The sequence below is a fragment of the Python bivittatus genome, unplaced genomic scaffold, assembly GCF_059951505.1.
Source record: "Python bivittatus isolate LINGU-HERP-01145 unplaced genomic scaffold, Pbiv_v1 ctg000960_np1212, whole genome shotgun sequence".
NCBI classification, from domain to species: Eukaryota; Metazoa; Chordata; class Lepidosauria; order Squamata; family Pythonidae; genus Python; species Python bivittatus.
Window position 1 is genome coordinate 15,776,169 of NW_028277124.1, and position 72,089 is coordinate 15,848,257.

General features: G+C 39.9%; 2 protein-coding genes across 2 annotated transcripts in view; both read right to left on the minus strand.

Moving 5' to 3' along the window:
* Positions 1–7,508: 7,508 nt before the first annotated feature.
* Positions 7,509–30,657, minus strand: LGI2 (leucine rich repeat LGI family member 2). Its single transcript, XM_088131338.1, has 8 exons — positions 30,454–30,657; positions 29,392–29,463; positions 25,450–25,521; positions 23,365–23,436; positions 19,671–19,742; positions 16,387–16,556; positions 12,421–12,585; positions 7,509–10,222 (listed from the first exon to the last, which is right to left on the minus strand). Exons 1-8 carry the CDS (start codon positions 30,642–30,644, stop codon positions 9,405–9,407), a joined length of 1,632 nt encoding a protein of 543 aa, XP_087987464.1. The 5' UTR covers positions 30,645–30,657; the 3' UTR covers positions 7,509–9,404.
* Positions 30,658–50,553: 19,896 nt separating this feature from the next.
* Positions 50,554–72,089, minus strand: part of SEPSECS (Sep (O-phosphoserine) tRNA:Sec (selenocysteine) tRNA synthase) — a 27,656-nt gene continuing 6,120 nt past the window's right edge. Inside the window, exons 5-11 of the mRNA XM_007438122.4 lie at positions 70,124–70,277; positions 65,113–65,215; positions 61,130–61,259; positions 60,925–61,016; positions 55,231–55,324; positions 53,226–53,316; positions 50,554–52,684 (exon numbers count right to left, since the gene is read on the minus strand). Coding sequence (XP_007438184.1) covers positions 52,417–52,684; positions 53,226–53,316; positions 55,231–55,324; positions 60,925–61,016; positions 61,130–61,259; positions 65,113–65,215; positions 70,124–70,277 — 932 coding nt within the window. The 3' untranslated portion in view covers positions 50,554–52,416. The remainder of the gene's footprint in view (positions 52,685–53,225; positions 53,317–55,230; positions 55,325–60,924; positions 61,017–61,129; positions 61,260–65,112; positions 65,216–70,123; positions 70,278–72,089) is intronic.

A 72,089-nucleotide genomic window follows, 5' to 3' on the forward strand; every position in this document is an offset into this window, starting at 1 on the left:
GGTCAGTAAATCAAATAATCTTCAGCAGTAATGGGGGGAAGGAAAGAATGCCAGCTTAGACAAAAGGGTCTACTTGTTTACAACAAGGTTCCCCCTCTTTTCCTACACACACTCAGTTGAGTGTGCAGCATTTAAAAAACATTGCATCTGCTGTCAGGGAGGTGAGATCCATAAATCTCACGGAAGATCAGAAGACCCAGTGAGCAGAGCATGACTCCAAATAAGATAGTTCCTTCTCCATGTTTGGCTGTTCACTCATACCTCACTCTCCTGCCCTAAATAATTCAATTTCAGTATTGCTGGATACTTTGGGGAGAGGGGGTGATGAGAGAGTGAGAAAGAGAAGGAGAGCACACTTGGCTGGGGTGTAGTGTATTTTTCGTTTAGAGTCACTTCTATGTGAGATGGGCAGCTATAAAATATGATAAATAAATAAATAAATTTACCTGCTACTGATAATAGTTTGGTGACCATATATAGGTGCCATTAAATAGGTTTGTCCCAATGGCAAGGCAGGGGTCTAAATGAGATCAACAGAGCATTACTGTTGAGCAACCCATGACATGTACCTGATTAAAGAAATTGCTCAAAGCTTGCCCTTTACATCTATAGCTTTGGAGGACAGGGAAAGGATCTTTCTTCAGAGAAAGAGAGAGAACAATTCTCTTGAAAGAAGAAACTGAGCAGCAGATCCAAGGCAAGATTTCATTGCTGCTGTAAGCAATATATATATATGCGTTCATGTTGACTCCTGGTGACTTGTCCTGGACAAGTCCCTGCAGCTTTCTTGACAAGGTTCTTCAGAAGTGGTTTGCCATTGCCTCCTTCCTAGGGCTGAGAGAGAGTGACTGGCCCAAGGTCACCCAGCTGGCTTCATGCCTAGGCAGGACTAGAACTCAGTCTCCTAGTTTCTAGCCTGATGCTTTAACCATTACACCAATCTGGCTCTCTTGTATGCATCTTATGGGTGTTTTTTTAAAGGCAAGCCAGTCAGCTTGATAAACATATTGAGAATGATTACACCAATGTGGTTAATTTTTTTTTAATACTGGGATTCAAGGTTAGGATAACACAGCCAGGGTTCTGCAGTCAGAACAGATGGCCCTTCCCTGTTTCCTCCTATAGATGTGAGGATAATAATAGGTCAGATTTACAAGGGCAAGAAAACATGGTGGGCAATGGATCTGGCTGGAATTGGTCAAGTGCAGATGAAATTTGTATGGAAATTGCCTGACGTGGGGCTTTTAAAAAGGCAAATGACTTTCTCACTGGTTTTGTAACTGTCAAGATTAGATCTTGCGGGGGGGGGGGGTTGTTCCGTCTCTTGAGTTGAAAGAACTCCATGGCTTTGATCCAAAACTTTTGAAAAACATTCTCAGTCTGTTCAGTTTTGAAGTGTTGTCACCCTTTCTGATGGAGGCATCTGATTTTTAGAGAGATAATGGATTGAAGGTGGACGTTTGTAGTTCTTGTCTTCCTTTTCTCCATTCTGGGTTGAAGGGGAGGGAGGTTTCATAGCATTCCCCATGAGAGTTTCTTCTCACACTGATAAAAGAAAGGGGAACATCTATCAAGAAGGGGGCAAATGCAGACTGGCTCCATCTTCACAAATTGAGACATGTCCCCCACTGTCTCCCCAGCAAAATTGGGAAAAAGCAGGTAACAGTTTGGGCCCCTGAAATTGTCTAAATATAAGTGTCTCATTGGAAAGCAGCAGTACTCACTGGAATTCTTCTGTTGTAACCTTAACAAATACTGTTAATTAGAAGTTCCTTCCTTGGATTAACCGTTTCTAGCCCTGAGTGGAAGAAGGGAACTCTGACAATTCTCCAAATATCTGCCTCCCATTCCGTTCTGTTTGCCTTCTCTATTTTTTATTTTACAAACAGGCTCCCAGGGGATGTAAGAGGCAGCTTCAAAAATCCTTCCCCCGTGCCACTTGCTCATTTGATGCAGTGATACCACGGCACCTTTACCTCAAGATGGAGAGGGGAGAGAAGCAGTATGAAGCAGGAATCCACCTTGTCGGTACTTCAGAAGAGTTTCTGTATTCCTCCTGGGGGTTAATCAGCTTGGCTCACTAAGGAGAATGTTAGCACAAGGCGAAATGTGGTGCTCAGGATAGCATCAAAGCTCTATATGAACATGTCTGAAGTTCATTTAGGTCTCTTGTATTCATCTTGTGCTGAGAGTAGTGCCTAGGCCAACATTTTTAAATGGTGACAGAATTAGGACCTGGAGCAACTGAGGAAAAAGCAGTAAAAGCAGTAAATTTCTTTGGTAACATTACCAAATGTCCCCTGGACAGAATCCCACTGCACTTCCCCATGAGAAGAAAAGGTGCGTCTCCAGGCTGGAAGGATGTGTAGACGGGCCAGACCCTCAGGAAGTGAGTTACCTCGAACAGTGTATAAAGCATAGGGCAATGTTTTAATCCTCTACCCGTTAACGGACAGAAACTTACTGTTCCTGGGAAAGATGAAAAAAGGAACAGAGTCTCTTGTAGAAGATGGGTGACCCATATCAATTATTTAAATAAAGAAAATAAACAACCAACCAACCAAAATAAGGCTGAACAAACCTTAGTTGTAGAGATAGTCCCCAGTTTAAGAACAAGTTCCATTCCCATGGTCTGTCCTTAAGTCAAATTTGTATGTAAGCCGGAAGAGTATTATTGTATAATATTGTATAAGAAGTATTGTGTGATGAACTCAAACCATTGTGTATGTAACTCAAATTTTGCTACAGTAGGCCCCGTTCTTAACTATGGGTCGTCCTTAAATTGAGCGTTCTTAACCCGGGGACTACCTGTACAAAAAAGGGAAGTCTTCATCATGCTTGTTTTAAGGTACAGGGTGTGGTCCAGCTAAAGTTATATAAAATCAAGTCCCGCTGATTTTAGGAGTTGGGAAAATGCATGCTTTCCTCTTCCTTTGAAATAATGAGTTTAAACACACTTAACAATGGCCAACTTTCTGGCAGATAATATTCACACGATTGCTCTGTGATTATTGCAGTCCTTTGTTCTGTAATCTGCCCTACCTGCTTTCAGGAATCCTGTTATTTAAGGGTACCTGCACATAATAGTTCCATTTTAACAAAACAGAGAAATGCAACAACAACAGGGCTCAGCAAGAGATGCTAAATATTTAGGGTTGTTTGGAATTCCAGATTCAAGGGTTTGTCCACTCATCAGCAAGTCCTTCAAAGCCACCAAAGGCAGTTTTTTTTTTAAAAGTTAAATATTATTATAGCCCCTTAATTTTAAGGGAAGAATTAAATACATGCTTAAGGACAGAGTTATTCATGTATGTAGTGGTCTTCCTGAAATCGAACGGACTTGAAAGTTGCTAACTTTGGGTGGATCACATCCTTGGTGTTGATTTTGCAACAGTGGTCATTGCAGAGAAGTTAGTCTGTCTGCAGAATCTTGTTTCACGATAAAAGCATCTCAGCATCATTATCCATGAAAGAGTTGAGTATTTAGGCATTGTTCTCCCAATAAAAGGAATGGGACAACATATATTTAACTTTAGCTTTTATTTGAAGTTGTTTCTGTTTATTCTACTGTCTTTCAGAAGGACATACCATTCTTGGCCAGATGTCAAGAGCAGCCTTCCCACATGAATATCCTCCAGATGTGTGTGCTTCAACTCTCAGAATTCCTACCAGAATTCCTACCTGGGGTTGGCTTTGAACAGAAAACCTCTAGCCCAATCCTATGCAGAGGTAGGAATACCTGTTGAATTGCAGCATCAACTCATCTCTACTTGTTACTTGTGGTGAAAATAGGATCACTAAGTGCTACAATCCCTTGTGATAATGCAGCAATTTCCAAAGGTGGTATTTGATGGAGATTCTTTGAATGCACCCCATATTCAGTTTGCTATTCCTAAATCTTATTGGAATGCATGGGTTTTCACCAGCTAGTTTATAATATTCTCTTATCTTGATTTCAAAGGAACTTAAGATTTCAAAGAAATACACGTTTTGCAGTAATTCTTAAATTATAAGCATAGTTCTTTATTCTGGATGCTAAATGGTGGGATTTAATTTGCTCATTTTTGTACTCTGTGTTTGTGTGTTAGAGGGGGAGGGAGAATCTATTGATGATCCATATTTTTGGCCTCAGGATCCATTGGGTCGCACCCATATCGCTCATTTTTTTTAGGAATAGCGCCAATTCCATATTCCCTTGATAAATCATGATAGAACACACAAATATTGCATCAAGCATCCATTGACTTCATCTACCAAAGCCTAATTAAATTAGTATATATGAAAATGAAGGACTCTCTAGTTAGTTACATAGCCAAGCCTTATCCCACTGCTTCCTATGGCCCGCTGTGGCAGCTGTTTGTTGGATTCAGCTGTCTAGCAAGGAGATCTTGTGCTCAAAATGAGATCTTGGTAGGGATAAATAATAGCAGTTGTGTAGTACTTCTGAGAGTACAAAACGATTCACGTACACTTCATAACTGTTTGTAACTGATGCAGCCACTCTGTAGAATAGTAAATATTTGTTTTCTAGCAAGGTGATTTGGAATCAATGCTTTGGAGCTGGGTGGATATATATCTTGGTGTGTTTGAAAAAGTATCGCCTGCTTTAACAACATGCCCTGTAGCAAGATCAGGACAATTGATTTTTATTTTCTGGGAGTCTGAATGCCCACTTGAAGCCAGTCTGACTGAAATTCATGGATCCTGTTTCACAAAGGAGGGTGATCAAGATGGTGGTACAAAATACATTCATGAGAACAGTTCCTGACTTTAAAATCCAGCCACTTGTGTTGCTAAAATCATGCCCTTTTCCATACCTTTAATTTCCCACATTTGAATACTAGTGGAAGAGATACTTGGATTGAACTCCAAAGGAGTTGGAAAATATAGTACAACTACAAAAGTGATGGTCAATCTCTGTGAACTAAGAGTATTACCTATAAAAATGTCGTTATGAGGTCTCCAGGACCTTTTATGCTTTTCTATAGCAAGAATCCCCACCATTTTTGAGCCAGTCAGATATGCTGAGCACTTGCTGAGAATGTTCTCACAAAATGGCTGCCGTGGGGCACTTAGCTGTTCACAAAATGGCTCTCATGCAGTGGGAGGTGGGGAGAGAAACATGGCCAGTTCCAAAACATGCATTTACCAGAAGGTAACCTGGACCATCACCTTCCCTCCAGGATGCTCTGATCTCCTCTAGATTACATTTGGTTTCTTCTGGGCACAAGGTTACATTTTCAGATAAGGCCCAGGCTACGTTTATCTGCTGCTTTTGCTCTTTTCTTTTTCTGCAAATAAAATGAGCTAATTGGAGATAACAGTTTGCTGCCTGCTGACTTTCCATTAAAAAAAATAATAATAATGAAGGAATTATTTAAAGCCGGGGGACAGACAGCCTGGCTGACACTAAGAAATGTGTCTATCTAATGGCACTATGGAGATCCCAGGTCTACACACATGAGCCATAGTTAACATCCAGTTTTCACCTTCTGAAATTAATTTGACAAGTATGAAGTACCTTAAAGTACCACAGATTTCAATGGACGAGTTAGAAACCAAAATTATGTAATGATGAAAGTAGTAGACAGAGAGATGCCAGTCTAACTCCCCAGTAAACTGATTTGGATATGGCCTTTTAGTTCTATCTACTTTATAAAGTTGTTGTGAGACTCCAGTAGGGGCAGGTGGGAAAGGACTAGATATGATAGCTTGAACACCTGGAAGGAAAGATGGGTTATTACAGAACAAATCCCTGGGAAATAACTTAGTTTTGACTGGACTGTGCCCTAAATCATAGTTTTAAAAGTGAGAAATGTTGTCTTCTGTAGAGGTTTAGAAAATACTTCTTGAAAAGAAAGCAACTCAGATACCATTTGGATTCTTTCAAAGTATTCCATTTTTTACATTACTAGCAATTGCTAGTATATGATAATAGATGCCTCACCAAGAATTCAATGCTTAAGTCTATAGTCGGACATTCTGTTCCCTTTCTATAAGCTGGAGACAGTTCTTCACTTAAGTCAACCAAAACTATCATGGAATGGTCTTGTGGATTGTGAGATTTGACTATGGTTTGTGGAGCATGGCAGTAGAAGATGCCTCACTTATGTAGAATCATAGACTTGGTAGGAGCCACAAGGCCATTGACTCCATCCTGTGCTTGAACACACCCAGTGAAGGGGAGTCCACCTAGTCTCTGGTCATTGATTCCACTGTTAAACTACTCCTCCTGTTAGAAAGTTTCTTCTATCTTTCCATTAGAATTTTAGAATTAGATTTAGAATTCTTCCTGCAATGGAAGGTAATGGAATGGCACCAATGGTGAAGAGTCATTGAGGGAGATCATGTCTTCTATGGACTTAAAGTCCACTCTAATAAATGGAATGGAAGAATGGCATCTCCTGAGCTTCCAATGGGAAGCCAGTATGCCTCCTTTCCTCTGGATTGCAGTAAAAATAATCAAGAGCCTTATGTCATTTCATGTCTCTCCCTGTCCAAAACTGATTGTCATTTGTGAAGACTCATGTCCCATTTCCAGTTCTTCAAGGCACTGCAGTTTCCTTAGCTGATAGCTTTGTCTCTGGATCATTTTTTATTGCTCTAACCTGCCAGAACATCCTGCAACCCAATCCTGAGAGTGGACTGTAACTCTTGGATTCCTGCAGTAGAGGAAAGGAAAATTTCCAGGTATCTAAGCTACTACTTTGAGTCATAATTCCCACCCCCCAACCCTTTGTTACTTCTTCAGCATTGCTCCATAGGACAGCCCGTGCTGCTTGTCAAAAGAGAACATATCGCTTTTTTCCAGCCAGCCATGACAAGGTCTTCTTGCCTTGCAAAGCCACCCCAGTGTTGATTAATGAAGGTTACGCCCTGCACTCTGCCATCTGTAATATTTCTTGCTTAAAGTCTTCCCCCTGAATCATGGGGCAGCATCATTTTTGGCACGAACCGAGCAGCAACCTACTGTTATCGTTTTAGTGCTTCATTTAACACCAATGTAAGTTGCAATCATTTCAACGCCAGGATTCAAGTGGACAGGGGTAAGCAAGGCTGGGCCCCCGTGCTGCAGACATGTTCCATAACAGAGTGTTCAGAAGAACAAGAGGCGAGGGCCACTGGAAGACAGCTACTTAGGAACAAAGCAGCGAAGGGCCTCTGAAAAGGCTTCATGCTAAGGAGCGATGATGATTTGGTGCTCAGAAGCCCAATGTTACTTTGCTGGAATTATGAGCAGGAGCGTAGAATTGCTTGAATCTGCATTGCTAACGAGGAGAAAGCAGCTAATGCTACTTAAGTTTTGGAAAAAAGGCAAAATGGTGCTGCGAAGACCACAAAACTGAATTCTGTGTGGATAAGCATCACTAACTCTGTTTTAAGGTCTTAAAAATAGAGAAGGCTTTAAAAAAAAAAAAATTAGATTGATGCAAATGTGTATAACCAAGAATGGTCAACCCCGGAGAGTACAAAGCACATAGGTATTATAGTGACAATATTTATTTTGGTAATGCATTATAGACTATATATTGAATTATTTTACGTTTTAAAGCCTTTTAGAGATGGGACTGGACAGGTTAATATACTGTCATTATCATTACCTTGATAATAATAAGGTTCATTTTCTCTTTGGAAACACATTAGCTGAAAAGTAATCCATCAGGACATTTCAAAAATTATAATAGACTTTTGGGACCCAACCCTTCTCTCCTCCCAAATCCTCAAATGCCACAAAGCTTTGCATTTTATTGTTCTAATGTAATAAATGCAACCCAAACCCTTTTTGTAATAAAGTATTGGAATTTTGAATAATTGGAAGCTGGACTAAGAGTTGCATACAACATTTACATGTGTTGCCCAGTTGTCCAATCAAGTGTGCCACATTTGTGAGAGTCAATTTTTTGAAGACTGCAGTGAACAAAATAGGTAAGCAAACTGAAAAAAAAAAATCATTACAGATTGACCAATAACATAAACTTACGGCTGTGACTGATTCATGCATAATCCAATTGGAAATGTCAAACAGATTTGGAAAACTAATTCAATTCAGTGGTTTAACTAAGTCAACCTGGATTTCTGCATCAATTCAGAAAAAGCTATTTTCGCCTAAGTATTGGAAATCATCCAAATCAGTTAGAAGGTAATTAATTCATGTCAATAATTCAGATCAACTTTTGGATCAATCCATTTGATCTGGAGATTTAACCCCATCAAATCACCTTCAAATCCAGTCTCTGAATCAGACATTTACCTATCCTGTCAATGCACAATTTGGAAAGGGAGGAGGATGGGTTTCAACCAAAGGACTATTATTTCCCAGATCTTTTAGTGGGGATAAGAATGTGTACTTCCTATCATTGCAATCAAAAGTTTAAAATAAAAATTTAAGTTTGCCTCTATCTAAGGCTCAGATAAGAGAGCAGGGAACAAAATAAGTGGGATAGGAAAAGGCTGAATGTATGGCTGTCACATCAGATTCCTGCTTTTACTAATCAGTATTAAAGAGGCATCCATCTTCAGCAGCTATAAGCCTCTCATAAAATCTAATTTAACAATCAATCTTACCGTATTCATACAGATGGGCTGGCTGTTAAATGAATTGGTTCACAGCCTGATGGACTATTGAATGCAAGCCTGTTATCTACTAGCCACCTGGGGAAGAACATTAATTAATGGACTATGAGTAGTCTTCTTCTTCTTCTTCTTCTTCTTCTTCTTCTTCTTCTTCTTCTTCTTCTTCTTCTTCTTCTTCTTCTTCTTCTTCTTCTTCTTCTTCTTCTTCTTTTCTCTCCTCCTCCTCCTCCTCCTCCTCCTCCTCAAAAAGTTGATTGGTCATTCAAAAGAGACATTAGAACTTTTCCCCAAATCAGAATGTATGAATGCCATCTATATATTTCCCCCAGTTATTTTCACAGAACAGAACTACTTCGACCTGCTGAGAGACGCCCTCCGAGCAGGCTTTCTCATCATGATGCTAACAGTTGCAAATCACAAATCAGTAGATGGAATTGCTTTCAACCTTAAAGTCCTGAATAGAGAAAAACAATCATTTTTCCGAGAAGATTTTTCTCTTCATTTGTTTCAATATTATGTTTGTCCCACTTTCTCAGCTGTCCCACCTCCTCTGCCAGTTTTGCATCATTGTTAGAATTAGTGCACTGCACGCTTTCTTTGAGCAATAGGCTTTAAAATACCTCTTATCAATGGTAAAATTGGCATGGCATGCACTTAACCAAGTTAATGCATTCCCTGATTAAATAGGCAAACTTCTAAAAAGTTCTCAAAAACCTTGCTGAGTAATGTCGTGGGTACTGCCTACCTACCAAAAGTGAGCAATCTGTCCTTTTTCTTTGTTTTCAGGTGAAAATGTCATCATATGTGAATTCCCTGTGTTCACTGCTGCTTCATAAACTCAAGTCAACAATGATGTGTTCAAATATTTGTGTGTGGCCTTTAAAACTGGAAGCAAAAAAAAAATCTCGTCTATCCGTTGACACAGCTGTGAAGGAGCGAGGCGCCTGCACGTAGATCTCCTTAAATATTTTAAAGAGCTTTTTCTCATTATCCCATTGGAATATTTGGGAGAAGGTGTAGTCACTTCCCAGAGCAAGGTAGTAATGATTCTGAAAGGAGAAAGGCTGTAGGGTCATGGCACCTCGGGAAGGAAGAGCCTGAATCTCCACAAATTGCTTGCTATTCCATTTCATTACTCTTGAATCGCCGATAAATCTGGTGAGTGAGATGTAGAGGTTGTCCTGTATTCGAAAACTTTTCACAGCCAACACATCTTCCATGTTGGGTATCTCACTGTGTGGAAGAAACTTTCTGGAATTTTTGTTCCATTGAAGGATAATAGGAATCTGCGAGCGACTTGACAGGATCAGGTGAGATTTTCCATCTATATCAACAAACTCGGCATCTGTGTCCCGGAACCATTCATGCAGGGACTGGTAAGAGTAAAATCCCTTATTGTTCCATTTATAAATGGTAGTCAAACCAGCTTTCGAACTATCCGCAATGACAAAGAAGGTTTCACTCTCTATCTGAAAGAGTTCTATATCATTTGGCTTGGATATGCGCGAAACTTCTATGTCCTGGAATTTGACAAATTTGGTCCAGCTTTCCTCATACTTATAAATATGGGAGCCACCAAAGAGTTGAGCTACCACCACAAAAACCTGATCTTCAATCAAGATAGCTTTGCAACCCACTATGGATTGACCTGTTGACTCAAACAAAGTAACAATGTTAGCAAAGTACACACCTACTATTTAAACAAGCCATTGGCTAAGGAGTTCTCATTGTTTTCAAGGTGTCTTAAGACAGGGCCAAGACAGCTTTCCATTGAGCATATCACAGCTACAAATGTGTAAACCTAATTAGATCAACCTCAACCGGATTCACATATTATAGCAAGCCATAAAATGGTTTATTTGGTTTGGCTTAGTGTGTGAATCCATTCAATTATGATGTCCCAGATGGGTCTGATTACTTTTCTGTTAACTTTTATCAGGCAAGAAAGCTCTGATTACATATAATGTTGTAAAGTTGCACACAGCAGCTGTCAGTATCTGTAAAAAATTGAGTAATTCTATTTCTATTGAGTAATATGCTCACATGGAACTCTTTAGGCAATTTTTACATTGTTGGTATTTAAATATTGTTTTACCAGTTCTGAGTCACAGAAATCCAGACAACCATTATGTGGCAGCAAACAATTAAATTTTGTTTAATTTCTTTTCTGCCATCCAGTGGGCATCTAAATTTTTGCATCTGAGGTATGACACAGGTCTATCTTATACATGCATTTGAAGTCTTCTCTAAATAGGAGCCTATTGAATTGTGGCAATAGTGCTCTGTTGCACTGCAGGATCTCCTAGGTCACCATGAAAAATCAGCCTCACCTAGATTCTCAATAGCAATTATGGCACAGCTAAATCTCTGTTCAGCGATTTGGAATATGTGGAGTCCTTGGTGCTCTCTGAGCTTGGTTGTTTGCTGAAGATAGTTGGCTAATGAAATGTCTGCAAGCAGACAACCAAACTCAGAGAGTACCAAGGACGCCACAGTTGAACCCTGAGCTACAGATATTCTCTTCTATTGGATTTGGAATATGCACCCTTGCATAAGGAAAAGAGGGAAAGTAAAATTCAGCTGATCCCAGGTTCTTTGGAAAAAAATCCTAGGTTGATCAAGAATTTGCCAGTGGCCTATCAGAGGACTATGGTTTGAGACTGTTACTGCTGCTACAATGCTACTGGCACTGAAGTCCTTCTCTTGCAGATATCAGCCAAGTGTTGCATGAGAAAATGTGATGGTGGTCATTTGGTTGGGGAGGGAACAAAATTTTAACCTAAGTATGCATCTTGTAGTTGTAGTAAAGACTTTCCATTTCAATCTGTCCTTCTTTTGGGACTGCCTGGTTTAGACATGCACATCAGTGCCTAGTCATCCTGGGAGAACCTCTTCTGTTTACCCTGATAAAGGGAACAGAAATCTCAACCACTGTTTCTAAATCTAACACCAATGACACTTTTAGAGGGAATGGATTAAGATTACAGATGAGACTTTAAGCTTTGCCTTCCATTGTCTCCCTCCCAAATGAGCTGTTTTCTACTGGGAAAACCAAGTAGGACAAGGCTTACAGTAACCTCCTCCTCAATTTTATGGTCCCAGACCAATCTTAACCCCTTCTCCAGCTCTTGGATTGTCATTGCTAGTTTTTTCCTCTAGTAGATTCAGCCATGGATGTACAGTGCAGAGCTATACAATCAGAAATGGGCCAAAGACTTCATTCCGTTGGATGCATAGAATGTTATCTTGAGAAATCAAGTATACATACACAATAGAGTGTGCTCCATGAAATGCTGTGCCATAGTAAAGTTGCCAGAGATGCCACAAGACTGTTGTTTTTAAGGCAGCAGGATACCATAGCTATCCCTCTTAAAATTAAACACACTTAGCAATTCTGTAGAGGTAAAATTTGTTCTAACCAAACAGATGCACACAGCATTCCATTTCTTCATGTGGAGAATCTTTTTTTCTCATTGTCCTTTTTTTCCATAGCAGTATACTTTAGAGAGGCTTACGATATTTCTCACCCTTGTCTCCAACGAATTATTGTTGGTTGGGGTCTAGTCATTTTTTTCCTTACCCAAGATTCATCCAGTTGTACCTTGGAGCTCAGAAATCCATTTCTTGCTCCAGCTTGAACGTGTTCCACATCTCTATGATACCCATTCTGCAAGTTAGTGCTAATTTTAATTTGCTCTCTGGCTCCAGCTGAATTTCCTGGGAGACCAGTAAGAGATCGCTGTTCCAAAACCTCAGAAAAATCTCAGCACCTTCACTGAATTAGAAAATCCACCCAATACCCCAAAAGTAAGCAATTGCGGTTAAGACAGAAGCATTCATTTTTACCAGTAATGTTGTCATAACTCCTGAAGTTCTTCTCAATGTGATCCCATTCTAACACCATGCAGTTTTCCATACTGGGTTGTGCAATGGCTACATAGACATCATTTTTTGAGTTGAATGTGTCAATCGACACTGACTGGTAGGGTAAAATCTGATGAACAACAAAATCTGTAATCATATTTAATTGAAAACAAACATGTTACAATTGAAGTTGGCAGGATACATGAAGTTGTTAATTGCTTAATGGAAAGATCTGGCTTGGCAAAGCTAGTCCTGAACTAAAAAGAATAGGTACTATTCTTTTTACACATTCATTCTGACTCTCCAGATCTCTTCCTAGCTCTCGTTGCTGATTGTATAATCCACATGTTGTGGTGGGGGATTCTGAATGAATCCATGGAGAAAACAATTAACACCCAAGCATGGTTTTTTTGTTTTTTTTTAATGCTGTCCTTAAAGGAAGCTAAAAGGCAGCAACTTATATGTTACAATCAGTTTGCTCCAAGGAGGCAAAACTCAGGAGCAAAGGAGGACAATTTTAACCATTTGTTTCATGGGGCAGAGTCTAAAGAATTTTGCTTAACACTGTTGCAGCTGTCCATTAAAAACAAAAACAAAAAAGCCCATTTCCATTCTATAGATGGGCCATGACAGCGTTACTTCCCTAATGGTTTTGTCCTGCTTTCTCAGCGATTTCCTTCTCCTGTTTCCTCCTCCTGTTTGGAAAAGTAGAACACAATTTGCTGATTTTATCCCTTTCTAAGCACTATTTCTCTTTCCCCGTTAATGATCAGATCAAGTAGCAACTGTTTGGCTGGAAAACTTCCAAACCCCCCTCCCTTCTCACATCTCTGGTTGCAAAGTGGGGGGAAAAAAGCTTTCAATTTAGTATTAGAGAAGTTTCAACCCACAACCAAATAGGTCACTTCTTCTTAGCCTGAAAGTTGTGATGTGATCTTCGTTGGGGACCAAATAGATTAAACATCAATAACAATAATATTTTGTCACCCTTCTCCTCACAATCTCAATCTTTACAGCACTAAAATGGGCCAATTTTATTAGTCTTATCTGACTGGTGGGAGAAGATTGTCACTGAGAGTGATTCATGTGTGGATCCTCCCCTTATCCAAATTAATTGAAAAGCTGAGTCTTGAGCAAGGATGTCTTAACTGCAAAAATATTATTTCAGTTTCTACAGCACTGATATTACTGGTGAAAATTCATAAACAATACTAACGTTGTATACACTTATGAAGGAATAAGGAAAATGCATGTAAAGAGAGAGCATCGACAGGGGTTTTGCACATGGCCTGGTCAATATAGATAATTGGCAACAGATGTTAAGAGAATCTGAACTGATGAGAAATCCTTCATATATGACCCAGCTAATGGGCAGGATTGTAATGTCAGTTTTGTACAATGCTCAGATTATGACAAGGTGTATCATTCTCAAATGGAGAAAAAGATACGTTGAAAATAATTAGGAAAAAGTGAAAGAAGAAACAAGAACGTAACAACTATCTGCAACTCTTTAAAGCAGCTATGCCTTTTCCAAAGATCATGGGGTGTTCTTCACAGCCACAGGTTACAATCATGCTGCTCTGTGCTCTGAAGCCTTTTCTGAATTATTTCTGGAATACTGCCAGTAAATCTACTACCTGCGTGGCAGTCCTATGCTGCCAGAAAAAGTTTCTACACCTCCATGGAAACGTTCATCATGTTTAATGTTTACACATCTCCCCCAATGAACTCATTAACCACAAAAGTTGCCATATGGGGTTAATGGTCACTTCTTGACCCAGTCCTCTACAAGAATGAATACTAGTGGCAATATAAACCCAGGGACCATTAAGGAAACTTTAGACTATATTTTTGTAATAGGAGGAGGAAAATTTGAAATACGAGATATGCATGGCTGTGGCTATTACTACTGAGGATCATGGATGCACTGCATCACTTGGAAAGGCTACATGCCTAAACGTTTTTCATCCCTCTTTTTCATTTCCTATCCATCACATCTCCATGTACTTTTATTGTCCTTTTCTCTTCCCTTCCCTTTGCTAAGCCACCATCTCTTACCCTGGGTCCATCCTGGTTCCCCCTCTTTTTTTTATGTGTGTGGGTGTGCTTCTTCTAGAAGGAAGAAGAGACATACATGAACCTGGGCGTAGCTGTAGTGTTCAGTGTGAGAAAGTGGTCTGAGTGGGTGAGAGAGAACATGGCTCATCTATGCAAATGGTGGATCAATTGATTTTATTAAGGGGGCGTATTACTTTACAGGCAATTCACTTTAATCCATATTTTAATCATCATCATCATCATCATCATCATTATTATTATTATTATTATTATTATTATTATTATTATTTTGGTCCTAGTTCTGCCCTTGGAGTTTGTCTTTGGCAGGTATACATATGTGCACATACAACTGTGTTATATGCACAAGTTTACTGGAGGGTTGAGTGGCATAAATATCCAGGATTGTTTCCTCTGGAGTTAGAAACTTAGTTTGACATTGTGGGGCATTACACAGGACCTTTCCCAGGATTTATATTTTTCTCTATCCTCTTCCATTGTGGGGTGGGCTGCCTTAAATTAAAAGCTACCTTTCTTTGGAGTAAATACAATACTTTCTCATGTTTATGTCAGTTTCATTTCAGTTTTCACTGCAACTATAAATACTGGCATTTTACAAGTTTTCATTGAACACTTAACTTTCCTGGTCCTGGAATTATATTTTATATTTTGCCTTGAAAATATATATAGTTATTAAGCTACTTTTATGTTGCTGCCTGAAAAAGTTTTCTTCGATCTGACTGTCCTAAAGTTGGAAACCACCCAGCACCTTTACATGAGGGCACAAGAAGAAATGGAGATTGAATGTCATGCTGCCTTTAAAACAGTTCCATTCTCCTATTATTATATGAAACACAGCAATAGCAAGAATACAATCAAAAAGGAGGCATCCATGCATGAAAGGGGAAAAATAAGCCACAGGTAATATTCTGTCCAATCTTCTATTTGCAGCAGACGTTTCTTTAAAGAGAAAGGCACCGTTTCATTTTAATTGTCATTTGCTTGGTTAACTAGAATAGGAGAAAACACTGTATTTCTGCCCTTTCTTTGAATCCACAATTAAATGCCAAGATTCAGATGGATCTAGATGTGTCAGAGTACATCTTCATTTTAATCCTCCCTGACCCCTACAACACAGAATGAAACTCGTGAACAAATTACATTTCCTCCCTGGGTCTGTTCCATAAATGGCCACCATTAGCAAAACAGACAAACATGTAGTTGTCATATAAACAATCAAAAGTATTATGACATCCTGGAATGCAGTGATAGGCACTGAATGCAGGTAGCTGGTGACTGGAAAGAACATCAGTTAAGTATCACACCAAGGTCATCTCTAACTTTTAATTAATGCCATCATTAACCTTAGCTAGACTTTCATACAAAGGCCATTGTAATTGTGTGATCTTATGTATGATTAATAGGAAGTCCCAGAATGTTTATTGCGGCTTCCTTCAGACTATTATAAAGTTGCAAAGACCTAAAAGCAATTAAATAGTCTGTGTCTGATGGTCTCCAGATCTGTGGAATGATAACCCCAAAACTCCCCACTTGTATTGGTTGAGAAAGATTGAAATTTCATACCAACATACCTAGAGGCCACCACATTGGGAAGAAGGGCAATATAATTTTTTTTTTTAAAGGAAAGGTATAGAAATGGGATAGGCAGAAAGACAGATTGATCTTAGAGGAAAAGGAAACAGTCATTTTTATACTTAAAATGGGTTCTTAATATTAGCTTTTTGATTAATCTGTCATCAGTACTCATATAAAGAATAACGTGACAATTAAAAAATAAAGTATTTGCTATTGTGCCAAAAATGCAAAGAGTTCTGTGGAAAGGCAAACATTCATTATTACTAATTTGCAAATAAAGTATACTTTCTAAAATACCTGTAGTGGTGCATTCATCATCAAAGCTCAAGGCATCATTTAATTTCTTGTCCTGAAATTCTGCTGGACCAACACACAGGACTTCCGAAACAGTGGAATTTGTCATCTTTATCCACAAAAACAACCACTTGGCTTTGCAGTCACACTCAAACTTGTTTCCCCTCAAATCTCTAAAAATACATTAAAAATAAAAGTGTTTTGCAAAGATTTTGGAGTCCAAAGTCAACAAATCCTTGCAATGTTTTCTTTTAAAAGTACTGGAACAGTTCAGATTTGACTGTAGTCAAGAAATAAGCAGTCACAAAATGGGATCTTTAAAGGCAGTGCATAGATTGGGGGGGGGGAGTTGTTTGTCAATGAAGTTTAATTAATAAAAGTGCTTTCTGTCATTTATGAGCCCAGAAGAAGGCAAAAAAATAGCCATTCCCACTGATTAGACTGAGAAGTGACTTTCAAGGGGAATTTATGGACACAGGTATTCTAAGCCCATGGCAATATTCTTAGGTACTGTTTCATTCTTTAAATAGTCCAAGAACCTCATAAGCTGATGTCTTCATAATACTGTCAGGACTTTAACATGACTGGAATCAATTAAGAAGGGCTGAGCAATTAAGGAGTGCATGAATCCAGAGACAGCAGAAGAATAATGTGCAAAATCTAAGGACAAATGTCTGCCACCATTTTTCCCCCTTCTCACGTACAGACTGAAGGCATTTCTTCATGTTCTTAGGAGTGAAATAGCACAAGCTTTTAAACCCAAGGGTGAGTTAAAATTGGTCCTGAATGCCAAAAAAAAGTCCACAAGACATCATCTGGTCTTCCCTGTTACATCCCAGCTTGCTGTTTTTGCCATATATAAATCCCATCATCCCCTACCACCAGACTGGTTGAAGTTAATGGACTTCTTCTAGTCCAACACAACTAGAAAGCATCAGGTTTGAAAAGGCAATTATATATCACATTGGGTTCCAGATTTTCACAACTTAATCAAAATTCCTCTAGAGCAACCTAGGACAGAAGTTGTCCCTGCTGGGGCTGTTAGAGGAGGACTACAAATGTGAAAACCAAAATGAAAACACAAAAATTATAAAGTTAATAGCATATGCCACATGGTTGGCTGTGGTACTTTTATCAGCACAGTCAACAAATATGTTTTTGCATTCCAAGAGGGCAAGTGCAGAGAGTTAGGAAGATGATCTTGATGGAGACATGCAAGAACCATTATCTACACAAAAGGGGCTGAAATATTTTTGAAGTCCAGAATAATGTGATAGCATTCAGAAGTGGCTCAGGCAGACACCTCCCCAACTCACTGAACTATAAGGAGGAGGTCCAGCTCCATCAGACTTGCAAGATTCTGTTATTAGAGTCAATCTCAATAAAAGTAGTTTTAGCCTTCCTGTGAAGTTGGTTTTCTGGCCTGGTCTATCTAGTGGGGCTGACATCAAAACGATCTTTAATTCTTTTTTTATCTAGAATCATTATTGAGAGTAAGTTTGGTGTAGTGATTAAAGGCGCTAGGCTAGAAACTGCGACACTGGGAGCTCTGGTCCTGCCTTAGATGAGATGCTGGCTGGGTGACTCTGGGCCAGTTCCTCTCTCTCGGCCCTAGGAAGAAGACAAGGGAAAACCACTTCTGAAAAAGAATTGCCAACAAAGCTGCATGGACTTGTCCAGGTGGTTGCCAGGAGTCAGAACTGACTACACACACAGAGATCATAATTGCAACGTGGTGTAGCAGTGTAACAACAACAACAACTCCTTTGATTACAGCTCAACGTATCCATATGGTTTGCTTGGTAAGAACCCCAAAGAAGTTTTTCAGCTCTCTACAGAGCCTACAGCTTTGGGATTTTCTTGGGCTCTCTAAGTATCTCCAAGCCTCTTCATGTACTATCTAGGTCAACTTAATAGCATATTACCTTTGGTTTCTAGAGAGCTACTCTCAGATAATTACTATGGGCTGAATTCAAACATGGTCATACATAGGCCCACTGAAATCAATGGAGCAAGGCAGTTGTGTTTATGTGCATCCCACTGATTTCAATAAGTTTAACTATGAAGAACTCTGGATCCAATTCCAATGTGCTACTGTCATGAGGTCATTACTGCATGTTTAAAGACCAGAATACCTGGAGCCATATAAATAAAGCCTGAACTACTAAATAGTCTGCAGAGTTGATATTATTATAAACAAATTATTTATTAATGTAGATTAGCTCTGTGTCAGCCCCACCGGGTAGACTAAACCAAGAATCAACAGGAGGGCTAAAACTACTTTCATTGAGAGTGGCTCTAACAACAGAATCTTTCATATCTGATTGTGCTGTACCTCTTCCCCTTCTTATACCCATGTGAATTAGGGAGGTGTCTGTCTGATCCACTTACATATACTTTCAGCTTGTTTTGGACTTAAACCATGTTTTTCTCCCTGCCACTTTGTTAATGGATCTGGCCTATCTCTGTCAAGGCCATCTTGTTTATATTTTATACTCCGAATGATTAAAAGGAAATATGGTTAACACTCTGAAATGCTTATGTAGAATTTTGATATCTATATCTGTGTCCTGCATGTTTTTGTTTGTTTAGTTTTCTTTATAATTCCCGGTATTGTTTATTCTTCCTTCTTTTGGTTTTTGTATTTATTTAATAAAAAGGGGAAAATAATTGATATGTGGGAGAATGCCTTCTCCCACAGTGATCAATCGGTCCACTTCATCATCAGCAAGCTTCTGATTGTTCCACATCCCACAGATGCTCACTGGGCGTTGATGAATAAGAGAAGCTTGTTGATTATAGGGCCCGCCCTTTAGAATAGTGTTTCCTAAATTTGACAACTTCCAGGTGTGTGGACTTCAACTCCCAGAATTCTCATCAATGCCCATGCTGGCTGTGGAATTCTGGAACTTGAAGTTCACACACCTGGACATTGCCAAGGTTTTAAAACCTCGCTTCAAAAATTTCCCAATATTGTTGCAGTTTTTTATTCCCTTTGGCATTTCATTCAGTGACAGACATTATCTGGTTTTTTAATTTATATTGCAAAGCTATGTTTTGCATGTATGATATGGTACACTCTAGCAACACTGAAATATTTCAAATAAATAAATACATCAGTAAAAGGGAAACCATTCAAATCAAACACAGACTCAGAAAATGAATGAGAACAAATGTGCTCATTGTTAGTCCTAATTTCAAATCTTCACAGCTAAAACAAAATTCTGAATGCTAAAATCAGGTTTAAAATCCACAGAACAACAATAACATGATTTAGCTTTACTTACAATTCGATCAGAGAATCTAAGTCACTAAATATGTCTCTTGGCAAAGCTTTAATCTGGTTATTGGCCAGAGAACTGGAAAAGTAAAATTAGATGTTAAAATAATTTTAAAAACTATTTGAACCATATAGATAGTAACTAAATTCAATAATACTTAGCATTGTTAACCATTGGGAGCTGCTCAGTTCCCAGTGTTGACAGAGAAAATAATAGGATTATGGACAGAATTAATAAAACCTTCTAAAGTGGACTGAAATCCAAAACATTTCAGAAGACCTGACAATGCTGAGTGCACTAGGATTTTTTAAAAATGCACATATAGCATTGCATATTGTATTATACTGTATATCTTGAACCATGAAATCTTGATGGATTTTCATTCAGCCTTTTTGGATGAGCTATCCAGACTTTGACACAGAACCAACTTCTTATGTTACCAGCTCTTGGTTTTGCAGAGATCTGACTGCAAACAGCCTCGATGAGGTCATGAAAACCTTTTTGTCCCCTTGGAGCCATGGCTCTAGGTCAAAAGTGATTGGGAATATTATCACAGTGGAGAAAGATGTTGATAAAGACTACAAAACCCATTTTGGGAATGCTGAGAAGGAACTCTGAGGGACAGAGAGTTCAAAAATGACCTAAACACCTTCCTGTATGATTGCAAACAGAGATATGTTGGTCTGAGCATGCAAGACTAAAACATGGTTGGCTTGTTTGCAGCTCAGTATTCTGTGTACTAACCCAACCAAGGTGACACCCAGGATTATGGTTTGCACCATAATTGCATTAATTCATGAAGTCATGCTTTGACTAGCTGTCACCTAGCACGTTGCACAAACATTAGGAATGTATTATACTTTCTAACCAATTTCCAAAAAGATCTGTTGGAACACGCAAGGGTACAAAAGTAGCCCCTCGCTGCAACTCTTTAAAGCAGTAGCATCTTTTCCAAGGGTGACACAGCTGCATTCTACGGTTGTCCCATAACCCTGGGGAAAATGCAGCCACTTTAAAGGGCTATGGTTGTTCAGCCACACATCCTACCACTTTGGAATTAAAGCCAACATCCTGCTTGGCCTTGATAAGTAGCCCCTCTCTTAGATCTCAGAACTTCACACAAGGAACCCACATTTGCTTACAGACAACAGCAACAACTGCTAATTTCTTCATGAGACAATGTGTTATCTGATATCTAGTAACTGTGAGTGGTGTTAAAAGCAAAATTGGAGTGATAAGCATACGGGCATGAATCCAAGCTAATTAGAGTGAAAGTAAATACAGGAGTTAAACATTCCAGCATAAATTGTTTTATATCAGGGTAGGCTGGTGAAACCTCCAATGCCGTAAAATCTGAACGCAAACATGTCTGAAGGGAGCACTCTTCTAAGTTCTTATCCCAGAAATGTTTTAGTACCCCTCTCCTACAGCTTTCATGCCCAAGAATTGTAACCGTTCTTCCCAGAATCTCTTCTTGGTTCCTGCAGGGAAGACAAAGTTTAACACCAAACGATGGAATCCCAATCATGTGTATGCCCAAATATGCACCCATCCTGGTGAATACCTATAATTATTTCTTTAAACAAAAAAGAAATTTTGAAATAAAACATTTGAATTTGAAAATGAATATAATTTTATTGTATACCACTTTGAAATGGGGGGTGGCGGCAAGTGTTTTCAATTAAATGGATGAAGCCTGTTTTAATAATACTTTCTATTTCCCACACACACACACATTTAACACATTGATTCCATATTTTAAGTGGATGCATAAGCTTGCTGAGTTATCATGTTTCATCAACATTTGGAGTAGGATTTATTTTGCATTTAGCCTATTTCAATATTTGGTCTTGGCTGCAAGAAGTCCATTTTTACAAAGATATGTTGAAGGAAAAGGTAATAGGACCATCTGTTTTTTTTATTTAAAAGCTCATATTCCTCGTATACTTTCCCTCAAAGTCTTCAACTGTTTCTGTTTTTCTTCAGTTGCCAACATCTCTTCATTCATGGACAAAGTATCTATCTGGCTACTGAAACTAAATAAATCCAGTTCTTTTGGGTCTTAGAATCAGCTCACAGAACACCTTCCAACTGGTTGAGGAACACTGGAGTTTTGTGAAAGAAATAATACTAATAAAGAACAGATGGGAGTAAGGTAACAAGACTGGAGTAATGGCTGGTTGAAATTTCAGTGACCCTGCTTGTTAAGGTAGTTCCCCGGACAGCTAATCCACTGAATTGCTGGTCCTAGGTTTCTGTATAGGTTACTCTTCTAAAAGCAACAAAAGCTTAGCTATACTGAAAAGAACGGCCTGTTCATACAACACACACACCTACATACATAGGGATCACACTAATACTATTCAGGATAATAGGCTATATAAATTGGAAGGAAGGAAGGAAGGAAGGAAGGAAGGAAGGATCAACATATGTAAAGTGCAGAAAAAGAGTAATAAGTAGTCAGAGAAATAAATCAAGGCAGGAAATAAGACACACAGTCTCTCTCACACAAGGAAATCTTGCTTAATCTATCTTACTCCAGTGCTATTTCTCTCCATAGCTTTTTATCCTTGCAAACTAATCTTCTACCACAACCATACCCTACTCCATACATTTCTCCCTTTCTCCTTCTGAGGTTCTCATGAAATGTATCTAACCGTGATTTTTGCAGTTGTCGTCTCAACGAATTCACTCATCCTTCATACCTTTGTTTTGCTATTCAATTCTCATTCATCCTCTCTATATAATCAAAGCTACTTTAACATACTTCTTTTCTATGAGTCATTCATTTGTGCATTCAATCCCATTTATTCACCACTCATTTTAACTCCTCCTGTTTTATCCAGCACACTTAAGTACCCCACTCCCACTGCATCCCACTTATTTTTATTTTTCTCCTGACATATTCAACTCTTAGTTCCATACAACAAAAAGAGCAGAATGATGCTATTGTACACAGCCATTTTCATTTCTTCTGACATGTTGTACTAAACCAATACCAAATCATATCATGGCTTACCATGATCTGTGAAGTCCACCATTCTGGTTGGTAAAACATGGTTTATGATTTAGTGTTTTGGGTGAACTAGGCCACAATGACGTATTTGACAATCCACATTTAAAACAAATCACAGCTTAATGTAGTATGGGGACCTAGCATTGAAAATCATTTAAACATAAAAATAAATGTAGCAACAATGATTCAAAATGTGAATTTCTTCTTATGCAAAGAGAATATATACCTTAAATGATTTGTGAAGAAGATCTTATGACCAGCTCAGAATATGTTCTCTTCCATTCTCAGCTGAAGATTCATTGATTTATGTTCTTAACAAAGTGTTGTGTTCATATATATGTAATGCTAAGCCAACCGTTTTAAAACCATAATTTGCTGAACAAGCCATAATAGCCTGGCTCAGTATAGCACTAAGTCAGAACAGATGAGTTACAAACAAACCACTTCAAGGCTTAGACTTATGAGCAAACCAGGCTAAACATTTACTGAAAGCAATGTGGACTTAATTGTTTCACTGGAAAGAAGATATGCAAAAAGCAGGAGACTATGGCAGGTGTTTCCTCTGCATTGTACTTGTATGCATAGATAAATGAAATATAATCCCATGCTACTTAGCCAGGCATACTAGCATGTTCAGGTTGAAGCAAGATATAACGTATTCAAATTAGCATGAAAAAAACTTACAGATGGGTCAGGTCTCGAAGACCACGAAATGCATTTCTTGAAATGGTTTCAATTTTATTTCCTTCAATAAATCTAGGCAAGAAGAGTTACAAGGAGATATAAAGAGAAGAGGTTAGGGCACAAGAAAAAGCAGGATGTTCAAAAGCAAAGAACTGGAGAAATGCGGAGGAGGATGCAAAACAAAGGGCATTATTGACCCTTTATGGGTCTAGAGCAGTGTTGTCCAAACTTGGCCACTTTAAGCATGGCTGGCTAGGGAATTCTGGGAGTTGAAGTCCACTCATCTTAAAGTGGCCAAGTTTGGACAACACTGCTCTAGATGGTTGCTGAAATTTGACCAAACAGCTTCTTGTTCATTTGCCTACATGTTATACGGATGAGAAACATTGCCAAGGAAGAGTGCAGAAATTCTGGGTAAGCACTGGAGCTACTGAGTAGGTTTGGATAAGATGGCTTTTTTTCCCTACAGAAACCTCCATTCTGCCACCATTTCCATTTTGCAATGCTCCCTCAAAAGCAATGTAAATCTGACCCACAATTATCTTCACCGCCACCAACCTTGAAACACTGAGAAACACGCAGAAACCAATCAATGCTCCATCCAGTCCCCAACAGGAAACTGCAAAAAAATAGCATACTGTTCGCGTTCCACTCCCAAACAGCCTTTTTTGGTTCAAAGCATGGGCAATTTGCAAAAAATAGAGGAAAAAAATCTGAGCTATTGCTATGAGAAGGAGCTACAAAGCTGTCATGGCACTATTCCTCTATTGCATTTAAGACCCGTGAAAAGATAACATCCTGACATCTGGCTGTGATGGAGGAAAACTAACTTGTGCTTGGGATATAAGGAGAGGCAGTAATGCCTACAATAGGGAAAAGGCCTGCTCACCAGCTCTACAAAGCTTCATCATTGCAAGAGTAAAAATTGCCTTTTCTTGTTGAGTTCAGCTACACTACAGCTGAGTTAGAAACAAGCTGCTGAAGAGAGACAACAGCGTGAGATTCCAAGGCTGACTTCGGAACCCAGAAATGCCTTGTGTCGCTATTCATTTATCAGCTGCAAGCACAGGACAGACATTTGGGGTTGAAGAATTACCTCCAAGTGCTAGCTAAAGCTTGGCTAGAGCCATTTAAGGTACACGGTACCTTGTTCTGCTAAATGTCCCCTAATTCCACACGGGCAGGATATGCTCTGGCTAACAGTTTTCTCTGCTGCTGGATGAAGCGAAGAAATCACGACAGCTAGCGAGAAGTTGATTTAGTTATGTGTCTTGAAACATTTTTATTTCTGTTTTTTTATCTTTCTGCAGTTCAAGGGTAAAATACCCCTCATTTGACTTACCCTGAGTCTGCTTTTCAAGACAATCAGCACCCCAGTTCATAACACTGAAATGTTTCTCCTACTGAGTCTATGTATAATGCATCCCGATTGGAATGAGATCATAAATTTAGCATCAGCATATCTGGCTAGGATCCAAGCATATCTGGCTAGGCATATCAAAGGCTATGCTTTGGGGGGGGCGGGGGTGTTGTCTTGTATTAGGCTGACAAGGCCCCTCCCAGGTCATAACACAATCTTGCGTTTGGAAGTCCCTTGACATATGAAAGTGATTTCACAGGTCGAAGCTTTCTGCTCAAAGACGACACTTCAGAGCTTGTCTTTGGAACCCAGATCCCCAGGCACATCCAACACATTTTTAAAAGAATTTGCACCTTCTCCAGTTTGTACAAAGCCATTTAAAAGACTTGATGTTGAACACGACTTGGGGGAGCAATGGAAATGGAAGCGACACTGCACTTCTGCTTCCCACTGGAGATTGCATGGGATTGGAGAAGCATATGCTTGCTCCACAAACAGCCAGAACATCTGTAAATGTGAAGCTTCAGCATTTGGGGGTTGCAGAAATGCAGCACCTGCTATCTTACACATAACAAATTGCAGTGGAAGATAAAAGCTGCGGCTTAGGATGGATGGCTTTAGAGTAGAAGAGTTTTCTCTCCAAGGACAATACACTACTAATAAATGGTCGCAAAAGCTTTGTTTGTTTAGGTGTTCACGTAAGAGAGTAAAAGCAGTTGACTTACAGGTACTCTAGGTGAAAAAGACCTCCAAAGGCATCGTCCCGTATGACGGTAAATGAGTTAGAATTCAGCAGCCTAAAAAAATGTGAATGCAGATATCAAGTTTAAAAAATAACACTTAAGCTCATCCCCATATGATTCCATCACTGGGGAGAGGAAATAAATCATCAACGCAATACTTCCCTGAGCATTTAGCTACACTTGCTGGGAATGTATGCAACTTGAACCCCAACAAATTGAGGTTGGAATGGCTGGTTTATACTTTCGGAAAACAGTATGATACCTTCATAATGGATAGAGAGACATAAAAAAGGTGCAGGAATGAGAATCTCACCAGTGTTAGTCTTGGCAGCCATCTTTTCGCTGACTCCTTGACCACAGCTCATTAAAACAAAATGGGGGTCAGGTGGAAGAGGGTTGGGGCTACAGAAACATGGATGACAGCTAGATGGCAGCAAAGAACTACAGAAAACTCTTAAGACTTTCCCCATCTAGTTCTTGCCTGGTTGTTTGCAACCCCAATTTGGTGGGTCTAAAGTAGATATATTTCTATTTTTTTCCATATCTGATGTTGTTCCTGTTAACTTCAACTGACTCTTGGTCTGAGATGGAGTTAAGGGCACTTTTCCAGACAATGAAAAGCAGTGGTATTATCGGAGGAGACCTTCACCCACCAAAATATTGTACTAGATTTTTCTCCATTAGGAATGAATTTATGGCCATTTTTATGGGTAGAATTGCAGTATACAGTTAGTGTTGTCCGTTAGTAATCAAGCCTGCTCCTTTCTTGCTCAGACCCTATCTTGGACTCTTGTTCTTTGATTAGAGGAGCCTTTCTCAACTTGGAGCTTTGCAGATATGAAGGACAACTCCCAGAATTCCTAACTACTTGGACCACAGCTGTAGGGATTCTGGGACTTGTAGTACCAAAATATCTGGAGAACACCAGTGGGCAAAGGCTGTGATGGAATGTAATAAAAGGAGTAGCAAGATATGGAAACTGGTTAAGATACAAAGACCATCACAACTCATCTTTACTATCTTCATTGTCCCATTTGTTTTATATTTTAGAAGTATGAGAGCAGCATAAAATATTCCATGCAAATATTCTATAAAGATCCATATAATTATTTTTATTGAAGCCATGGAAGGTATCCATTTAGACTCCCAGCCCCATTTTTATGGCCCTTGGACCCAGCCATGATTGCGGAAATTCAGCAAGCAACCAGTTATGCAGTGGTGCAGCTTTCCCCCAGAGCAAGAAAAATAGGTACATTCAATATATCAACATTTTAAAAAATCTCACTCTCCCATAAGAAAGAGGCAGAAACTCTTTGATGACATTGTCACTATTGTATGTCCCACAATGGCTAAAATTAAGTTCGACCAACTCTGCTGAAAGCCCTGAGATCAGTGAAACCATTCCCACAAGCAGCATGGATGTTACCCCCCAAGATGCTGTTCTTAATGAAAAAGGGCATGCACAGAGCAGAAGCCACTGACCAGCTTCATATCATAGTTTGTACAATTGGAACTCCATAAACATGTGATACGAAAGCCAGTATGACATAGCAGTGAAAGTGCTGGACTAGGACAATCAAACCCAGGTACAACAACTATACCCTCAACTATGAAAGTCCACTGGTAGTAAAATTATATTCACTTAAGTAAAATGATTTTTACTTTGAGCCAGTTGCTCTCAACCCTGTCTGGTAGCTGATTTTGGGGAAAACCAGAGAAAGTAGTACTATATAGAAGAGAGATTGGATATAAATCTCATACACGCATAAAATGAATGTGCAAGGGTAGGATCAGCTGCTAAGCCATTAATACGTAGCTAGGAGCTTCTTCCTTACTCAAAAGGAAGGGGTGTGTGTGCTCTTCTGAATGCAGAGCCATTAGAAACCCGAAGCTCACAGAGAGGGCTGTTGGGACAAAAAGATATAATGTATCCAATCTCTGAAGTAACACAGGGCACAGCCACACCATCACCACTTTCACTCCCCAAACCTACTGGTGAAGGCGTCACTTCTGCCAACTTGAAATGTGGAAAATAAGGAGAGAAAATCACTGATGAATTGTACTACAGGTGGTCCTCGACTTACAACCATTCATTTAATGACCATTTAAAGTTACGATGGTGCTGAGAAAAGTGGCTTATGACCAGTCCTTGCACTTACAACCACTGCAGCATCCCCATGGTCATGTGATCAAAATTTGGGCACTTAGCAAATGGCATGTATTTATGACGGTTACAGCATCCCGGGGTCATGTGATCGCCATTTGTGACGTTCCCAGAGGGCTTCCAACAAGCAAAGTCAACAGGGGAAGTCAGATTGGCTTAACAGCCATGTGATTCACTTAACAACTGTGGTGATTCACTTAATGACTGTGGCAAAACAGGTCGTAAAATTAGGCATGACTCACTTAACAATCGCATCGCTTAGCAATGGAAGTTCCAATCCCAACTGTGTCTGTAAGTTGAGGACTTCCTGTACAATCTTAAAGTAGCCTTCAGAAGATCTTATAGATCTAGTCTACCCAACAATCATATAAATACACTCAGAGAGAGAGAGAATTACTAGGGCAATTCTAGTATCATCTACTGGAAATTATGGAAGCTATTTTAAACTCTTACTTCAATGTGGGGCAAAAACATTCTCAAAGATCTACAGTTTGGTTCCTATTTTAGTAAAGGAGTGGGGTATGAAGAAAGGGACACACAGGAAGGAGGGGTGCAAAGAGATGCTTGCAAGTGAGATGGGGACCCCCATGAATCAGGCTGCCTGTGCCTGACCCATTCATGTTATTACATCTCTGTAGGAAGGTGCATAGTTGCATTATAGGACACTGAACAGCTTGTTTTATTCTATTCCTTCCCCACAAAAGAAAAACAACAACAAATGTGAAAACAGAAATGCAAATATTGCACAGCAAGCACTAAATACACAGTAGATAATTAGCTTGTTTCAGTAAAGCTGGAGCCCAAAAAATTGAAATCTAGCACAACAGGTACAGTAAGAATTTCTTCATAAGGTGTGAGAAGCTGGCCAGAATGGTGTGGGTTTCTTCCATGTATGGCCCACTATTTTGCTGCAACAAATTCTCAAGATGGCTGACAGATTACAAGAAACACAAAATGAAACATTAAAAGTATCGGACAGCTACCAGCAAAAGAGACTTTTTGTACTTTTACTGACTTTGGCTTAGGATGTTTTGTGCCTCAATCGCCAGTGACCTGTACTGCTAGTGACGAGTGGCAGAGATCAGTACTACTGTATTAAAAGTGCCAAAAGTGAGACTACCTTTCCTACCTGGGTGTAAGAAATTTACACGGATCAAACTAGGTCTGGAGGGCACAATGTACACCCCCTGGTTTGGCTGAAAGATGTTACTCTGAAGCTTTTCCTGCTGCTGCAATTTCTGCTATAGGAGACATGCTTGCTTGCTCTGGAGACCTCTAAGGGCCTTCTTGAGGTTGTGGGTCTTCTCCAGCACCACAACACCATCACTGGCATAGCGTGTTTTGCATGTTTTGTCCATCTTGAATGAAGGTGTCAAACCCCAGAAATGCTTATGATCTTCCCTCTCTTCCCACATCTTCCAAGTGAACTAACATGAACTAGAGAAATTGCTTTACAATTGCATGGTGGTGAAGTTAGGGTTCTGCCCGTGATGTTCTGCAGAGTTTTTTTCTACAGCTCCTCAACTTTTCACTTGCTTTACTGGACCCCTCAATTCAGGTTTCACCCATCCCCTTCCAGATCAAGACAAATTAAATTCACCCTGCCTTTTTTCATAAGAAACCAGAAAAAGGGGTCCCAAGGCTATTGACTAACTGGGAGGAGAAAGAAAAACACCCCCAAAGAAGGCAATTTCTTCTAAACCTTCTTCATCCTGCTGTCAAGAGAAGAACATAAACGTATCCACATTCTTAGTACTTACAGCAACTGCAGAGAAGGCAGGTGAGAAAACATTTTTTCTTTTATTTCAGAAAAGGTTCCATTTACCAGGCTCCTAAAAAGAGGCAGCAGAACAGAGAAAAATCGGCAGGAACCCATCACAATACTTGTTACTGTAACCTTCCCCAACCTGGTACCCCCAGAGGTCTGGGTGAGCATCTCCCTCACTGGCAACTATCCTGCTGCGAAGGATGGGACTTGTCATCCAGTGCAGGAGACTCTCCCTTGCTCCCTCCTTACTGAGACTCTCCCCCGTTAATTCTACCCAACATCTGGATGTACATCTTCCCATTTCAGATTAGGGCCATGAGATGCCTTCCAGGATCCCCTTTCACCATCTCCAGAAGTGCCTCTACGTGCATTTCTCCCCAAAAGCTAAAGGTCTTTGCTTATCTTTTGATGTTACTGTTTTAAACCTTTGGGGAAGGACGGCAGGAAAGAGGATTCAGCTATGGGAAGCAGGCTTCCAGAGGGAAGTCAGGAAGGCTTCCTCTCCCAGAGGCAGCTTCAGGATCAGCTCCTGTAAGGTTTGCAAACCTTGCTCTGGCTGCTGCTGCTGCTGCTGCTTCTGCTGCTGCTGCTGCTGCTGCTTCGAAGCGCCGCGAGTTGAGCGATCGGTTTCTGGGTTTCCAAAAGCGGTTCCGCTCCCTTGGAAGTTCACCCAGCTCGACAGCCTCTCTCTCTCCCTAAGGCGGCGCGTGCCTGCTCGGGGATCTCCTGGAGGTGAACCGTTCCCTTCCTTTTCCGAAGATGGCCACGGGCTCTACCTCCGGAGTTTTAGCTTAAAGCCTGGGTGCGTTCTAATGTCACGGCCTCGGGGCCGGGCGTCTGTTTTCTGGAACTGCCCTGCACCATCGCCAGCACCACCATCGGATGCGGAGGCGATGAACGACCTTTGGAGCAGAAGAACCCGAGGTGGCACGGTCCTGCGGCTACCCTTTTCCTTGCCTCCGATGCGGACCCTGTTCGGGCCAAAGTTGCTTCCCGTACCTCCCGCCCGGGCTCCTGCCCTGCCCTGCCCTGCCTTGCCCTGGCCCGCACTTACAAGGAGCTGATGTCTCCGGGGAGGCTCCGCGGCACGCTGGCCGAGCCGACGCAGATGATGGACTCTTTGGTGCAACTGCAAGTAGCCGGGCACCGGAGCAGCTTCCTCAGCTGGGCGCGCTGCAGCAGGCACGCCGCCGCCAGCAGCAGGAGCAGCGGCCAGAAGGTGCCGCCCGCCCGCCCGCCAGCCATGCTGCCTTCTCCGCCGCCGCCGCCGCCGCCTCTCCTTCGGGCCCCGCGCGCCCGGGCTGAGCGAGGCTGCCGCCGCCGGCGCCGCCGCCGCGCTGGGAGAGGCTGGAAGTGGCGCGCGAGCCAGGCAGCATGCTGCAAAGGGGCTCGGCTGAGCCGCTCTCGCTCGCGCTCTCTGCTGCAGCGGCGGCGGCGGCGGCGGCGCCGTTGACGGCACCCGCCAGCCTTCTCTGCAAGCGTGCAGCTACTGCTGCAGCGGCGGCGCTGCCTCCCCGCCGTGGCTTTTGCGCCTGCCCCTGCCCCTTCTCCTGAATAATTCAACCACGGCCAGCTGGGAGTGTTCCCAAAGGCTTCTTGCTGGCCCCGGTGCCAGCTCTCTCCCCCGGGTGCACCTTTGGCTCGAAAGACCCCCCTTTTTTGGCAGGGCAAGGAGGTGGCGGTGCATGCCTGCCCGCTTCGTTTTAACCCAACCCCAACCTGGCAAGGTAGGCTGGGTTGAGGCCACCATCACTTAGGGAGCTCTGTGGGCGTTTAACCAGCATCTCAGCTACCATCCTGTGAGGTAGGCTGGGCCAAGCAAGTGGCTGGTGAAAATCCAAGTCCAGCAGCAGAACCATGGTGCCCCATTCCTTCTTCTAGTGGTGCATCCGCAGGGTTAGGGACAGCATGACAACATCTGGAAGGATTTGCACCCTTGATTCCACCCTAGCAATGCCTGCATCAGGATGTGGGGGGATCCCACATAATCACAAGCATCAGGTTGTGATGGCTTGGCCCACTGGCACTTGTAGAGAACAAACCCAGTGGGTAGAGATAGCAAAGCCTATTGACTCTACCTGTCTTCCCATCCTCTTCCTGGATATCAGCCCTGCTAAGCTTCTCAATCCAACTCCTTAACTCACTTAACTGAACTTCAGCATAACTTCTGACCTTGGTTCTCAAAACTTGTAGGTTCTCATGGAGGATTGTCTGGTGGAGAAGACCACCTCCTCCAGTCAATCCACCTTCTGACTGGTCCACTGTTCCAGGAGGAGAAACAGCAAGCTTAGGACCAGGATGGTACCAGGGCTGTGCCTTCAAATCCCAGGCTGGAGAGCAGAGAAATCGAGGCCTTCAGAAGGCCATCTCCCCAGACTTTGGGGACTGATGGCTTCCCTCCTGCTTGGCCTTGATGAGCAGCTGGCCCTTGGCAATGCCCTGCTGGGCTTCTTCTCACCTCTGCCCATTCCCAAGTGGTGGAAACAGGAATAGGGCCAGGGCTGCAATGTTAAATATTTATTGTCTTTTTATATGGCTGGACTTCAGACAACTCCTGGCAGTTGGTGTGCAACGGATAAAACTTAAAAAATTCTCAAGGATGAGATCAAATCACAGTTGAAAATGCTCTAAGCTTATTGACAGGAGGAGATGGCTAAAATTAAATAATAAAAGGAGAATGCTGAGGGGAATGAATGAAAATGGATCCCTCTCAATTTAGGGCAACCAGATCTGGTGAGACAAACAGAAGCAACAGTAGAGCACATGGATTAGAGGGCATTCGGTTTTGGGCTGAGGCCATTGTCCAGAAGACAATGTTCTCAATGTTCTCTTACTATTAATGGTCTTTCTTACTTTTTGCTATGGAGTAGTCTGAGGGAGACTTCTCTAGGTTCCCTGCTGATGGATTTCTACCACATAACTCTATGAAGTGGGATTCAGTTTGGGAAGTAGGACATCTCTGCTTGCAACCATTCAGACCAGGTTTCCACACTGTGTTTTAAGCAGCATTTTACATTCTGAACGTGACACTCCACATCGAGGCAGGCCTAATAAAGACTGAATCTAGGGGCCAGATGAGGATGCTTCACTTTTGGCTAAAACTGCATTTTTTATAAGGGTTGGGCTTCTCTTGAACATTGAGAGGTCCCTTTCATGCATTCTGGAAGCTGAAGGTAGAGGAAAAATTCCACTACTTCCCTAGTGGTGGTGGGAATGAGTTCCAACCAAGCAAGGGAGATGTTGAGATAGAGGCCTGCTGAAATGGATGTACAGGAAAATCAAGGAGAATCTATAAAAGTGATTAAGGGAGCCTCAAGAGAATCTCCACTCATGGAAAACCTTTGCCCATGTGGAATAGGAACATGAACCCACATCTTTCTGTCCTGCCTCTTCTTTCTGACCTGCTTCTTCATAACACCATGATAGACCTCTTAACACAAACATTTCCTGATGATCTCGATCAGGGTTCCTCAACCTTGGCGACTTGAAGATGTGTGGACTTCAACTCCCAGAATTCCCCAGTCGCCAAGGTTGAGGAACCCTGATCTCGATGATATTTATATTGACTTGCAAAGGTTCTAAAATCATGTGAGGAGTAGCAACATTTTGTTTAGCAGCTTTCAGAGAACGTGAAGAAGGACCTTCCCTTTCATTGTCCCATTTTGCATCGATTTGGTGTGATTTTATGCAACCTGTATAGCCATTATTTTGTTTTTATCATTTGAAGTAATTGAATGTTTTCTTTTTTACTGGCTGAGACCATAATAAAGTGCATTGATTGGGACTGATTGATATCTACTGAGTATATTTGGTCAGTTTTATCCTCTCACACATACACACACTTCAGCATGAACAGCAACAATTCACAGGAAGATTGCATAGTTTCTTCCCCCATCATGTACACCTTACTTTTTCGCAACACTATCTCCTAGCTTCATTCCATGTTTATTGTTTACAGTTAAGAACAGACTCTCTTCCTCCCTAATGCAGCTTTCTCTTTCTATCTTCATACTCAAAGGAAACCCACGTTGCTTCTCTCTTCTCAAAAGAAGACTTTTTCCATACAAGCAAAAATGCTTTTAGAAGAATTGGAACCAATAGCAGCAAGCTGGTATTAAGCCTAGATCAAGCCACATCTACTAGAATTGGCACTTGCATTGGCAGACATTTTTGCTGCCCCTCTGCACCCTTGATTAGTCAGTATCACTAGTAGGACTCCATTAGCCAGCCCTATCATTCTTCTGGTCTGTTGTCCCTTTCCTTTGTTCCTGTCACTCCACCTTTCCTTTGCTTCTTCGTGAGCAGAAATGGACTTTGTCCCTCATCCAGAATCTTAAGAGTGGAAGGGACCTTGAGGGAGGAATCCATTTACTGAATTCTACAGCCACAGGGTTGAGGAAGACTTCTCAGGCACTACCCCATCGTGGAATGCTTGTAAATAAGGAAAGCATCATGGCTGGACTTGATGGGGTAGATTCTACTGGGCAATGTTTCTTTCGTTATTAACAAACTTATTACCCACCCATATAGACTCTGGGCAGTTTACAAAGTAAAAACGGCAGAACAAAATCAAAGCATTTCCCCTAATGTTCCACAAAATGTAATAAAAATAAGAACTTGGAAAACGGGTGATTCATAGCAGACTTAAGTGACAGAGACAATGATTCATTCTCCTGTTCAGCCATGAAACTCTCAGGAAGAAGTCTAAGTTCCCATTAGCAGGAACTCTTCCCTCAACCCAGCTCCCAGCAACTGAGCTGAAGCCAAACTTTCTTTGTTGGGCTTCAGCCACTGTGGCATTATGCTAAAGCATTATCATGTTTTTTTTAATGCAACAGAGAGATGGTATCTTGCCAGCTTTGGGGCTTTCATTTCAGAGCAACCTCTCAGTTTCATAAAGGGGGGAAAAAAAACATGGGCCTGTATCTTCCCTTTTTGTGTGGGGTGGGAATAAAAGATTTTTGTAACGGTGGGACCAGAAGAATTGACTGAGCATTGATTTTTGGACTCTCTTATCCATCAGCTGGGGAGAGAATGATGTTCATAGCATTTCTCAGCATTTTGAGGCTGCTGGACATGAAGGCCACAATGAGTGGAAGTTCCAGTAGTGTGAGTTTAGGATTTTCCAAAGACTGTTGAAGGAAAAAAACCCAAATGATTGTTGCTCCTCTGCTTTGGGGAATATACAATTTTAACCATTTTATCTAATAAAAAGTTCTTGAAAACTGAAAAGCGTATATACTAATTAGTAACTCTGAACTGGATGAATGAAAGGATTGTCTTCATTTGGATTTTTAATTTCTTTTTCCTTACAGCAAACACAATCTCTTGCCTGCCTGCCTGCCTGGCTTCCATCTCACTCTGGTACCATTAAGATCCATATTTAAAGATGGAGGCCTAAAATCCAAATAATAAATACCTAATAACGCAATGCAGTTTAAAGAAGAGAAGGAACAACAGGAGGAAGAGCAAGGCAGTTTGCAAAAACAGTGGCTTGTTGCACCTCATTTTCCGCAAGAGGGTAATTGATCTTTTCTAAGCAAACAAGTTAATTTTGCCATCTCTGCTAATTCCGTCATCTTCATCAACCATTCCTCTATTGTGGGTATTTCAGAATCTTTTCATCGTTTCGCATATAGTTGTCTCACAGCACTGTTCATAGATAAAAATAATCTTCTGTGGCTTTTTTCTAGCTGTCTGTCCATTAATCCCAACAAAAAATGCCCTGGTTTCAGTTGAATCTTAGTCTTATACTTCTTTGTATCAGTATATGTAACTGAGCCCAACATTTTCTGGTTTTTGTACAAGTCCATGAAGGATGATAAAATGATCTTTCATGTTGTCCACATTTACAACATAAATTTGAGGGGCCTTTATACATTCTAGATAATTTTTCTGGAGTCATATACCAACTGTCCATCATTTTATAAAAATTCTCTTTTAGATTATAACATAATGTGAATTTCAATCCTTTCAATCACATGTTTTCCCACTGTTCCAACAATAAGTTCTATCCAAAATTCTTAGCCAGTTTTTATCATACGCTCTTTCGCTTGTTCATCCTCCGTTTCAAATTTCAGCAAGAGTTTATACATTTTGGCAATTACATGTTCATCATTTGTACATAATTCAACTTCAAATTCTGTCTTCTGTTGCTCAGTTCCAAATGTCCTGATATCTACCTTGAATCTTTCTCTTAACTGTGTGTACAAAAACCATTGAAAACTAAATCCCTCTGAAACCAGTTGTTCTCTTGATTTCATCTTATGTTCTCCATGTTCCTGTTCTAACAACTCTTGATAGGTTAACCGTTTCTCTTTACCTGTTGTTTCTTTCCTATAAAATGGTTCTTGTACTGAGACCCATAAAGGCATGTTCGGGCACAGTCTGGGTTTATATAAGTTCAGCTGTTTCAGTGGGTCTATAAGTTGCTGTGATTCTCCTTTGAGTGGTCCTGCAGTGCAAGAGGAAACACCTTTTCTAAACTACTTTTCATCCAAGTAAAATGTCAGTATGGTTTGAAACTTAGGAGAAGAGCATTGTGTTAAACAAACACTATTTCTTTCATAATGTAGGGATGAACAGATAGCACAAAAGGTAAACAGGATGAATAGAGATGGATTCAGTTTCAACAAATAGAGTTGTTAAGTGCAAAGGATTTGAAGAAATGTATAACTCTTGGGTTAGCTCCATTTTAGAAAGAAAATATTGGTGAAATGTAGCAAAATGCTACAACAAAATATCCTAGTGATTGTGTAGTTAAGAAAACCCTACCTATGTTAGAGTCCTTAAAATAGACTCAACATAAAAGAGGAAAAGAGAAGTAATAAAGAAAAAAGAAAAAAGAAGATCCATATAGTATTAATATAAGATTAATTCAGTCCTTAAATTCATCATTAAATCTAGACCATATGGAAACATATTGCATATTTTTGGAATGTAAAGACATTTTGAAATTTGATAGCAAACACATATCTTTCATCCATTCCTTAACATCAGGAAGTCAAATTTCTCTCCATTTACAAGGATATCAGCATTAACAGTGATGTTAACAGTAGCTGAAACTCTTATGAATCCATGGGGCAAAATTATCAGCCATTTATTGACAGTAAAAAAGATATAGTCTGAAACATACAAAGGCATCCTCTGGAGGGTCAAAAAAGTCAAGATGGCAGCTTCAACCATTTACAGGTGAGGCTTTGATCATGTGGTCATAGCTGCTAACTTGACTTTTTGACACACACACCCCGACTCCCCGGGGATGTCCCTGAAGACACATTCAAGGGTAAAAGTTCAAAGCAAAAGACAGAGATATAATATAGCCAAGAGGAGTCCTTTAATTCCAGCTCATTTGCCCAGGAGATATTTAGGGATATTCTTCACCCTCTAAAATGAAGGAAATGTAACATTGCAAGAGTTATGAAACTCTACATGCAAGAACACATTACATTAACATGATCCAGATAAAGCTGTGGACTCTTATCAATAAATCAATTACAGTCACATTTTTTAGCCTAGAAAGGTGCACTTTTGTCACACACTTTCTGTACACAAATCCACTTCAACGTTTCCAAGAAATGTTGAAAGGCAAAATAAGAAATTCAGGGAGAATTATATGTCCTCCTGAAGAACAATCACATACCGTTTGAAATACAGGAAGGTACAAAGCAGAACCTTGACTCCGTAAGAATTAAACAGCACCAAAGCTGTTAGCTTGTGGTTTTAGGCTAGGAAGGAAAAGTATATTAGCAGGACTTCAATATTCTGGTCCAGACATCTGGCTTAGTACTGGATGTACATTGCCAAAATAGATTGTTGCAACAGCTTCTCCATCATCCGTTCACAGCATGCAAACTTCAGCCATGCTAATTAGCACCCACACCCATCCTTCTTCCATTTCAGCTTGGAAGGAGCCCATTTTTCCTGCCAGTGATAGTTCCTCATGACTCACTCTGGAAGAGAGGGGTGAAAAACCTCTCCCCAAAAGTTTTTAAGGAATTTGTCTTTTGTTTTTGCCCACCGTAACCCTTCCCTTGGAAGAGAATGGGGAGATTGCCATGATTTGGTCCGCCTGATCTTTGCCGTACCTATAAATAAAAGTGGGCTGAATAAGTGGACAAGGAATATTCCTGTTTTCCAGAGAAAGCCAACGCATTTTCTATTACAGTGAAAAGGACATTTTTTGTACAGTTGGATCTTTTTCTTTTTCTTTTTTTTCAACCATAAAGCCCCTGAAAGGTGACATGGAGTTTTTTTTTCTTCCCCCCTCATTTAATCTATCCAGCTGCCTTTTTTGACTAGAAAATCTTCTAGGCAAAACTCCATTCTGGATTTGGCATAAGACGAGTTCCCTGTTGATCCGATAGCACGGCATTAAATCCCTGCTGCATTCAGCAAACGAGACCAAGCATTTGAAGATGTTTCATCCTGTCTTGGAAATAACAAAGCGACACAATTTTCACTTTCATGGGAGACCGGTGCTCCCCTTGGAGATCAGCCCTCTCTCATTTTCTACGTTCCCAGCCTCTATTATCTTAATTAAATAAAGATGCTGCAAGAGAAAACCGCTGTCCCAGTGGGCTAAGGAGTTTAGAGTCATTGGCGGCTCACCATTTGTGAAGAGTGAAACTGTTAGCAAAGTTGTTCTTGTGAATTTTTGGCAAAAGAAGAAGAGATGTGCTTTCGGGATCTACCTGGGGTTGAACAAGCCTGGCTGACAAGCAACCACCGGTTGGGTAGTCATTTTTTGGAAGTCAACATGGTACCATTCTGGACTGAAGATGGACCAAAGAGCCTTTATCCATTTTTTGGATTTTCAAGTAGATTTGGAAAGTCTGCAAGAAGGAAAGACTAATTATCTGGAAGTGAAATTCACTATAATTATCTGGCAACTGAAGCATGTCCTTCAAAGCACACCTAGCTCATTTTCATTCATTATCAAATAGAACATCCTATGTAGGGGTTAGGGGTTATATTTATTCCTTGTATTGTACTTGATCATCCAGAGATATAATCATCTTCCAGATTTCCAGTAGAGCTTCCATATTTCAGAATACTCTGCCCACCAAGATCAAAATGGCTCCCTCCCTTTTGTCACTCAGAAAGGGGGTCAAAACTATCTTCTCTCTCAGAATGGCAGGTCCTCCGTAGGGGACAGTGGTGGATAGAAATGGGGTCAATTTCATCTTGATTTTATTAGATTATTGTGTTTTTATACTTTTAATATTTTTATCATTGTAAGCCACCTACAATCTAACTTGTGGGCAGCATGCAAATATGAATGAATGAATGAATGAATGAATGAATGAATGAATGAATGAACTGAAGTATGACCTTCCCATACTTGATTCATCTTTTTATGAAGGAACGTTATTATGACATGATTAGAAAGGCATACTGCATTATTTTCCATGTGGCTCTTTTTGTTTAACTTTCCAGTAGTGCTAAAAAAAAGAAAGACACTAAAAATAATGGGCCCAAGCCTTAATAGCTTTAACATTTTGCCAATGGTGTAACTGGCAATTTTAGTTTCTGGACTTATTAAGAATTTCCTTTAGACAGCCAAAGGTATTTCTTCAGCTGTGAAATTCTGCTAATGTTTATCATTTCTCTACTTCCTGTCATTCCATGCTTTACGGACGCTTTTACATCTCTGCTACATTACAGCGAGAGAGAAAAAAAATTACTTGGCAACCCTGATTTTCAAAATAGTAAAACAAAGAAAAAATATTCTGAACATGTGCACTTTTTATAGTTTAAATGCACTTTAAATCATAACATCGTTATAACTATGGTTTTCTGCTGAATGCATTGACTTGGGAATAAGCACCATTTTTATGCTCAAAAGGTAATGTACAAATATTTGTTAAAGTCTAAAAATATATTTTAAAATAAGAAATTGGGACAACTCCCACCCCTGACTTCACTTATACAGTATATTAATGAAATCTGTTTGCAAACTGTGAGAAAGATCTTGAGGTCCACGGGTGTCCACAGAAAAAGTTGCACATAACAACCAGGCAGAATTTTGATTGCATTGTCACAGCCACGATCTTGATTGTTTTCCCCATATCCTGCAGACACCCCGGCAGACATAGATATCAAGTCTATGTGGGGCAGCTGTGAAACATGGCATGCTACTGATCATTAGGGACAGGGCTGAAAATAAAACTACTCACCTAATAAAGCCTTTCTACAAAATCTATGGCACATCCACGTTCAGAATAAGGTGTACAATTTTGGTCACTGCATTTGTAAATGGATAGACAGGAAGGGAGAAAATGCAGACGGGGGCACCAAAATGATCAGAGAGCTCCACACCTTCCCAGTGAGAAAGGACTAGATTTGAAGCTAGGTTGGAAAAAAGGCAACTAAAGGAGGATGTGTGCATAGAAGTGATCAGGGAGTTTTTCTCTTTCTCTTCAAACACTAGGTGTCTGGGTCATCAAATGATGCTGACTGGAAGGAGATTTAGAAGAAAGAAAAGAAAGCACTTCTCACCCAGCACCTAATCAACCTGTGGAATTCATTACTCTATAAGACATGGAGATGGAGGAAGACTCACCTATCAAAGGGCTATCAGTGTTACTTCTAAGGTGGTGACAGTGTGGCTCCAAACACCTGTTGTAGGAGAACAATGGCAGAAGAGAGGGATGTTTCCACCTGCTACTTGTGAGCATCCTAGAGGCATCTAGTTGGCCATCAGTAGTAACAAAATGCTTACTAAGATGAGCCTTGACTGATCCAAGAGGGCTATCCTTTGGTTCTTACTAAAAGGGGGGCATCTTTCCCTATGTACCTCCTTGGATAGGTGCTCCCTGACAGAATCAGTACAACAACAGATCAAAAGGATGCTTATAGGAGATAATATTGGTCTTGTGGACATTGACATATTGTAATGGTATGTGGGAATGACCTTGGGAGACAGGGCAAAGAGATGCAGCCAAGGGAACGGTCAGATAAAAGGCAGCTTAGCCTGTAGCAGGAATGTGGCTGGGGCAAAAGGCTCAGAAGAGACTCTCCCTAGTTTTGGGGCTAAAAGGAGATGGGGGAGAGAAGTACTTTCAGAGTTGCAAGTTTCTGCTAATGTAACCTACAATAAAGTAGTATTAGCTTATCTGGTCATGTTTCCTGTCTGGTCTACCTCGTAAGGCTGACATCAAGCTTGCAAGTTTGACACAGACAGGCATACTGGTTTCCCTGGTTCCTTTGGATGTTCATTTGGAAGTCAAGTGGATCGAAGCCTTGAACTTTGGCCAACACAAATTGCAACTTGTTTCTAAAGGTGTGTGTGTTTGTTTTGAGACATAGTTGTGATGTAACCAGGGCAGCCCATTGTGACACATATCCTTCCTCCCTTCCCTAGGAAGGTCATTTTATCAGCAACCTTGTTTTTAGTGTTTATTTTGAATTGATATTCTGATCTGTACTAAAATACCATTGTGATGATTTGTTTAAAAATTATTATTTTGTATAGTAGTGCTTAAATGGAAATGTTTAAGTGTTATTAAAAAGAAATCAGAGAAATGTGCTACCTTTTTTCTTGAGACTGGCATAATTTTAGCTACTGCATTTATTTTCTCCTTGATCTTTCCTGGAACACCTAAACATGATTATTTCTTATTGAGAAAAGTACTAAATTGTAGCTAGTAGTCCTTAAATTACTAGCATTTTAGCAATATAGGTCTATGTGTGTATGTAAACAATGGTATGCTGCAGATGAACCGTTTGTTCCCCATTCTCTCCCATCACTGGAGGTCATCCCATGGATGATCTACAAGTAGGAGGAGTCATGAATCAGGAAGCATCAGGAGATGGTAGGACAGAGGTTGGACTCTATGTTGCTTACCTTAAGACTTTTTGTTTTTAACTAGGCTTTGCTCTTTGATCTGACTAAGCATCTTGATCTCTATACTTGTAGTTTCACCCTTTAAACATGATACTCCATGGTAAAAAAAAAAGAAGGTATCATTCTGAGTTTGCCTCTGAAGGAAAGGGAGAATGAAGTTCGTAAGCTTCTTTCAGGAAAGTTTTCTTGCCTTCACATGACTCACTAGGGAATCCTTGATCAACTCCCAAGGAATGAATCTCTCAAACATCATAAATGTTAGGTTAGATGCCCCAAGGTAGCTCTTGAGAAATGGGGACCAAGCTCTTTGGAAGGTAGTATGGAAAAAAGCAAATGAAGCCCTTGATGAAGGTGCTGAGGAAGGCCAAAACCGGCCTGTTTCTTTCTGCACACACAGAGGTACCAGAGTCTAATCTTGGCTCTTTATAGCCAAACTGGAGTGTTTCAGTGAAATTTGATTCAGCCAATAGTTCATTTCACACCGTGAGCGCACCGCCTCTCTCCCTCTTCCAAGATTTGGTTGCTGGGTAAATTCTTAGCAGGGGAAGCTAATTTGTATTCCACACTCTGAGTCCTGGTGATCAGGAGCAAAATACTGCTAGGAAACTGCACAAATGAAATATAGCATGCAGGAGGAGTGCTATTTATAGAAACAAAATATCAGCATTTTCCACACATTTACACAAAGCAATTTCAGGCTCCTCATGAAGAGAAAAAGAGCAATGATGGTGCTCTTTCATTTGCCTTCCTTGCAGCCACACATTCCAGCCGGAGAGAGCTCAGATGGGGGAAAAGATCTCCTGGGAGGACAGATTGAAGACCGTTGACCGATTGCCCTGCTGACAACATCTTGCTGCTAATAATGAAAAAGGAACTCACTTCTTTTAGACATTAAACAGAATCAAAGGGGTGAACTGGTGAAGTGAACACTAGGATGTAAGTTCACCTTAATAGTGACATTTGGCCTAGTATAGGAGCGATGCTTTGCAGTCATCTGGGCTTCCACAGCTAGACTTATCTCAAGTGGTCATCATCTCCTTCACTGGTTCCACCTCACCCTGCCCCAAACAGATGGTCCACGATGGCTGTCAAAGCAGAAAATGGCCACTTGATCCAACCCAGAACAGCCCTATGAACTGGCAACTTACTAAACAGGCAACCTAGCAAAGTATAGACAAAGTACAAGTCCCTTCCGCAAATATTTATTCATCATATGTATTTACTCATATGACTGGACAGTGTTCCACCAAGGGAAATGCCAAGGAGCAACAAAATCCAAGACAACCGAGACAAAAACACAAAGATAGAGAAGGACGCCTACGACCACTCAAATGGAGCAACAAGCCTGAAGAAGTAGGAAGGTTTTCGTGTTCTTCCAGAATATGAGAAGTAATGGGAAAGGGTGCGGGGGGGAGGTTGTTTCATGTGATGGAGCCACCACAGAGAAGTCCCGTTGCTTCCTCTAAGTCCCATGAACCTCACAAGGGGCAGGGACTCACAACAGGGACTCCTGAGGCTTTTTTTTTTTTTTTTTTAACATACTGTACTTATATTTTAAGCCCCAATAGGAAGCATCTAAGTAAAGTAAATGATATATTTCTGTACTAAATATATGTGAAGCCATTATGCTGGACTTTGACAGTAATAAAGATTTGATTGATTGATATGTCGAGTCAGTGTTTCTCAACCTTGGCAGCTTTAAGCTGGGTGGACTTCAACTCCCAGAATTCCCCAGCCAGCAAGCTGGCTGTGCAATTCTGGGAGTTGAAGTCCACCCAGCTTAAAGCTGCCAAGGTTGAGAAACACTGTGTTAAGTACTTGTGAAAAACCACAAGGATTTGCTCCAAATGCACTGTACTTAATTTCAGATTTTATCGTTGGGAAACAAAGGACAAAGCCTGAAATCCACCAGGTTGTTGGAGTGCCCATCATTCATAGCCTTTTTATTTAGACAAGGGACCAATATTCTTCTTATGCCCATGTCATTTAGAAACATAAGACTGCCTGCTGTGTAAGTTTGCGCTTTTTATTTATCTCTGTCTTATAACCAGATGTGGCTTTGTGCTTTGTGGCTGAAGTCTTCTTTTTCCCTTCCCTCCCCCCTACTTTATTTCTTTCTGAAATTGCTGGGCTGAATGCCTGTCAATGGTATTTAAAATTGCCACTCCCCTGGGTTTTATATCAAAAGTTAAACTTGCTCAGCAAATCCTTATAAAGGTGCACAATGAATATGCCACCAGGTATCTGGTTTTTGTGATGGATGTATCTGCCTTTCATAAAGGAGTGCTTACAAAGACATGTAACCCCATTGCTCAAGTTGCTGCTGAAATACGCTCAGCGTTAGGCACACTCTTTGCTCAGATGTACAGTCTTCCATGCAGAAGTGAAATAAGAAATAGATCTGTCTGTTTTCAGCCAAAGCTGGCTGTACTAGACTTCAGGTGGCCCAAGTCCCAAATTTCTTTCTTCCAGATTCTCAGATGGAACAGAAGCCAATGGAACCTTAAATACAATGGACTAGAAGCTGTAAAAAAGAATACGAGCATACACAGAGCTCTGAGAAATCCACTCTGATAAATTTTTCCCTGGTTGTGCCTGAGAGAGCTTCACCTCTGTTTCAAATTCTGAAACACTACCAGAGTTTCATACTAGATATTAGAGCACATTTTATTCTGCTCAGCTACTGCCACCCAAAAATGTCTATTTCCTTCTGTAATTAAATCATATGACCGGTTGATGTGCAAATACTGTAAGTACAAGTGTGCAGGATCCAAGGGAAATCAGACAAGTTGTCCTGCATTAGATTACAAGTAAAGCTTAGGCAAAAAGTCAAGGATGAATTAGCCAAGTTTATTCACAATAGGGGAGGAAAACCAGTCTGGAATTCAAGATATATAGGCAAAATACAAGAACAAGTTCAACGGGTTGAGTAGCAAAAATTACTCTAACAAATAAGATAACTTATAAAGATAAGTTGCTTAGGAAGTCAGTGCTTAGGTTCACAAGTCATGAGCAATGTTTCTCAATCTGGGCAACTTCCTGATGTGCGACTCCAATTCCCAGAATTCCTCAGCCATTGGTGAGCATTCTGGAAATTGAAGTCCATCTTTTTGTAAATGACCCAGGTTGAGATACATTAGGTCAATGGATATAAGGTAATGTTATTGCTCAAGCTATTCCAGGAGGAACAATGGGAAGTCTTTTTCTAATAACTTTTTTCCATTCATGGACTTCAGGATGGGAAGGCAGGCAGCTGAAAACTATGACTTTGCCAATAACAACATGGCAGTTGCCAAGTACATCCCTCATATATGTTGTTCATTAGTTATGTCTTCCTTAATCTTTGAACAAGGATGTAAAAAGGTTTAATGAGTCCAAGGTCTATGGATACTGGATCATCTCCAATGGCCCTGTGTCTGCAGGTTAAGCAGGAAAATCTAATGGATGATTCTACCTGTATTTCCTGGGATGTTAGAGTTCACCAGTGCTTAAACACTGAAGCCGAGACAATTACATTGAAGCAAATAAGAATAAGAGGCTGTCCCATTTTAGGAGTACTGAGAGCGGGCCATCATGCATGGCTCAGAACTTTTTGCATGACACTGGGGACAAAAGCCAGCTTACACAACCATTCTACTAAAGAGAATATGGTTTAAGAGTCTAGAAAAGGGGACAGATTGCAGATGATTGGGGGTGGGGTGGGTATATTATCTGAGTTCCATCAATATCTGATCTGTGTTTATCAGAACCTCAAGATGACCATAAGTGTTTATCAGAAGGACCTCATCCACTCTGAGGTCTTTCTCTTTCTGTGAAAATAAATACAAAACAACCATATCTTAAAATAAGTCCTTAGCATGGAAGCATCTTGCCAATCTTGGCTGACCTTGAAAAGTAGAACACAGCTGGATCTGGGTAATACTTGGCTGAGAGATGAGCATGAAATCCCAGGGCTGTATGCAAGACTGAGAAATAGAAAAAAAAAAATCTATCCTGGTAGAAGCCAATGGAAAATGCCTTCTGCAACGTTGCCAAGACAATTTCATGAACGTGTCCATGTTATTGCTAGGAGTTAAGTTCAAATCAAAAGCGATCTTATTTTGTCCTCCAGAGGTTTTCAAAGCTATTACTGAGACACTTGATAGGAAAGTCCTCCATCACTAAATGAGAACGTGTTCATGGAGGGAATGAGCACTTCCAAAGAACTTGGATCTTAGAAAAGCAGTTTGGTGTAGGCAAAATAGAAGGATATCACCAGTTCCACATCTATTACCTTATTTATTTAGCTTCTAATTTGTTAAAAAGGACTCTCAACAGTTTGCCATTTATTTTGAATAAGCAAATTATAAGCACAGAATTGTGTTCGGGCCACAAGGGCTGAATCTGTACCATTTTATGGACGTCTAAGCAATCTGTGTGCCTGATACCAGCTTGTTTAAAACCAGCTTGTTTAAAACGTTGCACGGGACTGATCATAAGCATATGTCCCTTTCCATCCAGGAAGTTGCTTCATCCTCCATGCAATTTGATATAGAGCCTTATCTTCTGTATCAGGCCATATAGAAGAGAGAAAAATGAAATCTAGCAGTTCCAGGACCTTCTTCATGGGTTTTAGGAACTTTTGATGTAGCACTCCAATCTTGACTGAACTGCACGAATTGCTAAAAGTTTGCAAGATTAATTAATTTTATATAATGTCTATAAACCATATTTAGAGTCTTCAGAATGGATATGATCTTATTAAAAACTAGAGCAACAATGTATAGAAGGAACAGAACAACAGAACAAAATTAAAAAATGTGGCCAACAAAAGATCCAGAGAATATTTGCTATCAAAGGGGAAACAAACTGAGCCAGGGGCATCCAAGGGAGAGGGTTCAATAAAAATCAAGGAAACAGCCATGACCCTGACACTTTTTTTACACGTGACAGATATAAAAAGGGGTGGGGCTTCAGACATGCAGTCGCAGCTGCCATCTTGACTTTATGACCTCCCTCATGGATGCCCCTGAACTGAGTGATTCTTCAAGACCCTGCAGTTAAACATTAAGTATAGATGCTGCAATAGAGAAGATCCTTTTTTTCTTATTGACCGCTTATGTTTCTAGCAGTGGTGTAGGATTCTTCCTTCAATCCGCTGATAGGCTTACCTGAAACAGAAGTTCCTCTATCCTTGTGTCAAACTCATAAACTTTTAAAGTGGTTACCAGCATCCTGCATTCGGAGTTGAGATGTATTTGAAACCAACAGATATCCAATAGCAAGATCTCCAAAATAGATCCTTAGTTGTACACTAATGTCCAGAAATGGGACTCAGCTAAGATTCAAACGGTTCCTACAAACAAGGCAAAAGGAAGTGGAATGTTTCCCCTTCTTTGGCTTTTATTGCACACCAGTTTCCAGATCCTCTTGCTCCTTCCACTGTTCACAAAAATATTACAAAGCTTTTTCCACCACAGTGAGGAATAAGCCCAGCTGATCATCAAATAATAGAGTCAGGACAACAGTGTTTTCTCATTAATCTTTCTGGTGATTTGTTATTAGTGAATCATTGGCAGAAATCCAGTCAGGAAAGAAAGAACAGAGACAAGAAGGATGGATTACACCTTTGTGTCTGGTGCAGGCCCTCCACCTTCAACAAACTTCATTAAGCAAAACGTTCTCCTGGAATCTCATCCCCAAATGAAGTGTCACCTGTCAAATTATTGGCTCCTCACACCCCTTGAAAGGCAGAGGAGACAGAGCAAATAAAAGTCTTGACAACTTAAACAAGAACATTTCCTGTCAATGACAAAGTGGCCTTTATTTCCCAAAATATTCATTTTGTAGTATCTGGATGATGATGATGATGATGAAGGAGATGATGATTTATTAAGCCCATCCAACTCCAAGAAGACTCTGGGTGGCTTACACAATATCAAATATATGATGAAACCACAGCTAAAACACAACAAAGCACAACTGCCCAGACAAGACAATAACATGAAAAGAAACCTTACCTGAGGCCGGTGAGCAGAGTTAAGTCATGAGGGACCTGCAAAAGACTCGGAGGCACGTGCAGCAATTACCAAGTTGCCCAGTGGAATACGTATGTATCTGGCCTACTGCTAGTGAAATTGACAGAGATATGGATGTCTTCTTAGTACAATGGCATCTGGATGGCTCGTTAAGCTGTTCCATTTCAGGAACTAAGGAAAACAATGCTCTTCTAAGTCTATTTATCTTCCCCTCCAAGATACGTCCTACTTGGTTCTGGAAAGCAGCCCCCTTCCCACACTGACCGTTGTCAAGAAATACAGGTCAGTGGGTAATTTCTAGGCAGAATTTAAGAGAATTTGCTTACCCTGGATAGAAATGTGGCTAAGAAGGGGACAAAAAATAATGATCCTATCAAGGGGAAACAGATGCTGTGGTCATCAAACCAAGCTTGCCAGCCCTCTCCTCCTTTCCTTTTTAATTGCTCCATAAAGTTTATTAATTTGCCATTTCAAGCATTTACGTACCACTTCTTCCTATAACACATCTCAGAGTGATGAGTTGAATCTTAAAAATAATAAGAAGCAAGAAGATAAAATAACGAATCAACAATATACACATTGGAAATGGATGGGAGAATTCTTTAAAGCAAATTTTGTCTCTATTATTCATACAGGGACATGATGGTGACAGGGTGTTCCTCCAAAGATATGTTCTAAAACACGGATGTCCCAAGATTTTTCTCTCATGAAGACTTTTATCAGAGATTGGCTGACACAATGCATTCATGTCACAAATATTTTCATTACTAAGTGTAAATTTTTATGGAGAAAATCTATCTAGGTGTTCACTAAGAGTCAACGACTTGATGGCACATGATCAATCACAGTGTAAGTTTTGTTTGGAGGGAAGATCTACAGTGTGCCAGCCTCAAACAGCTTTTTAATGATGGCTTATTGAGAGATGTTCTCCTGAGGAGGCCACAGATGGAAGAGTTATATTGAGACAATAAGTATTCCTTATTTGTTAGATTTCTATCCCACCTTTCTCCAAGGGACTCGAGGCAATGTTCATAACACTCCCTCCTCCAATTTTTCCCAACAATGACAATCTTTTGAAGTAGGTTGGGTTGAGGGATTGCCCAAAGTCACACAGTGAACTTCCATGGCTCAGGATGAACTTGATCTTGAATCTCCCCAGGTTCCCTAACTCACTTGTGGCATAATAATTCCTGGCCATTAAACAATATCTGAAGAAAAAGCGAAGGTAGAGTTTTGTTTGCAAGCTTGGAAGAATTTATGGCATATAAATGACTAGTGGTGCACATTTTGATCAGTCATGATTGGGACCTGACAAGTCATCTAGGGATGAATCATTGACAAACACACACTTTTGGTTCAGCTAATTTTGAACTTCAGTTGCTTCTGAAACCTTCTAAAATGGCGTTCCCTAGACTGCATCGGTAAAACGCTGCAAATTTGCAAGAAGGGAACGCTACCTTCATTTTTCAGAAGTACAAATTGCTGAAAAGTAGGGCAGAAGTTTGCAGAGGAAGGAGAATACACAGCAACCCCAAACAAAAGCAAATGCAATAAAGAAATAAAATGCTGATGCAACACAGATCGTTTGGTAAGCATCTGTGCACCAGCCTCTTTCAAAAACTGATGATTGTACAGTATAGATCTCTTGGCCTGCACAGGTTTAGCTGCAGTGCCTTTTCCACTTATAAGCCTGGTTGCTGCATTTTATATTCTGTCAATGTTCTGCGCTGCAGCACTATAGGAAAAAAAAAAAACCCACTGAAATGTATGCGTCCTTTGTTTTTGCATCACAATGCTACATATATATGTATATATTTCAAACACACCAGGCTATGGGGCTACCATATCTGGGCTACAAAAACATTAATGGCCAATCAATGTCAGCCAAATGATTAAAAAAACACTCAGTATTTTAAAGCCATCACAGGTGGCTTTTTGTCTCCATTTTTAATCCCGGATAAAATAGCACTACCAGTTATAAGTGAGTGGCAGATATGGGTATGGGGAATGCCAGTTTTTGCTTAGACAACAGATGTAACTTCTTTTTCCATCTCAAAATCCTGGCAAAATTGTTCCTCTCCTTGGTTGCTTGTATTCCAGTTACAAAAACAACTCTGCAAATTTTAGAATGGCTGTCAAGTTTTGTTTGTTTCTCTTGGAGCTACGGTGATCTTTTAAACCTTTTTGGTATGGAGTAAGTGGTTGGAGCCTTAAAAATCATTACTAGTTGAGTTTAAGAACTTTTTTTTTTTTTTGAAAAAAGGTTTTAAAGAATCTGATTCTTTTGGACATACACACACAGAAATCACAGGTTATCTATATTAAATATATCTCAGTCTTTCCCTTCCCAGCTTCCCAGTCCCACCCCACCCCATGGTTGGGGGCTCCATCCACAACTTTGTTAGGGTTGGAGGAGAGAGGAGGATTTGCAGATGGAAATAGTTGGGAGAGCAAGGATAGAAGAAGGGAAAAGGGGACTGCATACCATATAACGTAAGCTATAATTGTACTTCAGTAAACCCTGGAGTTATCATGGGGACCTACATGTGCCTGTAAAACTACATGAAGAATGGGGAAGGCAGCAAGAGGTAAGAGAAAATGCTTGCATTAAACGCGAGTCTCATTTCTGTGCAATGACCAACCCTATGGCTCCAGCAGGCCCAACATCCTAGCAGCCCCCCGCCCCCCATTTTAACAGGCATTGCATGTGCAACTCGTATTATAAATGGGTGGTGATTCTATCACAGCCACCATGTTGACTTTTTTGACTCCTTTCCAGGAAACTCATTATTGCTGCTGTTAATTGGTTTCACTCTCAAATTGGCCTTTACTTCTGGTAGTTTTATCTGCAAAGCAATATTGCAACTTACTACCAATATTGATGTGATTTTAGATTCTTAGCTCCATGGCATTGTAGGGAAAATTAAATAGCCTGGCAGAACTTATCAAATCTGGCCTCTATTTTTTAAAGAAATCTCAATAACAATGGAGTCAGGAAATCGACAAAATGGAGGGTTCAAGAATTGCTGGGCTACAATTTAACTGCTACTATATAACAGATATATAAGACATTAATATATTATATATATCTATATCAGTCATGGAGTGACTCCATTTTATAAACCATAAAGAGACGTTCTGTAGTATTCTATACTATGGGAAACAGCCGAACCTGTTACTAAAAGGGGTTCAGAAGGTCAATGTATGAACAAAGTCATCAACTCAAATCCATTCAAGTGAAAATAGGGACCATGTGTGTGTGTGCGTGCCGTAAAACATGCAAAACAAATGGTAAATTAGTTTTAATTTATTTTAGATGATCAGAAGACAAATCAAACCTGAAGGTGACATCAGTTGAGACTGGTCATGTGTGAAGCAATCAACAGTCAGTCAGATTGAAGAGCCTTAATGTTAACAAATCAAAAGATTCTTTGGTGCCCAGAATAATCTTGCATAGTCTTTGAAAAGTTCTATTTTTGTTCTGTGCCCACTGGCAGAACCTCACCAACTGGGACTTGCTTTCTGAATTGAAATGTGGCTAAATGTTTTTGATGAAGTAGATGCCTTAATGAGATAAGCCGTGACATTTCATGTAATCCTGTAGAAGAGGGCTCAAAATAAATGATATGGAGAGGGCTTTTTCCCATAAAAAAGAAAGGAGGGTGGAGAGTAACAAGAGGTAGAGCTCCCTCACCTGAGAACAGCCTTGTGATTCTGGCAACACTGACAGGACTGTTCCATTTATTTACCAATGAATATTACAGCTGCTTTATATATAAATAATATACGTAGGAAGCCCGCTTTACCAAGTTGGCTCAAACAAGGGTTAAAAGTGTGTTGAGGCAGGGACATGCATGCGAACCCATGGACAGGTAATTAGGGCTCCACAGCAGTTTGGATTCAGTCCCAAGAAAGCAGAGGCACATACAGAACCAGCATGCAATCCCTTAAACCTTGCTGGGTCTTCCCCCAAGCTGCCATTCAACCTTGGAAAAAGATGTGGCTACTTTAATGAGTCGCCAGAAGGTGCTATGTTTGCACCCCGACACTCCAAAGTATCTTTCAGGAACTAAAGTAAAGTACTGGACAGCCCTACTGGGAATGTGACAAAGCTTTTTTTTCTCTTTTTGGTTTTAATGTTTTCTGTTTTTAATGTTTGTTTCTACTGTTTTGGCTGTGAGCTGCCCAGAGTTTGGTTTTAAGATGGGCAGCTATATAAATGTTTTAAATAACTAAATAAATGCTAAAGAGAGGCAGAGTTGTAACCATTTTAATCTGAATGTGTTTACAGGCCTATTCTTGATCTGGGGAACAGTAGGATTTGAGCATGCATTCTTGCTCTCAACGTGTTTTAACCTTTGTAATTTTGAACTGGCAGCCATTGCCAATAGCGTATGCTGTGCCACTAGAAGTTATTCATTTATTTGGCATGCAAAGTATTTAGCCTTCATGTTTATACCTTCTTCTCAACTACACCTCAAATTCCAGGGAGGATAATGACAGCTGGCAATTTGACGTAACGTTACCATGCCAGGGTCTACCCAGAGACAGAGAATGGTTAGCTGGGGTAACAAGACCAAACTTCAACGTCACATTGAATTACTGCTAAAATATGGAAGAAAAGAAAAGAAGCACCATTAAAAAAAAATAGTTTTTTGCTATTTTGACAAAAGCAAGGCATATGGGAATCTCTGAGATGCTTACCTGCACACAGTGCTTACGAAGATTTGGAGGTTTGCAACTGTCCCAATTCCTTTGAAAAAGATTTTAGATCAGGGTTTCTCAACCTTGGCAAGTAAGATGTGTGGACTTCAACTCCCAGAATTCCCCAGCCAGCATATGGGGAATTCATATACCAAGGTTGAGAAACCCTGTTTTAGATGATCAACTCAGCTCTCAAAATTTAAAATGGATTTATATGAATCCTACATGGAATGGAGGGCTTCTATAGTTTTGCTTAAAATAGGTCTAAATCTGTGATCTATGAGCCCTTTTGGGTAGGACAATCTCTTCCATAAATCCAAGTAAGCGAACACAATGGTGTATCCATTCATTTTAATGGGACGTCTGGTAGGAGAATGCCCTGAGGTCATTTACATCTGATTATTTTTCTATCAAAAAACATTCTAAGCTGGAAATAATTTTTAGTAATCTAATGTTGGATGTCTCCTTCTATGTTGCATTTTTCCATATCAGAATCAATATCTATGTTCAACATAGGTGAATCTTTCTGGTCTTTTCCTTTTCTTAGAGCCTTCAAACATTTATCAAGCCTTTTCAAGAACATATCTACATCTTCCTTCTTCATTCCAATGGCTGAAGCAGCATTGAGGTAGGAGCACTGGTACTTGTCTGTATGGGCCATAAAACCTTTGAAAGTATATCCACTCACGGTTTGCAGAATCCCAAGGGAAACCACCCTGCGAGCAAAGAAACTTGAGTCAAAATGCATTTCTAGCAGAACTTGATTTGGAATAAGTTAGGTTTCAGTCCTAGGAATGAAAGGAAATGAAATCCACTAAGAGTGTTATCTTCTGTGGATCTGCACCAAAGTAAGCTCCTTTAAAATCAGTAGGACTTACTTCTGAGTAAAAAATGCAGTAGTTAAGCTGTGTATGCTCTGTTTGACAGATTCTGCATGTCTTCGAGATCAGTTCAGAGAATAAGTTCTCTGATAACCTGAACTGTGGATTGGATATTTTTATTTATTTATTTATAGACTATTTAAAACCTGCCTACTATCCTGTAACTTGTCTCCAGGCCAATTACAATCCACCATGCACGTGGCATGAGACAATCAAATGCCGTACAAATAAATATTATAAAAGATTAAAATAGTAAAAGTTAAGATCTCAAGGACCACAATAACTGAGAGGCTCAGATTTTCACAAGGGACCCCAGGGCACAACCAGGCTATGAAACGAGATATTCCTGAATTGAAATGTTAATAAACGGACCGACCTTGCTCCAGAAACTTGTCTGGTGAAAAGCATTGATCCAAGCTGTGTAACAGCTTCAGGGTTTTGTTCATCTAGCTCTTTGAGTGACATTGCTGAAAATACAAATAGCTGGGTTAGTGTCATATGTAACAATAGCTGTATGCATTTCTCCTCTTGAATCTCAGGTGCTCTGCAGCCCTGGAGAACATCATTTAGAATGGCAAGTAGGAAAAATGGGTATAAGAAATTATTTTTCATTTTGCACAAAAAGGCAAGCACAATAGATTTTTTTTTAAGATCCAATATTTCAGGCCTCAGCACATTGTGGCCACAGCAGATATAATTCTGCCATTGTCTCAACCCATAATTAAGAGATCAAGAGTCAGCAGCAAAGCTGTACATTTTTTTTTCTTTTCTTCCTTCCAGACCCAATGAAATTCCACTCACTCTCTTGACATGGTTCAGTATTACATAGGCATCAATTTAAATATGCATATTCACCAAAGCCTCGGAATCAGAATTAGGTGCTCACAAGAAGACTGCAAAAAATGTTGAGGGTGAAACATTCCGATCTCAAAACTAATCTTTTCAAGGCTATCGGAAGTGATCCCATCTCAAACAAGGGATGTTTTGAACATCCCCAATACTCCTTGCCAATACTTACATAGCATTGTCATCTTCCACAACACAACAAATGTAGTTAACAACCAAAGAGCAACAAACATAGGAGACTATGTTCTTGGTGGAGAGATAATTTAGCACAGATCTGCATATTTAGATCTGCATATTTATAACCAGCAGTAACTCTGATTCCTTCAAAAATAAGTTGAAATTTAACAATGACTGCATTTTCTGAAAGAATAAACGTGATGAATTAAAAATGCTAAACATCCCACACCCTCCAGAGCAGACTGTTCATGAAAAAGATAGTTAGCACCAAATTTGATTATGAATTAAAATCTTACATCAGTTACCTTTTTAATCCTTGTAACACTGCAAAATAACCTAGAAGAGTTTTGCATCAATGTTGCAGCTATTTTAATATAGGGAACCTGGGGGAATCAGGTTGATTACACCTCAGTTTTTCAAACACAATTTTACAAAAGACAACATTTCAAAAGCTCACTTTATTTACGATTCTTGGCAGGTCATGCAAAATGGCAAGCCCCATGTGGTTCTCTGATAGAAGATGCCTGTGCAGTCCTTAATCTTAAAATATTTTAATTCCAGCTTTCTATGTGCAAACAGCCAAAGCAGCTAACAAATAAAATGTACAAATTAAAGTAATAAAACAAACACCTGAATCTGAAATGTAAAATGAGCAAAAAAGATAAAAACAGGAAACAAAAGTTACATCAAGGATCCAAATAACTCTAAATCTCCTCCCTAAATGCCTTTGGAAAGACAAATACTTTATGCAAAAACCTATGTATTTCATCTCAAGGATGAGGAATCACAAAGCAGGATCCCACCCGAGTGAACACACACACTTATAACGGAAAAGAGAATTCACCAGAGATCTTGATGGCAACCATTTAACCCTTCAAAGATCACAAACAACCACTTTGAGACAGACTGACAATGGAGAGCCATGTGTCAGGGCCACATTTCATGCCACGAGCTGGGCCTTACACTCTTCCAAGCGAACTCTTCATGAGCAGCCTTACTGATGCTAAGGAGGCCCACAGGGCAGCCTGAGTTAGCAATCAGCAGGCAGATAAATGAATGGCCGATCCCTCAGGCTGTTGATGATTTGGGACTTGGCTGTGCTCACAACTGCACTTGAAAAGAGTGGGCAAATGGCATCCATAGTGGCATACCAGGATGCAGTGCAAAGAGAACCGCTGTGATAATTAGGCTTGAATGAAACTACCAGGACACACAGTTTCTCCTATATAACAGCAGATACGCAGTGGCTGAAAGTCATTCTGCCTTGAATCTGACATATAATGCACCATATACGGTTCCAGGAGGGGAATCAGCAGCTCTTTTATGCATTTACAACCATTCCATGATGCCAACCTTACCTAGAGAGATAGGATTGTGAGGTGTATCCAACAATCTTTCATTGTAGCTTTCTGCTAATTTTTTCACCTCGTTTGAAAGGTAGGAAAACATTTCCTAGAGAAAAACAGAAGGGAAAACAACCTGTTTTGAGTCTTGCTAGTCTCTGGAAAAAGCTTCAAATCTTAAGAGCTGCATGTCTCCGCCTGCTTTGACTCTTGGGCACCACTCTACACCCATCTTAAAGTATCTGCCATGGGTGTGACTACAAAATGGTTGCTGTGGCAACAGGGCTAAGCATAAAATGTTGGGAGTGCTTCTCCTGTTTTCGTATGAGTTTGTTCACAGATAAGAGAGGGGGAAGAAAGATGGGAAGATGGGAAAGAGAAAAACAGACTGACAAATGGAGAAAGACAGAGTGGAGACTGAAGAGATCAAGACCAGCAAGTAGACAGGGAAGGACAGAATAGTCCCTCCCCTCCCCCAAGTAGGAACATGATTTCTATCTCAATTCAAACAAATGGGTGAAATAGCTCCATTCACCTGAAAAAGGAGAGAACCCTGGAAAATTTCTGAAGAGTGATGAAGTCAATGAAGTTGTTGCCCTAAGAATTTGGCCAATTTTTGGCTGAACAGAGATCTTCCCCAAAGATAGCCACTTGGCAGATTCTTTCCTCCCCCTTCTCCCTCCCAGGTATAAATCTGGATGAAATGAAGAAAAAGCATACTCTTAGCTCATGCCAAGGAATAATATACATCTTGGACAGATACATTCCAATGGCTGAGCACAAGGATCACACTGAGATTTTGAGAACATGTTGGGGGTCTTCTTGCAAAATGGCTGATGGGTGTGGTTTGGCCATGTATAAAACAACTGCCATGGGGGACCCAGAACGTGGATTTCTACTTGCCACAATCTTGAACCCTCTTCCTATTTGCCAGATGCTCCATTTTATCCTATTTATCTCTGTCCATTTTATTGCCATACAGGCACTTTTACAGTTGCAGCCACCATCATTTCTATTTTTTGAGAACACGTATGGGCCCAGATGAAATCCAGAAGCATCCTTAGAAATCTAGATGATGTTGGAATTGGTTCCGTTTTCTAAAAATTGGTTTTAATGTAAAAAGCCAGTTTGGAAGGGACCAAGGGAGATTTCCATAGCCCCACTGATGTCCATCTAGGTATGCATCAGGGAAACAGCGCTCCAACTTTTCTCAACAAAGTAAAACAAGGGAAAAATGAAACAAACAGCTCTTACTCATTAGAGGATCTACATTTAAGACTTCTTTTCACTGTAATGAGCTCCTAGATCTTACAAACAGCTAGCTAAGCAATTTGCTGTACAATAAATTAATAGTCCTTTATACCGAGTACTATTTTGTCAAGAATTTATGATGACGCCAAGCACAAGTCTTACTTTAAAAATGTAACTGAATTCTATTGATTTTTCTACATTGCCTATCCTATATTTAACCCAGACACAAAAGAATATTATCATGCTGGAGAAATATTAAACAAGTTATGCACTAAAATGTCAGCTAAATTTCTAGTGGAGAAAGTTGGTAAAAAACAAAACAGTGAAGCAGTAAATTAAGCAAGTCCAAGTAGCAAGTTTGAACAAAAAAGCAAGCCATATTTCTTTTAGCCTTCAACACTTGAGTTTTAACTATTAGAATGGAGTGGATTTGAACCACTGTGCAACCAGGAGATTTTAAATTGCATTTTTTCTATTGAGCAAAAAAAGGAATAGATTATGATCTCACATTAATGGAATAACCACATGTAAGAAGACTTCTCAAGTCAGTGGCTGTGGACAAACTGGCTGTCAGGACAGAATCTGAAGCTAGTCAAATGAAACACTAAATTATGGATTGGTGTTTTATAAACAGACTAAGAAGTTAGGAAGCCTGGCTAACAACTTAAAAATAGTAACGGCGATCCAAGCAGAGCGTTCAGCTGCTCTGTCCAAGCACAGAAACATCTCGGTTCCCCTTGCAAGTCATTATCCACATTATCCAAAAGACCATCAGGTTGTGATTGATCCAGACTGGTGGCCAGCAAGATGCTGGAGCTGCAATATAATAAATGCCTGGGACTTCTAACTGTGCTTCCAACAAATATGAAATACCTTAGGCATTCAAGAAGACCAAGCTTCAAATCAGAACTGTGCTGGAAGAAGCACCGTATAGTCTGGGGGCTTCCATAGAGAAGGGCCCTTGTATTAACAATCTAATGCCACTGTTCAGATTTTTCCTTTTTACAGTAAGGAAAACGAAAACACAGAACACGGTATCTTCTAGGCTGCCTATGAAATTGTGTATCTATTTGAAACAGGAAGATTGAATAGGAAAAGCTTTTTTGAAAGTACTCTTATTTCAGAACGGTATTCTAAAATAACTACCAAGATAAAGCGTGTTTCCATAGAAAGGTTGTTGGATTTGGAAGAGGAAAAACTGCATTTTGGTCCCTGTTCAGCAATAAAGATGAATAAAAGAATTTAGGAGAAAGGAAGGGAGAAAGGAAGGGCGAGCACACTAGAAATAGGGAAAAAGATGGTTTGTTGCATCTTACCTGCTCAACAGGTATATTTTCAAGCAAAAGAGATGTTAGAAAAGACCAGCTTTAAGAGGCTGCCATGAAACTGTTCAGAGATGTGGAGCGCATTAATAAAATGCTCATTTGTACCACGTGGAAGGAGAAATCTGCAGAACTGTCTACTTCTGCTGCGGAGATTAACCTCTCCTCTGCAGAAGGCTACCTAGGTTTTCATTCACTGGTGCTCAGATGATCTGCAATGTATTATTGATCTGGGGATTAAGGAAGGAAAAGGAAAACACTGCCTTATTGAAAAAATAGACTCCCCCCCGCCCCAAGTAGGCATAGTGGAACCAATACAGGAAAGTGTACTTGGAGTCAAACTATAAATAGCTCTTCCTGAGAACATAATAGCTGTGACCTAGCTTTCACAGAGCATACGGTATAAACCATGGCTATTAAATTTTATCATTCAGGAACATGTCAAAATACATCCCCAAAAGGAAGGTGGAAGTATTAAGCCTTATTTCTTCCACATATTTAACAGCAATAGATTTACAACATTTTGAGAAGTGGGTTTACACAGCAAAACTACACTTTAGATGAACAAACTAATTGTTGGACTGAAATGGTGAAATAGCTAAGGCTTTGTCCTGAGTGCTGTATGGTCTTGAAGTTTTATTATCTACCCACCAATTGCCAATTTATAGTTCCCAGCGATCTTTAATATTCTCCAGTGTTTGTTTATTGCCAACGTAAATACCCTAATTGAGAGAGCCAGTTTGGTGTAGTGGTTAAGGCACCAGGCTAGAAACTGGGAGACTGGGAGTTCTAGTCCTGCCTTAGGCACGAAGCCAGCTGGGTGACCTTGGGCCAGCCACTCTCTCTCAGCCCTAGGAAGGAGGCAAGGGCAAACCACTTCCAAAATCTTGCGAAGAAACCTGCAGGGACTTGTCCAGGCAGCCGCCAGGAGTCAATATTGACTTGAAGGCACGCACCATCAAAATAAACCTTCAGGATGGAGGAAGGGAATAGACATAGCAGCTCCTTCTTTCAATGTTCAAGAGCTTTTCTAGGAGAAACACTAGGAACTTCTTACCACCTGGATGCCCAGCACCCCATGACTTTTCTTGGAGCAAGTAACTTGTAATGTGCCTCTTTACAAGGAGGTGGCAAATGCATCACAATGACTCATACAGAGACAAAATAGGGAGCCTCCTGTGATAGCAGGCATTAGGCCAGATTTCTGCTTTAGGCGTGACTGACCAGCCCAGCTATAACAGATACGGACATAACAGAATTATGCTCCTGCCCTGATTACTTTTCTCTATCTAATTGGAAAGAGGTAAGATCAGAGCCATACACAATAAATTGATAGGAGCATGCAAATGACCTATCCTGCTTGTACTCTGGATTTGCAGAAGCCGTGGATAATTTATTTAGCGTGGGTATGTTATTATCCCCCTGTAGTTCATTTAAGAGTTATTAGTCTAACTTCAATATCAAAAGATTCCTAGAGCAGCTGGAAATGTGGAAAAGATTGTCATGGTTAAGAGGTTACTTCCAGCAATGACTTACTACTAAAGTTTTGAATGTGTGTTTTACTTTACAAGCAAGTGAACAAATGCCACCGTTGTTTCCCTTATGAATCATATGGGCTCCTGCTTCAGATGACATTGCCATTTTGTTTCTGTCTCATCAGGTAAAATAGCACTAAGCTTGCATAAAAGGGTTCAGAACTAAAGATGCATAAGTCATGAGATTCAATCACTGAAGTAATACGAATCTGAGAAAGGTTGTGACATTATAGAATCCTGATTTATTAAAGGCTTCGTAGCAAGAAAAATCTGTATACAAAGTTTGCATACTATCATTCTTTTCACCTCCCTACTGTTGAAGAGTATGTTTTCTATTTTGTAGTTTTATTAGTGCTAAAAAAACAAGTTCTATCTAGAGATTGTCAAAACCAAAGTATCTTTTTCTTGTAACTCCCTCCTCTTATATTCTAGCAGGATAAATGTATACATTCAGCATTCAAGGAGTTAAGTTCAACCCAAGTAATAGACTGTGTGTAAACTCAGAGCCTAAGTTTCAATGTTATTTTATAAAAACACCAAAACCTAATTTTCAATTTATCACTGGTATTTCTGTGCTCCAAAATGGCTCTGAGCTTTGGGAAAGTGCAGTGGTGGCGAGACAATTTGACCCTATCCTTCTTCCCACAGCGTTAATGTTCTGGGTTATAATTTTGTTAAATTCCACTCATTTGTCTTGCCGCCCACAATAATTTGAAGTGGTATCGTCCAGAAATAGTTTTTATTATCTGATTCTGATGACTCAAGTAGAGAAGACAGGGACCGGGAATTAAATGGGTTTCATTCTGAATGTGAATCATATATATTGAAATGGGTGTAGAACCAGAACAGCTGCTTCTAACCTTTGTCCTCTTGTTTCTAAGGCTTTGAAGGTTTTGATGCCCTTCTGAAAAAACACACAGAATTCAACACCAATTCAACATGGAGGAGCTGTCCCCTGTACGTTGCTGAATCTTACACTGAAAGTGCACTTGTGATTACATTTTATCATTTTAAGCTATGGAAGAATAGGAAAATTGTATCCTATTGATCGGATTAGATCTGCTAATACCAACTGACACGGTTCCTTGCAGAAATGTTTCTTAGCCTAAATTCTACTTATTTTTCGCAGGGGAGAAGTGGGATGGTCGCTAGCGATCTTGCAAGACCTTCCCCAAATCTATTTTGATCAATGTGTATACCATACACTTCATAAGACGGGACAGAGCAGCCGAGGCACTCATACCAATTCTCTCTTTTTCCATCACTGCAGCACAGATTTCCAACCTGAGAGCAAATCAAGAAGATGTGAAGAGAACGAAACCTAGCTAATTTGGGAATCCAGAACTAGCAAGTCAATGATAAGATCGTTTTTACTGGATGATCTTGGGTAAGTCACATTCTCTTAATCTTACCTATGAATGTAAAGAGTAGCACACCAGAGATTAAGATTTGTTCTACCTTTGGCTGCCACTTGCAAAAAATCAAAACAAACCAGAGTTCAGAGATTGCTCAACACAGCAGCTGAACCTCTACAAATGTCTGCTATATGCATCTTGTAAGTGAAAACTGCAATCTCAGATCCATTAATTCTGAAATGCTACCTTTCTTTCTCTCAGTAATTGATGATATCCTTTTGTGCCCAAACTCAGCAATGTAATGAGCGCATCTAATGAAGGAGAGGCCGAGGCTCTTCCTAGAGAAAAAGAAAGACATCAATCATTTCTGCTCTCATTGCGAAAACAACCCTCTTGGGACATTTTTTACAGCCATTTCCACCCTCCAAAAATCAATTTAAAAACTAGGTACCTGGATACATTTTGCTGATTTCTTGTATGAAGGAGTCACTGAAGCCAGCAATGATAGCACCACCTACTGGAACCATAAAATTTTTGTCCAAACTTTGCACAAAGGCGTCTATCCTGCCTCTTCGTGCTCCCTAAAAAGACAGGCACAAAAACCGGAAGAGAATGAAACTGATCAAGCTTCTTTCTATGGTATAAACCTAAGCTGGGTTCACACAATGTACTAAGCCACATGTGGTCTATGTAGGTGTTTCTTTTTCAGCAAAATGCATTAAGTCAGTGTTGTCCAAACTTGGCCACTTTAAGATGAGTGGACATCAACTCCCAGAATTCCCCAGCCAGCATGGCTGGCTGAGGAATTCTGGGAGTTGAAGTCCACTCATCTTAAAGTGGCCAAGTTTGGACAACACTGCATTAAGTGCTACTGCTATTCCCATCTGGGGCAGGAACAATATCACCGAGTAAGACCATGAGATTGTTTTGTTACACTGAACATAACATACACCTCTTTATTATGCTTCTAATCTCCCTCCTTTGAACAAAACTGTCCAGTGGGATTATGAAGTTGTAAAAACCAAAGAGAAAAGCATTGGAGCAATGAAAACAATAAAGTATAAAGAACAAATGGCACATAGGTCTGATCCTGAGGCTAAGAGAGATCATTAAAGCTTCGCTGCAAGGAAAGTATTTGCTTCACTTAAATAAGAACTGGGAAAATTTGGGTGATGGAAGCAACTGGGAAAAAAAACAACAACTGGCTGGTCTTGAATACATCATTTTGAGGTAAGGTGGCTGAGAAGGTGATGGCCATACAACTCCAAGTATCTCTGGAGGATTCTGATCATCTGGACCCACTTTAGTCAGACTCTGGGCTGGAATATAGGATGTGAACTCCTTTGGTCACCTAAGCAGGGCTGAGTCTTGCAGCACGGACAGTTAGGAACCCATTGCAAAAGGGGTTAAGACTGGTTCAGCCAGGTCTTTTAAGAAGTTACATTAATAATAATTTAAACCGTTTTCTCATTTGTATGTTATCTTTGATTTAGCTAGCTTAAGCTTCTAATTGGCAGGAAGGCAAGCTTTAAAAAAACAACAACCATAAATACATAAAAATAGCAGCAGCCTAAAGCAATTCAGCTAAAAACTCTTAACACCAGCAGAAAGGAACAGAGATGACGATGACGATGACGACAACAACACCTCCTCTAATTCTTGTGGTTGGTAAGTCAAACTGGATGATGCTGGATGGGGCTGCCATTTGGGAGCCCCTAATCACAACACTTCAAACTGTGGGGACAGGCTGCACTGGAAGGATGGACTGCAGGGGAGCGGTGTTCCCTAGTGGCTCCAGGATGGAAGGGCAACATGGCAAAGCAGCAGCTTGGGATGTGGCTAATCAACTGGCAACCTACAATGCTTACTTTTACGTCCAGCCTCAGAGTAGCGCAGCGGTTAAAGGCTTATATTTCAAGTCATTCAGGCTTCCCTTTCCTTTAGTCTTCCTGAATATCATCCTTTTAAGTTATTAATTTCTACACCCTTCAGACACAAGCTGCATCTTTTATGACCTGAGCACCTACAGCCATACACAAGATCAGGAAACTTAAAACTTCATTCTCCTCAGAGTCCACGTGTTTGGCCTTTTACCAAATGATGATCACATAAGTTATCCTAAGGATAAAACAATGAAGCCATTAATACTTGGAGTCTGCAACCCTCTGGATACAATCTGGCAATATTCCCTTGCAGCAGCCGGGTGAGCCTAAAAAAAGACGCAGCTATTTTAATGAGTCCCTTAAGTCTTGTGCTTCTGAAGCACCTTGAAGCTGTAGCACTGTAAAGTCCTAAGAAATACGTGCCTAAAGCCTTTTTAAGGTGACATGAAAAACAAGTTTGACCAGCACAGCTAAAATTAAAAGAATTCTTCTTTCTTCTTAATACAGTGCCATCTCCAAAAATGAAGTGGGGGAGAAGCATATGTAGAATAAAGAATGTAGGAAATGTCTGGGAACAGACATTCCAGACTACAAACCCTGTTCAATAAGATAATGGAATACAACCTTGGCACACTCCTTTCTCAATTTTGAACCGTTTAGATCAATATCTTTCAAACTTGGCAACTTTTAAGATGCGTGGACTTCAACTCCCAGAATTCCCCAGCCAGCAAAACACTGATTTAGATGTTCAGTGCTCTGTTCTAACTATTGCTTCCATCACCCAAATTCTTCATTAGGCAGATAAGCTACACCCATGCTTTTAAGGGCTGTCTACATTTTGTTATGGTCTACAATCAACAAAGCAAAACTAGACCTCCTTTTAGGACTCTCTTGCCTTGTCCATTATCCAACGGATGTTAGTAATGGGATCTCAGGTGCCATCTCTTTTGTGTCGTTTATACATCTGGCAGTTCCCTTTCCAAGTCTCACTGAAGTTTGGGTTGCAAAATCTTGAGTATTACAGTACTAGTATGGGACATATGTGCAATTGTTCGGCGATCTGTACATTCCTTGTAGGTGTTTTTTTTTAAGTCCTGGAGTATAATATGATCTTTTCCAGTGCCTTGACTGATCCTGTATTTTCCATTCCTGCTTACACACCACGTGAAACTCCTTAATTGCATCATACTGTAAAATTGTAACCAGTTCTGCTGGTATTTCATAAATTCCTGAAGCTTAATTGTTAGTAATGTTTCCTAAGATCCATTAAACTTCACCTTTCGGAATATCTGGGTTTAGTTCAGTAATCAAACCTTTTTATGTATTATTGATTTTGGGATCTTTTTGTATAGTAGTTCTGTATCTTCATGTCATCTTTTTGTTGTATCTTGTTTACTCCAGTAGATCTTTGTCATCTTTATCTTTTCCATCTTTACATAAAATGTCACCTTTCTGTAATTTTCTTAAATAAACATCTTGCTCTTTTCATCTGACTGCTATCCTCAATTTCTATGCACTGCTTATTTATGTATAACTCATTGAATCTTCTTGCTGTCTTCTAAAATTCAGCATTTAGTTAGGTGAATTCTCCTTTGTGTCTGTTACCTATGGCTTTCTGCCTTTCTTTAGCTATTTGCCATTACATCTTCCTCTGCTTTTCATATTTTCAATTTTTTTATTTGCTTCAACTTTTAAAGATGTCATGAATTTCACTCGAGTGTTTCAAACACTCCATTTATCAAATATAATCCAATAAATCTGTTCTTTACCTTTACCCCATAATCAATACTGCTGAGGTCCTAACTTGTTGGTCTGATGATTTTATTAATTTTCTTCAGTTTAACTTGTAATTTTGCAAAGTTTGTGATCTGAACCACTGTTAGTACCAGGCCTTCATTTTTGCTGACTGAATAGAGCTTGTCCATCATTGCTTGCAGAATATATAGTCCATTTGATTTTGGTCTTGCTCATCTGGTTGACATCCATGTCTTAGAACGAGGTATTTACTATAAATATTGAATTCTCCTAGCAAAACTCTACTAGTCTTTATCCTACTTAATTTGATACACAAAGGCAAACATTTCCCATTAATCAGAATGCTCTTTTACTCCCAACTGTAGCATTTCAGTCTCTTATAATTAATAAGTTGTCTTTCACTGATGTTGTTCAACAAGAGGTTGTAAGAAGTCATCATAGAATTGTTTAACTTCCACATCTTCTGCATCTGTGAAAAAGGAAGCACTGTATACTGTGTCATTTTATTAATTTTGAGCAAGACCAAAATCAAATGGACTATATATTCTGCAAGCAATGATGGACAAGCTCTATTCAATCAGCAAAAATGAAGGCCTGGTACTAACAGTGGTTCAGATCACAAACTTTGCAAAATTACAAGTTAAACTGAAGAAAATTAATAAATAAATATTCATTCATTGGAAATAAATTAAGTTTACTGGCAAAGTTACAAACACAAAGTTGCTATTGATTGATTGATATATATGTTATGTGGCAGTAAAGTAACAAGGAAGCATGTGAGGTAAGCACACCTTACCTGTTGAATGAGGTGCATACACTTGGAAGACTGAACTCCATAAGCATTATTGACAATGTGAGGGATGTCATACTTCATGCAAATCTCAGCCAACTCCTCCAATCTGCAAATATAAAATTAAAATTCAGGCGAAAAGGCAAGAACTGAAAAATCAGAGTGGGCAAGTTCTATATATTTTGAAACAGGATGTTACACCTGGATCAAGAAGAATGAAGTGTAACTTGAATTTTAAGAGTCAGATGAAGTTACTATTTTAAGTAAATTATGGAAACTAGGATTTCCAGTCCAAAGGTGGGCGTTCATAAGATGATATTAACTGAAGGCTAGGTACTAGAATTTAAGCTCCTATGAGGTCAGGTTCTCAACCTTTTTGAGGCCCTTGACTGTAAATCTAATAATTCAGTCTGCTAACTGGGAACTATGGAAGCTACCTTCTGTGCACTGAGAGAACACCCAGTTGGGGAAATCTAATTTTGCCTACTAAAACACCCTACACTTAAACCTCTCCTTGTTATTAAAAATATAGAGTAACAGACATATACTTGAACTATACAGTGGCCCTGTTTAAACATGATGCCATACCATACCATGCTGTGATAACATTTTGAGAATGTACATGTGCAAGTATTCCATTAACATTACCAACCACCCCAGACAGCAAGGGAATAATTTCTAGTCCTAGTTTAGGGAAATAAGTACCAATCCAAGTATATTGAGTTCTCCATTTTTTAAGTGTTATAATTAGTTTACTAAGCACAAAGTAAAATCAACAGGAAAAATGCTTCAAAACAATTAATGATCCTCAGTTTCATGTCCCAACCATAGCATGGATATCTTCCCTTCAAGGACAAATAGAGGTCACATTCTAATACAAAGTTAGACTAATTTAGACAATGAAACTGATGGATGTAAGCAACTCTAATTTGGGCATGGTTTGTAGAGCAATCACATTATCTGATGAACGCCTGTTCAGGAATAAAACATATTGGGTCTAGCTAAGTGGGTGCATGAAGATTTAAAGCCTCAGTGCAGAACAAAGAAGATCATCATCATCACCATCTTGATCACTGACCAGTACAAACCAATATAGACTATATAAGGAGAACAACTTATAGCCTAAAACATGGGGGCTGGAGTAGGGTACAAGACCTCCCCTCCTTCAATGGAGCTACTGACTAGGAGAAATACAGTTTAAATGTTCTTTATATTTAAAGGTATATTAATGGAAAACAATACTGCACACTTTTAAGCAGAACAGTGTTGACCTGATCCCTAGACAAAATGTTGTAACCAATGTAGAAATATATAAAAAGTTATTTTCTGAAGTTGCAGCATTGGGGAAATTTGTCGAAAAGATAAACGTGTGACCTTCAGGGATTGACGGCAGTCCTTTAATAACAAAAAAGTCTTACAAATGTCACTGGATACTTTAAATTCATAGTCTCCGGAACAAGAGTGAGCACAACAATAGATGGAATGGGAAAAATGGTGGTGGATGAACAAAAGGCAAATTACAGTGGCCTTAGATCAGGTTGTTTTATTTCCATCGTAAGAGACTTCAAGTTAGTCAATTCTTCCACCCAGTTTTGGAAGCTTTCATGGTTCTCTTGCAGAAATATATAGCACATCAATAAATCAATCTTATATTTTAAAAAAATCAATTTAGACTAGCCAAACTCATTTAGAGTAAAAGGAAAAAAATTACTTGGACTGTTGACTTTTATTTGACTCTAAATGCACAAAAATGCTAAGATTTCCATGGGAACACTCATCCAATAACTGGAGATACCATGGTACCAATAAATTGCCATGCATTTAGATCCAGAAATGACAATTTGATTGTTAAGTTCCATAGCAATGTGGAAAATGTAGCAATGTAGGTCAAACGTCTAAAAATTATGTCAAGTGACAACATTAATAAAGTCTTATTAGTATCACTCTATAATATGAAAACTAAAATCTCTCCTTGTATTTGTAACAACGTGATTGCAAAGATACCTATTTGCATATAAGAAAAATTATTTCCAGAACATTTTTACCCACATGCCTTGAAAGACAATTTAACCTGAAGGATAAAGGTTCTCATTACGCTGTAACTGCAATCATAATTGATTCGCTTAGTCACTGGCTCATCTTCCATGTACAAACGCAAATCACCAACAAAATTATAATTCAACCTTGAAGAGAGAGACAGGGGTCAAGTCTCTTATCTACAATATTTTATTAAGTAGAGTTTGCTATTATTTCATATACTGTAAATCTTGCTGACATAGTGTGCAGAATGAGTTTTGATGTATTTTATGAAACTAAAAAAAAAAGATCTTTAATTATTGCTGATTTAACTGTTCAGAATAAAAGGGCTTAATGGAACTTTATATACATTTATCAAACCAATAGAATAAAGAACTAGCTGGAGCAACATTTGGTGAGGCTGCTTATCCACAAATAGCTTCAAGAGCTGATGAGGTGAGATTCATCCTACTTTTAGGTCTTCAAGAGATGCACTTCTTTTAGAATTACCTTCCTCCAAATTAAGTACCAACAGTATTATTGATATAAATGAAGTTAACAGTCTTCTGTCAGATGTCTTACTTCTTTTATGCAATATCCCCTTGATATTTTTCATGTAATTTTTCCTAATCATAGGAATTCCTTCTAAGAACTTAAAAAGAGTAGCCAAGGCTGAAGCCCATTTTTGTCTGCCGTTTTGTTTCCAATAACCAGCAACCAGATGCCTCTGGGGTGCTCCCAAGCAGGAGAGATTGAGGTAGCCCCTTCCCACTACTGTTCCACTGCAACCGGCATATGGAGGTCTGCAGCCCCCCAACCCTGAGATAACAGTAAATCCTCAAGACTAATCGCCCTTGACTGATCGATCCCCTATGAATTTATCCACTCCCTTTTTAAAACCATTGAATTTTAATGGCAATAACCATCTCCCTTGATTATATACAGTGGAACTTCGAGTTACGAATTTAATCCGTTCCGTGACTCTGGTTGCAACTCGAATTGGTCGCAACACGAGGCAAATTTTCCCATAAGGTTCAATGTAATTACCGTTAATCCGTTCCGGCGTTTGTGGACCACGCGGCAGGGCAGAAACATGGCCGTGGACGTGTCAGGGGCGGAAAAATGGCTGCGGACCACGTGTCAGGGGCAGAAAATGGCCTTGGACCACGCAGCAGGGCAGAAAAACGGCCGCAGACCACGTGGAACGGACGGGAAAATGGCCGCGGATCCGGTTCATAAGTCAAGGTGAGTTCGCAAGTCGAGGTAAATTTTTGGGGCCGGAGCTGGTCGTATCTTGAAAAATTTGTAAGTGGGGCGTTCGTAACTAGAGGTACCACTGTATTCTGTAGGTTAAATATGTGCAGTGTGGAAAAGGGATTTTGGTTTATTTGTTACAAATTTCCTACCAACCAGCTCCACTGGATGAATCCTGATGCTAGTATTTTGATAGAGGGGGGAAAATCCTCCTGTCCGATTTTTCCACATCCTCTCTCAGTCACCTCCTTCCCCATCCTAAGCCCTCTAACCTCTTCTCATTTGAGCCCCCAATAGTTTGAGTTGCCCTCTTCTCAGCTCTCTTGTATCCATGTTCAAATGTGGCAACCAGAGCCACAGATAATATTCCAGGTGTAGACATACTACAGATGTATATAAAAGCATTACAAAGCTGACTGTTCTATTTTCTATCCCTTTTCTAATGACCCCTAGCATGGCACTTGCCTTTGACAATTTATCACATATATTTATAGCCTGCCCACTTCTTCAGATAGATAAACGTACTCCCCTTCAACCCTCCCCAGAGCTTTTCCCTTTACAGGATGGTCCAGGTGTAGTCAGTGTATCCATCCTCGAAGCCATAATATTTTTTAATGGGCAGGAAATTTTGCTTTGATGCGGGAATGATACAAACATAAAACGCACTGCCTGCAGTAGGACTATCAAAGGAATTCTACTGCGTCTATGCCTCACCCAAAACATCAATAAAATCCGCCTTAAAATGTGTACATTTTTCTAATTATTTGTATTGTAATGAAAAAGTCATATTGTTATGTAGAATTTTAGGCTTTATTATTAGCATTTTAATAAAGGTGGAAAAGGTAAAGCATTTTAGCATGGCATCCATGCCTCCTTTTGAAGTTTAGGAAACCATGTTTTTCCTCTGAGCCAAAGCCATTTCCTTTGATGTGCAAAAACTAGCCCTTTCAGGGACATCAATCAAACAATAGGGCTGTATTCTGAAGTCCTTGATTAAAGTTGCAAGTGCTAAAAAAACAAGTGGGTGGGAAAGGAAGAGATGCAACATATTTTAAGGGTGTCTGTCTTTTTTCACATCTATTCAGTGCCTTTTATTGTTCAATTTGTTGCTTTCTGATGCATCATCATTTGTTTCTGTACCCTATATAAAGACTTGAGCCCCCTTAATAAAATGCCTTTTGCTTTGCCTGAAGTTCTTGTGGTTCAGATTGTCGGGGGGGGGGGGGGGAGTATTTGCAAAGGTATTGCGTGTTTCTCTCTCAAATTCAGGAATTAGGTTCTTTCCAGCTCCATGCCAACTCAGGTGCCTGAGCTTTATGGGCAACAATATCAAGCATCTGGCAAATTATTTCAAAAACGGTTATTAGGGTCCTCTCCATTGACCTCCAACTGTGTGCAACCTTGTTTTGGCCCAATCTCCCCCACTTTTTCTCAAGCCATCTTTTCCTATCATTATTCTGGGCCATCCCCTCCTCCCACACCACCTTCCTAGAATCCAATCCCAATTCTGATTAACCTGATCCTGTTCTACTCTTATTTGGATCAAAACTTGTTTTTCTACCTACTAGTACCATGTTTTGACTGCCTGCCCTAGCCCATTCCAGAATCTGAGCAGCCAGCAACAGCCAGGGACTCTCCTTCCCTCATCCCTCTCCGACTGAAGCTCTGCCAGATCTTACTGCCAGCAGCTTCACCACCACCTTCAAACGCTTAGAGCTACCAAACATTTTCATGTGGATTTATTTACCTGTCAGGTACCCTTGGAGCAAAACATGATGTAGTAGAATGAACACAGAGAATATTATCAGCCCCAAGATCCAGGATTTTAGCTTCCACTGCCTGGAGATCTGTACGTAGTTCATCACCTTCTAAAACATTTTCTATCACCACTGGCTCAAAACCTAGTCCAGCCAACAAAAAAAATGAATGAGTGGGCATCCAGGGTCCTTCTGCAATTAAATCTTTCATCTGCAGCCCCCTCCCTTCCAGTTCATTGTTTGATTTAGTTCTATTTATGTATGACAGTAACTAGTTTTGAAATTTAAGATTATTTATTATGGACATTGCATACAAGCAGGCATTCCTTTTGAAGATACCCAACATCTGAGGGCCACTGGACATGTTTGGAAAGTTGTAAGTATGTTGGAGAACTCAAAGAAAATTCCTCTCTTGACAACTGACTGCCCCGGTGGGTGGGACCAGTCATGGAACAACCAAGTCACCGTTGACGCTAAAAAAAAGTGACCTGTCCAACAAGCAAAAGACAACAAACCTGATGGGAATCAACGGAGGTAGGCATGGGTATCACATTTGGGGCCCCAGAATTAGTACAACAAGCCAGGGCATCACTATGTGTCATATAATTTTGAATTTGAAAATACCCTAATCAAGGAACTACCAAGGAGAAAACCACACCCCCACCAACACTGGCAGGGCAAGCTACTGCATATAAGCAAGGAGCAAACCCCCCATCACTCGCACTGATGATGTTACCTAGTGGGGTAATGAAATGTCTGCAAGCAAACCACCAAGCTCAGAGAGCAACAACTTTAAAACATTCTCACGATAGGTTAAATGAGTAAGGCAGAGAGTTATAAAGCCGACTTTTGCTTATCTAGTTGCCCCCTCTACTAAAGATTTCCTTTCGCTCTACTTTGGAAGACTTAAGATGGGGCAGGGGGAGAATGACAATTTAAAAAATGTGGTACTCCCTTTCTGACCACTGCCCCACAATGTGTTAATAAAAAGATGTCCCACAAATGAATAAAAAGATCTTGAAAACAATGCAGCTCTCCTTTATTTGAAGGCATCTCTGTTACTATCTGAAAGTAAAAAACAAACAAACAGTGGAGAATTGGTAGGGAGGTGCATGTGAATTGTCCTGTTTATACAAAAACAATTAGGGAAAACTTAGCACATGTATTCTGATTAAGCAACTGTGTTGTCAAAACAACAACCATCCAAGAGAATACAAGAAAAAGCAGCAAACAAGAGTGATCCAGCCAGACTAGTTTCCAGCCGTTAATACTTATGGAAGAGGAACTAGTAACGCCAATCCTCTTTAAAAAAAATATATATATATATATATATATATAAAACTTTGCTTCAGACGAAACTGCATAAATTGATATTTATTTTAATATAACCACATCCAAACATCCTCCCACCTATACAAAGCCCTACAAAGCTAGAAGCTGAGCTACTGTTACTGCACAGAATTTGCTTCATATTTCAATTGCTACAAAGAGGAAGATCAAGGAGGGCACGTGGACAAAAAAAGAAAAAAAGAAAGCAATCTTTAAAAGTGAAATACCAGGCTGTGGGATGCGTGTATGTTTGTAAGGGAAGGAGGGAACACGTCTAGAGAAAATGTTCATGCCTAGACTGCAATAAAAATATAGGCATTGAACTCTGAGATTCGTTTTTTTAATTTAATGTAAATGAATGAATGAATAAATGAATGAAGATGTACTTAGATAAAGAAGTAAACAAAGAGCAATTGGCTAAAAGGAGCAAAAATCAAAATAGGTATGAGAAATTCAACCTGAATCCTTTCTGGGTGCGTGGGCACAAACCAGATTTATAGGGAATGAGATCAGTTGACTAAGGCTTTCTCAAAGGAAGAGAATGACCAAACCATGAAATCAAGGACAATACAAGCTCCAAAAGCTGCATGTATCTGCCATCCCTGCAATTCCCAAAGTATACCTACA

Excerpts from the sequence above, each read along its gene's own strand:
- LGI2 (XM_088131338.1), bottom strand. The coding sequence starts at position 30,644 with ATGGCTGGCGGGCGGGCGGGCGGCACCTTCTGGCCGCTGCTCCTGCTG. Across the intron at positions 23,437-25,449 it reads CTTTTTCACCTAGAGTACCT|ATTTATTGAAGGAAATAAAA; the intron begins GTAAGTCAACTG and ends CTTCTTGCCTAG. Across the intron at positions 10,223-12,420 it reads GAGTTATGACAACATTACTG|GTCAATCCATAGTGGGTTGC; the intron begins GTAAAAATGAAT and ends TTGAGTCAACAG.